Genomic DNA, 72,089 nt, shown 5'->3' on the forward strand with positions numbered 1-72,089 from the left:
CGGGAATTCACAATGGAACCAAATGCACACACACCACAACCCCCAAACCACCCTCCCTCACAACCCCAAGCACAACACAGAATAAACCCCCAACTATCTCTCCCCACTGACCAAATGAATCCGAGGAAAACGTCAAAATGAGACCCATTTATATCTACAGTGTATGACGCACCGCCAGGAGTAAGTGGGGTTTGGATATGCGTCCAGAACTTTGATATGCCAGATGTGAGTATATTTTATCTTTGTCCGTCAAATGATCCTCACATTATAACGTGGATTTTCAAAGGTTAAACACTTCAATCCTGACTGACTGCAGGTGTTGAGGTCAAATGAATGGAAACCCCAAACACTGTTTTCCTATGTTACTGTCAGTGGCTAATATGGTTTTATCCCCTCAAAGCATCCGACAGAGCCCGTAGTCACTCAAAGTGTGAGGTGGAAACACCTCCCTGTGTGTTCTTCAATGGAAGCGTTATCTAGGCTTTATCGTGTGTGTGTGTGTGTGTGTGTGTGTGTGTGTGTGTGTGTGTGTGTGTGTGTGTGTGTGTGTGTGTGTGTGTGTGTGTGTGTGTGTGTGTGTGTGTGTGTGTGTGTGTGTGTGTGTGTGTGTGTGTGTGTGTGTGTGTGAGAGAGAGAGATAGAGCTTCCAGGCCACTGGATTAGTCCTGTAACAACATGTTCTTGCATGCCCTCTAGTCCAGGATCTGTGTTGCCCTGGCAGAGGTTTCCATGTTGGTTTCAGGGCGTAGTATCCGCATATACAGTACCAGTCAAAAGTTTGGACACACCTACTCATTCCAGGGTTTTTTCCTTATTTTTTACATTGTTTAATAATAGTGAAGACATCAAAACTATGAAACAACACATATGGAATTATGTGGGTAACCATAAAAGTGTTAAACAAATCAAAATATATTTAATATTTGAGATTCTATAAAGTAGCCACCCTTTGCCTTGATGACAGCTTTGCACACTCTTGGTATTCTCTCAAACAGCTTCATGAGGTAGTCACCTGGAATTCATTTCAATTAACAGGTGTGCCTTGTTAAAAGTTAATTTGTGGAATTTCCTTCCTTTCCTTCTTAATGTGTTTGACCCAATCTGTTGTGTTGTGACAAGATAGGACTATCTTCTGTATACCACCCCTATCTGGAAAGAGACCAAGTCCATATTATGGCAAGAACAGCTCAAATATGAGGTGTGGTGGGCTCTCATGAAGACCCAGAGTTAGCTCTGCTGCAGAGGATAAGTTCATTAGAGTTACCAGCCTCAGAAATTGCAGCCCAAATAAATGCTTCACAGAGTTCAAATAACAGACACATCTCAACATCAACTGTTCAGAGGAGACTGCGTGAAACAGGCCTTTGTGGTTGAATTGCTGCAAAGAAACCCCTAATAAAAGGACACCAATAAGGAAGAGACTTGCTTGGGCCAAGAAATATGTGCAATGGACATTAGACCGGTGGAGATCTGTCCTTTGTTCTGATCAGTCCAAATTTGAGATTTTTGGTTTCAACCGCAGTGTCTTTGTGAGACGCAGAGTAGGTGAACAGATGATCTCTGCATGTGTGGTTCCCACCATGAAGCATAGAGGAGGTGTGATGGTGCTTTGCTTGTGACACTGTCTGTGATTTTTTTTAGGATTCAAGACACACTTAACCAGCATGGCTACCACAGAATTCGCAAGCGACACGCCATCCCATCTGGTTAGTGGGACTATCATTTGTTTTTCAACAGGACAATGACCCAACACACCTCCAAGGCTATTTGACCAAGAAGAAGAGTGATGGAGTGCTGCATCAGGTGACCACACTGGGCTGCTCACAGCGGAGGATAACTGCAACATCTGTGGCAAGGAAAACAAACAGTCATAAATGGCCGTCACCCACACACAAATTGATTTTACACACACATACCTCTACGCAGCGGGTCTGCCACTTATCCCACATCCGTATGACGCCATCGTAGGAGGAGCCACTGGCAATCATGTGATTCCCGTCCGTCTGGATGCAGTAGAGGGCACTGTCGTGAGGCTCCTCCCACTCCATGACACACTTCCTGTTGGACAGGAGGATGTTTGTGAAAAAGTAGACATCTGTTTAATTTGAAATACTATGAATTGCAGGAGGTGAAATAGTCAAAAACGACAGCGCTACAGCATTCATTAGGTTCAACTTACTTTGATGACCTAGGCGAGGACCACTACTTCACAGTGCGGAATGTGACTGGATTTTGGAGAGTGTACTTTCAAGAATTTTAAGAAGGCAAATGTGTGTGTGCATGTTTTGAGTAAGTTAGATTGTGTATGTTGGTGTGTGTTTTGAGTAGGGTGTATGTTGTGAGGTTTGTGTGCGAGTTGTCTGGGGATGCTGAAACTTCATCTGTTGTTTACGGAAAGGCGCTGGGGTGTTGGGAGTGCTGGCTGGGTTTGCGGTGGGGAAGGAGGTGGTGGTAGGGGAAATATTTTAGGAGTTCTGCCAATGGAGATCGATCATCCATTAGAGCCTCATCAATAAGTGATGCACAGGGACCGGGTGCAGACAGCAGGGCAACAGAGGCGTCTGGAGTCAGTCTCACACACACACACAGGCGTGCACACACACACAGGCACACACCGCTTCTTCGTCCTAATTTTAGCAATCCAATGAGCACGAGGTCAATTCACTGTCATTGGGTCCTAAAGTGTTGAGAGACACCAGATATATCCACATATAGCCCTGATTCGACCAGACTCAAAGGAGTGTCCCTGTCACCAGACCACTTTACCTGTCTTGGCAACTGAGGTTAAAGTCAAGCAGTAACTTACTATTGTGTGTCTCTGAGAGAGTTTGGGCTGTGTCGGTTTCTTGGAGTGTGTTTTTCTGGGACAATGTGAGTCAAGAGTGCATGAGGTAGACAAGGCCCATTGGGCTGACTTCTCTTTCTCTCTCGTTTCCCCCCTCTCTGCCAAACCTATAGCCGACATGGTGAGAATGCAGCAGAGTTTGTCACAGCCACGACACAAAAACAGACATCTCTAAAACTAAATAAAACAATGCCACATCACATGAGAAAACTATTTTCCTTTACCCAATAAAAAAAAAAACGTATTATAAATATAAAGAAATAACCCCAAAAATTTGATGAAACAACGTGATACACAAAACTTACATATTCAACAAGACCATGAGATGATAGATCAATCTGATAAAATACACAACAACACTACACAACATTAACCCATAAAACAAGAGACAGGTGCTTCACAACACCAAGACAACAGTGTATATCAGACAGAGAATGAACTGTGTGTGTGTTGCTGTCCTCTGGTCGGATACCCTCCAGGCATCTGCAAAACTCAAAGTCCTGCTTTCAGCGGGAACCCAACGTCCAGACACCCCGCGCCTCCTCACTGTCCCAGGGAGCCTCCTGGGGGTGCTGTGTGTGGTGTGAATTATTGATGTCTAAAGAGGGACCCCCATCCCAGCCCAACCCTCCACTCAACTCCCCAGAGCTAGCTGACAATCAGCTTTTATTTGTGTTACTTGACTGGACCCCTCCCCACAAAAACACCTCACACACACACACACACACACACCACCCAAATCAAATGGCCTCGTCTACTTTGATAGCAGGACCGGGTTTGTTGTGAAAACGCTCCGCATCAATACGGGCACCGCCCAGTGTGGACTGGATAGTAACATACTGCGCTCTTTCTCTTTGGAAGATGGAGGGGAGGCAGAATGACTAGACTGTGTTGCTAGTGCTCTTATGTGTGCTGTGCTGACTCATAGCACGTGTATTGAAGTGTATGATGTAGCCGTGACGTTAATTCTAATTTTGGCACGGCACAGAATGCTTCTTTGCGAATCGTAATGCTTGAACAGTTTTATAATGTATATTGATGCATGTGCTATATTGGTGGAGGTACATTTTGCCATACAATATGAGCCACAGTACATTGACAATTTATACATATGTGAATACGAAGGGGGAAAAAGTATTGATTGACAGCTTGCTTGATGGACGGACGGCGTACCTGGGGCTGAGGCGGAGGTCCCAAGAGCGGATATAGGCGTCGTAGCCACAGGTGAGCTGCTGGAAGGGCGACTCATATACTATATCCACCACACCTGCTTCCCTCTGGGACTCTGAACCTAGACAACACAGCAACTCACACCTGAGAGACAGTGAGAGGGAGGAGGGAGAAATAGAGAGAAAGTAGGAAAAAGAAGAAAGATGAAGAGAGAGACAGTTCAGTTCCTGCACCTAAGATCACAGATATGTTACATGTACACTCTTCCCTCTGCATCAATAAATGCCCGCTGGCTACTTCACGTCGAATACAGGAGGTCCATAGTGCTTCAAATGAGGATGTACAGTGTTCACTTACACCCATAAGCAACCACGAATATTCAATGGAGTCCCTACTAGGTATAACTCATCTTATCTCAAAGTGAGAGGAAGACAACACACTTTTGTCACCGGTCTAGGTCTTTCTTGGAGTTGATCCTTGATTCACCCCTAAGCTCGCTGTGTATATCTTCATATTCCCACAGACAGCCCTCTCTCTCCATCTCTATATTCCCAATCCCACCGGCTCCAGACCACCCAGAGGAGATCAAAGTCAACACCTCTCTATCTGGGAGAGGGCTCTGAGGCCGATTACAGGGATCCTCCCACGCTACGACACTGTGCGGGATGGAGGTGTGTGTGTGTGAGAGAGAGAGAGAGAGAGTGAGAGAGAGAGAGAGAGAGAGAGAGAGAGAGAGAGAGAGAGAGAGAGAGAGAGAGAGAGAGAGAGAGAAAGAGAGAAAATGGCGTGGTGTGTAAAAATATATATTTGTGTGTATGGGTACACAAAGGACGTGTATGGGTGGGTGTGTGCATGAGCAGTACCATGCTCTTGTGATCACAGTCCTCTGTTGGCTGCCCCCTCAGCGGCTCTGATTATTGGAGAATAACTTGCCCTCCACAGTGCGGATTATTGCAGAATAACTGTCTCTTTGTTGCTGTTTAATTCCTCCATGACCGTGACTGTGTGCGAATCGCAGACCTTTGATACCTGCTCCCTAGCAACCATTTAAAGGTGCCCGCTGGCCCTGGTGACCGCACTCCCTCCCCCTCCTCGCTCGTGCCCCCACTGCCCCAAACACCAGGGGCAGACTGGTAATCCGCCAGCCTCACCCCAGGGGGCCATCTTATTGGACGAGGGCTTTCCACACGGGGCGTCTTATTGGATGAGAGCTTTCTCAGCCCTGGGGTCTAAGCCTGGCCAATGGGGAGTCTGTGATGAGGCTCTCTCTCTGGGCTATGTGTCTGTGTGGGGTACCGACCTCTCATTTTCTTTTTACTGCTAAAACCCAGGGCTTAATGCATGCCAGACAAAGAACACCTATACCACTCAAGCCACACGTGAATAATTGACTCATAACTCAAATGTGTCTTATAGAGAGCCCCCTATATCCCTCAACCCACAAGGATATAGGCCATTCAATTCATAGCCTGAATACAACGTCTCACAGACACAATTGAGCTGATTGCACTGAAGGTCTTCGTGGCCCTCTGAAAGGTCCGACACCAAGGTGAGATGATAAAAACCCGGATCCATGAAAGCGCTCTTCACATCTGCGTCAACATATTAAAGCCCGTAATAGCACTGTGTGACGGATGGCGAGCAGCAAAACGGGACTCTCAAATTGTTAGGTCACCACTTTTATGAGCCTCTAGGAAAAGATTACAGGATGGAGCATAACCATATAATCTGTCAGAAGGACTGTATCTGCATGTGGGGCTGCCACTTGCCTTTGAGCTGCGGCTTTATTGTGTGATCTGACCATCTCATGTCTGGGTCCACACCGTCACATACCTGAGTCTGGCCCAAAGCATGCCTGAGTGGAAAGTCACATGGTTGAGTCGATAAAACAATACTGACGAGTCATTACCGTCACATAACAGAGTCAATCCATGAAGTGAGTGAGTGCCTTTTGTGTCCCTTTGATATACAGTACCAGTCAAAGGTTTGGACACGCCTTCTCATTCAAGGGTTTTTCTTTATTGTTTGTATTTTATACATTGTATAATAATAGTGAAGACATTAAAACTATGAGAAAAAAAAACACATATGGAATCATGTACAGTAGTAACCAAAAAAGTATTTATATTTTTGATTCTTCAAAATAGCCACCCTTTGCCTTGGGACTCCCAAGTGGCGCAGCGGTGTAAGGCACTGCATCTCAGTGCAAGACGTGTCACTACAGTCCCTGGTTTGAATCCAGGCTGTATCACATCTGGCCGTGATTCGGAGTCCCATAGAGCGGCGCACAATCGGCGCAGCGTCGTCAGGGTTTGGCCGGAGTAACCCGTCATTGTAAATAATATTTTTTTCTTAACTGACTTGCATAGTTTAATAAAGGTTTTAAAAAATGAAATGACAGCTTTGCACACTCTTAGCATTCTCTCAACCAGCTTCATGAGAAAATCTTTTCCAACCGTCTTGAAGGAGTTCCCACATACGCTGAGCATTTGTTGGCTGCTTTTCCTTCACTCTGCGGTCCAACTCATCCCAAACCATCTCAATTGGGTTGAGGTCGGATGATTGTGGATGCCAGGTCATCTGATGCAGCACTCAATCACTCTCCTTGGTTAAATATCACTTACACAGCCGAGAGGTGTGTTTTGGGTCCTTGTCCTGTTGAAAAACAAATGATAGTCCCACTAAGAGCAAAACAGATGGGATGGCGTATTGCTGCAGAATGCTGTGGTAGCCATGCTGGTTAAGTGTGCCTTGAATTCTACATAAATCACCAACAGCGTCAACAGCAAAGCACCTCCACAGCATCACACCTCCGCCTCCATGCTTCATGGTGGAAACCACACATGCGGACATCATCCATTCACCTACTCTGCGCCTCACAAAAACACAAATCTCAAATTTGGACTCATCAGACGAAAATACAGATTTCCACCAGTCTAATGTCCATTGCTCATGTTTATTGACCCAGGCAAGTCTCTTCTTCCTATTGGTGTCCTTTAGTACTGGTTTCTTTGCAGCAATTTGAACACAGAGGCCTTTGTAGCAGGCCACTGTGTTCTTGGGGAACTTCAATGCTGCAGTAATTTTTTGGTACCCTTCCCCAGATCTGTGCCTCGACACAATCCTGTCTCGGAGCTCTACGGACAATTTCTTTGACCTCATGGCTTGGTTGTTGCTCTGACATGCACTGTCAACTATGGGACCTTATATAGACAGGTGTGTGTCTTTCCAAATCATGTCCAATCAATTGAATTTACCACAGGTGGACTGCAATCAAGTTGTAAAAACATCTCAAGGATGATCAATGAAAACAGGATGCACCTGAGCTCAATTTCAAGTCTAATAGCAAAGGGTCTGAATACTTATGTAAATAAGGTATTTCTGTTTTTAATTTGAATAAATTTGCACCCCAAAAAATGTTAATGGCTTTGTCATTATGGGGTATTGTGTGTAGATTGATGAGGGACACTTTTTGAATCAATTTTAAAACAAGGGTGTAACACAACAAAATGTAGAAAAGGGGAAGGGATCTGATTATTTGTAATTACACTCCGGCCCCCCAACCATCCGCTCATCTAGTTGATGATCCCTGCCCTAGACCCACTACAATTTGCATACTGCCCTCAATAGATCCACTGACGATGCAATAGTCATTGCACTGCACACTGCTCTATCACACCTGGACAAGAGTAACACCAATGTGAGAATGCTGTTCAATGACTACACTCAGCCTTCAACCCCATAGTTCCCTCCAGGCTCATCACTAAGCTCAGGGCCCTTGGTCTGAACCCCTCCATGCTTAACTGGGTCCTAGACTTCCTGACGGGCTGACCCCAGGTGTTGAAGGTAGGCACAGGGATCCTCAACAGGGGGGACCCACAGGGGTGCATGCTCAGCTCAGCCCCTCATGTACTCCCTTTTCACCCATGACTGTGTGGCTCCGTAAGTCTCCAACTCAATCATCAAGTTTGCTGACGACACAACAGTGGTAGGCCTGATTACCAACAACGACGAGACAGCCTACAGGGAGGAGGGCAGAAGCCTGGCGGAGGGGAGCAAGGAAAATAAATTCTCCCTCAATGACAACAAAACAAAGGAGCTGATCGTGGACTACAGGAGACCGTAGAGAGAGCACGCCCCCATCCACATCAATGGGGCCTAAGTGGAGAAGGTTTGTAAGTCGCTCTGGATAAGAGCGTCTTCTAAATGACTTAAATGTAATGTAATGTTAAAAGCTTCAAGTTCCTCTGCGTGCACATCACTAAGGATTTGAAATGGTCCCTCCACAACGACACTGTGGTGAAGAAGGCGCAACAGCATCTCTTCAACCGAGAGCATTCTGTCAGGCTGCATCACCACCTGCTAGAGCAACTACACCGCTTGCAACCGCAAGGCTCTCCAGAGGGTGGTGCGGTCAGCCCAATACATCACCGGGGGCACAATGCCTGCCCTCCAAGACATCTACAGCACCCGGTGCCACAGGAAGGCCAAGAAGATCATCAAGGACATCAGCCACCCGAGCCACAGCCAGTTCACCCTTCTACCATCTAGCAGGCGAAGACAGTACAGGGGCATCAAAGCAGGGACAGAAAATTGAAGATGGCTTCTATCTCCAGGTCATCAGACTGTTAACCAGTCATCACTGACCGGCCTCCCTCCGCTCGGTACCCTTTACTGCACCTTAGATACTGTCACTAGCCAGCTACTAATATAATAATAATATATGCCATTTAGCAGACGCTTTTATCCAAAGCGACTTACAGTCATGTGTGCATACATTCTACGTATGGGTGGTCCCGGGAATCAAACCCACTACCCTGGCATTACAAGCGCCATGCTCTACCAACTGAGCTACAGAAGGACCACCTGGACCACCTGGTAATCTACCCTGCACCTTAGATACTGCCACTAGCCAGCTACCACCTGGTAATCTACCCTGCACCTTAGAGACTGATGCCCTAGGTACAGTGCCTTCAGAAATTATTCACACCCCTTGACATATGCCACATTGTTTTGTGTTACAGCCTGAATTTAAAATGGATTAAATTGAACAGAAATTGTCACTGGACTAGACACAATACCTCATAATGTCAAAGTAGAATTATGTTTTATTTTTTTTTACAAATTCATAAACAAATTCATAAAAGTTCAAACCTGAAATGTTTTGTGTCAATAAGTATTGTTATGGTAAACCTAAATAAAAATTTGAGAGTAGGGAGTAAAAATTCGGTTAACAAGCCACATAAGTTGCATGTACTCGTGTTCAATAATAGTTAAATAATAGTGTTTAACATTATTTTTGAATGATGTAAAGACGGAGATAAAACTGTCCAGTGTGAGCGTTTTTTACAACTTGTTCCAGTCGTTGGCTGCAGCGAACTGAAAAGAGGAGTGACCCAGAGATGTGTGTGCTTTGGGGACCTTTAACAGAATATGACTGGCAGAATGGGTGTTGTATGTGGAGGATGAGGGTTGCAGTAGGCATCTCAGATAGAGGTCATGTGCTGGGTATACAGAGATGGCCAGTTTACAGAGAAGTATAGAGTGCAGTGATGTGTCCTATAAGGAGCATTGGTGGCAAATCTGATAGCCGAATCGTAAAGTACATCGAGCCACTCGAGAGCACCCTTACCTGCCGATCTATAAATTAAGTCTCCGTAATCAAGCATGTGTAGGATGGTCATCTGAATCAGGGTTAGTTTGGCAGTTGGGGTGATAGAGGACCGATTACGATAGAGGAAACCAAGTCTTTATTTAACCTTAGCCTGCAGCTTGGATATGTGCTGAGAGAAGGACAGTGTACCGTCTAGCCATACTCCCAAGTACTTGTATGAGGTGACTACCTCAAGCTCTAAACCCTCAGAGGTAATCACACCAGTGGGGTGAGGGGGGAACCACATGACCTTTGTTTTGGAGATGTTCAGAGCAAGTTTAGAGAAAGCTTGTTGGGCACTAAGAAAACTTTGTTTTAAAGTGTTTAACACAACATCTGTTGAGGGGCAAAAGACTGTATCGTCTGCATATAAATGGATGAGAGAGCCTCCTACTGCCTGAACTATGTTGTTGATGTAAATTGATAAGAGAATGGGGCCTAGGATCGAGCCTTGGGGTACTCCCTTGGTGACAGGCAGTGACTGAGACAGTACATTTGCTGACGATACACATTGCACTCTTTGAGAGAGGTAGTTACCAAACCAGGCCAAAGACCCCTCAGAGACACCAATACTCCTTAGCTGACCCACAAGAATTGAATGGCCTACCTCAACAAGTTATTAATTACACTTTGGATGATGTATCAATACACCAAGTCACTACAAAGACACAGGCATCCTTCCTAACTCAGTTGCCAGAGAAGTAGGAAACCACTCAGGGATTTCACCATGAGGCCAACGGTGACTTTAAATCAGTTACAGAGTTTAATGGTTGTGATAGGAGAAAACTGAGGAGTTACCCCACAATATTAACCTAACTGACAGAGTGCAAAGAAGGGAGCCTGTATAGAATAAAAATATTCCAAAACATGCATCATGTTTGCAACAAGGCAATAAAGTAATATTGCAAAAATGGGCAAAGCAATTCACTTTTTGTCCTGAATACAACATATTACGTTTGGGGCAAATCTAATACAACACAGTTACTGAGTACCACTCTACACATTTTCAAGCATTGTGGTGGCTACATCATATTATGGGTTGGCTTGTAGACATTAAGGATTGGGGAGTTTTTTAGGATTAAAAATAAAATGTAATGGAGCTAAGCACAGCAAAATCCTAGAGAAAAACCTGGTTCAGTCTGCTTTCCACTAGACACTGGATGATGAATTCACCTTCACGCATCGCACCGACAGAAACAAACATCTCTCTGGTAAGAAAAAAGGCACCTAGAATTCCTTACAATAAAATTCTGTCCGCATTATCTACCAAGAGAATTCTCTTCGATTATAATCACAGCCATGTATATCCCCCACAACCAGACACCTCGACGGCCCTGAAAGAACTCTATGTAAACTGGAAACCACATATCCTGGGGCTGCATTTATTGTAGCTGGGGATTTTAACAAGGCTCATCTGAAAACAAGGGTCCCTAAATTTTATCAGCGACCCGGGCTGGCAAAATTCTCAATCATTGCTACTCTAACCTCCGCGACGCATACAAAGCCCTCCCTCGCCCTCCTTTCGGGAAATCTGACCACAACTCCATTTTGTTGCTCCCAGCCTATAGACAGAAACTAAAACAGGAAACACCTGTGCTCAGGTCTGTTCAACGCTGGTCCGACCAATCTGATTCCACACTTCAAGATTGCTTCGATCATGTGTACTGGGATATGTTTCGAATAGCATCGGACAACAACATTGATGTATACGCTGATTCAGCGAGTGAGTTTTAACAAGTGCATCGGTGATGTTGTACCCACGGTGACAATTAAAACCTTCCCCAACCAGAAACCGTGGATTAATGGCAGCATTTGCGCAATACTGAAAGCGCGAACCACTGCTTTTAATCATGGCAAGGAGATCGGAAACATGACCGAATACAAACTTCTGTCATCATGAAGTGCTTTGTGAGACTAGTCAAGGATCATATCACCTTCACCCTACCTGACACCCTAGACCCACTCCAATTTGCTTACTGCCCCAATAGGTCCACAGATGACGCAATCGCAATCACACTGCACTTACCCATCTGGACAGAAGGAATACCTATGTAAGAATGTTGTTCATGGATTACAGCTCAGCATTTAACACCATAGTACCCTCTAAACTCGTCATTAAGCTTGAGACCCTGGGTCTCGACCCCGCCCTGTGCAACTGGGTCCTGGACTTTCTGACGGGCCACCCCCAGGTGGTGAGGGTAGGAAACAACATCTCCACCCTGCTGATCATCAACACTGGGGCCCCACAAGGGTGCGTTGTCAGCCCTCTTCTGTACTTCTTGTTCACCTATGACTGCGTGGCCATGCACGCCTCCAACTCAATCATCAAGTTTGCACGTGACACTACAGTGGTAGGCTTGATTTACCAACAACGACGAGACGGCCTACAGGGATGAGGTGAGGGCCCTCGGAGTGTGGTGTCAGGAAAACAACCTCACACTCAACAAAACAAAATAAAGGAGATGATCGTGGACTTCAGGAAACAGCAGAGGGAGCACCCCCCTATCCACATCGACAGGACAGTAGTGGAGAAGGTGGAAAGTTTGAAGTTCCTCAGCGTACACATCACGGACAAACTGAAATGGTCCACCCCCACAGACAGCGTGGTGAAGAAGGCGCAACAGCGCCTCTTCAACCTCAGGAGGCTGAAGAAATTTGGCTTGTCCCCAAAAGCACTCACAACTTTTACAGATGCACAATCGAGAGCATCCTGTCGGGCTGTATCACCGCCTGGTACGGCAGCTGCTCCACCCACAATCATAAGGCTCTCCAGAGGGTAGTGGGGTCTGCACAACGTATCACTGGGGGCAAACTACCTTCCCTCCAGGACACCTACAACACCCGATGTCACAGGAAGGCAAAAAAGATCATCAAGGACAACAACCACCCGAGCCACTGCCTGTTCACCCCGCTATCATCCAGAAGGCGAGGTCAGTACAGGTGCATCAAACTAGGACCGAGAGACTGAAAAACAGCTTCTATCTCAAGGCCATCACTGTTAAACAGCCATCACTAACATTGAGTGGCTGCTGCCAATATACCGACTCAAATCTCTAGCCACTTTAATAATTAAAAATGGGATGTAATAAATGTATCACAAGTCACTTTAAAAACAATGCCACTTTATATAATGTTTACATACCCTACATTACTCATCTCATGTGTATATACTGTACTCTGTACCATCTACTGCATTTTGCCTATGCTGTTCGGCCATCGCTCATCCATATATTTATATGTACATATTCATATTCATTCCTTTACACTTGTGTGTATAAGGTAGTTGTTGTGAAGTTGTTAGATTACTTGTTAAATATTACTGCACGGTCAGAACTAGAAGCAAAAGCATTTCGCTACACGCAGGGTAGCCTAGTGGTTAGAGCGTTGGACTAGTAACCGAAAGGTTGCAAGTTCAAATCCCTGCGCTGACAAATCTGTCGTTCTGCCCCTGAACAGGCATTTAACCCACTGTTCCTAGGCCGTCATTGAAAATAAGAATTTTTTCTTAACTGACTTGCCAAGTTAAATAAAGGTAAAATAAAAAAATATAAAAAAATAAAATTAAGATCTGCTAACCATGTGTATGTGACCAATAAAATTTGATTTGACCTTTCAGCAGGACAATAACCTAAAACACAAGGTCAAATTGAAACTGGAGTTGCTTACCAAGAAGACAGTGAATGTTCCTGAGTTATAGTTTTGACTTAAATCTATGGCAAGATCTGAAAATGGTTGTTTAGCAATGATCAACAACATATTTTGACAGAGCTTGAAGAATGTTGAAAAGAATAATGGGCAAATGTTGCACAATCCTGGAGTGGAAAGCTCTGAGACTTACCCAGAAAGACTCACAGCTGCCAAAGGTGCTTCTACAAGTATTGACTCAGGGGTGTGAATACTTATGTAAATTAGACATTTCTGTATTTAAATGTCAAAACATTTGCTAAAATTGTGTCATTATGGGGTATTGTATGTAGATGGGTGACATTTGAATTTAGGCTATAACACAACTAAATTTGAAATAAGTCAAGGGGTATGAATACTTTCTGAAGGCATTGAGCACTGGTAACATTAATGTTTAAGGTTAGCATTCCTGCAACATTATTCTGCTGAAACATAGTTTGATTTAACTACACTGAACAAAAATATAAACGCAATATGCAATCATTTCTACGATATTACTGAGTTACAGTTCATATAAGGAAATCAGTCAATGGAAATAAATGTATTAGGCCCTAATCTATGGATTTCACATGACTGGGAATACAGATATGCATTTGTTGGTCACAGATACCTTTAAAAAAGGAGGCGAGGCTCAGAAAACCATCTGGTGTGACCACCATTTGCGCCATGCAGCGTGACGTATCTCCCTCACATAGAGTTGATCAGGCTGTTGATCAAGCTGTCTTCAATGGCTGTGCGAAGTTGCTGGATATTGGCGGGAACTGGAACACGCTGTTTGACACATCGATCCAGAGCATCCCAAACATGCTCAATGGGTGAAATGTCTGGTGAGTATGTAGGCCATGGAAGAACTGGGACATTATCAGCTTCCAGGAATTGTGTACAGATCATGCTGAAACATGATGTGATGGCAACGGATGAATGGCACGACAATGGGACTCAGGATCTCGTCACGGTATCTCTGTGCATTCAAATTGCCATTGATAAAATGCAATTGTGTTCATTGTCTGTAGCTTATACCTGCCCATACCATAACCCCAACGCCACCATGGGGCACAACGCCATACACGCTGTCTGCCATCTGCCCGGTACAGTTGAAACCGGGATTCATCCGTGAAGAGCACACTTCTCCAGCATGCCAGTGGCCATCGGAGGTGAGCATTTGCCCACTGAAGTCGATTATATATTCATTTAAGGAGATGCGTCGTGCTGCATGATGCAAATGGTGATCACACCAGATACTGACTGGTTTTCGGATCCACGCCCAACCTTTTTTTTAAGGTATCTGTGACCAACAGATGCATAGCTGTATTCCCAGTCATGTGAAATTCCTAGAATAGTTCCTAATGACTTTATTTCAATTTCCTTATTTCCTTATATGAACTATTACGCAGTAAAATCTTTTAAATTGTTGGATTGTTAAATAGTTTGTGCATAATGGCTTGTGCTCACTTTGATATTTACGGACAATTTGAGCTACGGACCAAGAATGTAGCATTACCAGCCACAACGAAAGGTAAGGCAAAGATGTAATATGAATTGAAAAGTAGAACTCTCTTTTGCCACTCCTCAGACTCTCCTTAATTTTTCTTAGTGGGAATAGGGCCTGTATGGTCTCACTGCAGGAGTCAGGTTGGCTTTAGGGCCACACACACTCACACACATACACATACACATACACACACCCAGTGTGTGAAAGGAACCATTAATGAATTGACAGACTTTTAAAAGGGAGAAGCTAAGGGCATTCTCTCTTGGTGTCGGGGGACTATTGAAAAGCAGTATGGGTGGGGGGCTCTTGTAAGGTTAAGTCTGGAGTCTAAACTGGGCCTGGGGACGTCCGCGCTGGGAAACAGCCACTCCTCTGAAAGGACGTCAGACAGGTAGAGAAAGAGTCCTGCTGGGGTTTTCAAGCCCTAAAACAAACAGAGGGGACTCAGGGAGCCACGCAACCCGCTGCACGTCCACCTAATTTAGCCCCGGAGCTGGGAGAACCGTGGGGCACAGAACTGGGCAGGAATGTACGGGTGGAACAATAGCCACCTTTAAATGTCACACGCGTTCTCTCCAAAAACAATGCCCGTGCAATTTGTATGACAGACCGACCTCCCAACGCAGACATTTAACCCCCTCTTTTCAGAGCGGAATGCCAGGAATCAGCCAGGCGATTGTGGGGCTCCTTTGACGGGAATCTCGGAGGGATGGTTGGGATCCTTTGATGCTTTTTCCCTGTTTATCCATGAGAGAAGGCACCATGAAAAGTTGGGGTGCGCTCGGAAGCGCCACTTGTGTGGGATCCATCTGTATGGCTGATCATAAGCTTTGTGCCATTGAGATGAAAAAGACACAGAATTAATTGCAATGGGTGATAAAAGAAACGTGTTAAATTAAATTAAAATCAAAGCCACAATGTGTGACCGGTCAAGGTTCCTTTGCCCCAGGTTCCTTTGTTCCTTTGCCCCACTTCTAGTGGCAACACTAGATGTAACAAGAAAGAGGAACTGATTCAAGAAAGAGGACCTGATTTTAATGAGACTGTTCTAGAATAAAGGCTTGTATCTGTCATAAAAAGGTCCTGATTTCTTGAAAAACAAAGGGTACAAATCTTGATTTGTGAAACTAGAACAAATCAGACCTACCATTGTAATAGACAGAACAAATTGCTCCCTCTCTTCCTGCCCCGGTCTCACTCTCTCCTCTGTCCCCTTTCCTCTCACCTTTTTTCTCCCTTCTATCTCTCACCCTTTCCCTGCATCTATATTTCTTCACCTCTTTCCCTCTCTTAAAAAACTGTGGCAGCCCATGACTTGAGCATCAGCATATTTGATCTCAGTCACATCCTGTGCCACTATTTTCCACCATCGGAAGACAAGTCATTCCTGGAATCAGCAGTATATTTTGGTTCCTTTCTTGTTCAGATCCTGATGTACCAGCTGCTTTACTGGCTATGTTTGGTGCTGCAGGTGTAACATTGTCTTAGTTATGATGTTTTCTCTCTGATGTGTCTACTGTCAAAGGGAGTGTGGTCACGCTAATGCACAGGTTTGGGGTGGGCTGATGCTGGTAGTCTTAGTTTGGGGTGGAGGAGGGGGGTGGATAGTTATGGTTGTGTGTCTGGAGAGGTTGAAGGTGTTTTGTATGTGTGGGAGGGGATTATCACAGTCTGGGTGGGGGGTTGCTGTGTGTGTGTGTGTGTGTGTGTGTGTGTGTGTGTGTGTGTGTGTGTGTGTGTGTGTGTGTGTGTGTGTGTGTGTGTGTGTGTGTGTGTGTGTGTGTGTGTGTGTGTGTGTGTGTGAAAGCATCTGAGATATGGGCAATAAAAGACAGTTGCAGATACACAAAGTGCCACCATAACCCTCACCCTGCCCTCTCCCAGACTGCTTTGTGTACCTCAGCTGATTACCAGACAGGAAGTAACAATGGGGGGCACAGATCAGCCAGGCCACTGGTGCCAGTCATCACACTACAGTAAAAACATAATATTTTTCAGGACTGGGATCTTTACTCCTCCGCTGAGAGAAAAACACAAACCACAAAACAAAATACCTGAATACTATACTACATGTATGTACTACACAAGGGCATGTTGTTCATGTTGTCTAGCAAGAACGAGCTCAGGTACACCTTGTAACCGTGTCAATATACAGTACCAATCAAGTTTGGACACACCTACTCATTCCAGAGTCTTTCTATAGTTTTACTATTTTCTACATTGTAGAATAATAGTGAATACATCAAATTCACAAAATAACACATACCGAATCATGTAGTAACCAAAAAAGTGTTAAACAAATCCAAATATATTTGAGATTCTTCAAAGTAGCCACCCTTTACCGTGATGACAGCTTTGCACACTCTTGGCACACTCTCTTTGCACACTCTCTCAACCAGCTTCATGAGTTAGTCACCTGGAATGCATTTAATTTTTTACATTTTATTTAACCTTTATTTAACTTGGCAAGTCAGTTAAGAACAAATTATTATTTACAATGGCGGCCTACAACGGCCTCTTGCACTGAGATGCAGTGCCTTAGACCGCTGCGCCACTCGGGAGCCCACAATTAACAGGTGTGCCTTGTTAAAAAATTAATTTGTGGAATTTCTTTCCTTCTTAATGCATTTGAGCCAATCAGTTGTGTTGTACAAGGTAGGGTTGGTATACAGAAGATAGCCCTGTTTGGTAAAAGACCAAGTCCATATTATGGCAAGACCAACTCAAATAAGCAAAAAGAAACGACAGTCCATCATTACTTTGAAAGTTTCTTCAAGTGCAGTTGCAAAAACCATCACGCACTATGATGAAACTGGCTCTTCAGGAAGACCCAGAGTTACCTCTGCTGCAGAAGATATTGGAGTTAACTGCACCTCAGATTGCAGCCCAAATAAATGCTTCGCTGAGTTCAACAGACACATCTCAACTTCAATCGTTCAGAGGTGACTACGTGAATCAGGCCTTCATGGTGGAATTGCAGCAAAGAAACGACTACTAAAGGACGCCTATAAGAAGAGACTTGCTTGGGCCAAGAAACACGCGCAATGGACATTAGACTGGTGGAAATCTGTCCTTTGGTCTGATGAGTCCAAATTGGAGATTTTTGGTTCTAACTGCCGTGTCTTTGTGAGACGCCGAGTAGGTGAACGGATGATCTCCGTGCGTGTAGTTCCCACCGTGAAGCATGGAGGAGGAGGTCTGATGGTTTATTGTTTCAGTGGGGAAGAAAAAAATAGGAAAAACTAAAATACATGTGCTCCTTTGATTGGATTGACAGGTCGGAATTAGTGGCCTAGGTATGCATGGTGATGCATGGGAGGGACAGGGGTGAAAGGAGAGGAGAGGGGGTGGAGGGGTGTAGTAGGGTCTGTGTAGAGGGTGGGGTGGATCCAAGGGGAGAGGGCCGGTAGGGGGGCTTCTGTTGGGCTCTGCCCAGGTCTCAGGCTTAGGGCCTCCTGCAGATTTGACTGACAGGGGGAGGTCCAACACCCTGGGGCACAACTACCATTTGATTATCTTTTTTCTTTCTTTTGTACAACTAATTAATTTACTATTTTTCCATTTTACTTCACAGTTTCAGAATCAACTGCTTTGGCATACAATGTCAAACTAAACGCGGCAGATCTCAAATGAAAAACAACGAGACAGAATAGCCAGAGAGAAGGAGAGATTGGACAGAGAAGTTGACAGATAACTGTGCTGATGCAATGTTAGGTGGTTTGGTTGGCGTTTCTTCCTCTTGACGGCTGGGTGGGTTGGCAACAAGCCCCCAGTGTCCGGTCTGGGGCGTGAAGTCACTAGCTCTGCTGGTCAGCAACTACATACCTAGTGGTGCCAAAAGCCCTTGTCTGCCCTAGAAAGCCTATGTAAATTACGATTGCCAGAACGGCCCCCCCTAAAACATGTAGATGACCGTTTTGGGCTCAAAATATTGTTTTTTATAATCGCTACTTTGAATTATTTTAAAGTTCACTATAAATCGTGATATTGAATTAAATAGTGATCCATTTCCGACTACTACATTTGTCGTCACACAGGACCACGTGCTGACACAGACCAATCATGGGCCGGCAGGCTCCAAGGAGGTTCGCGCCCTCATGCACAGATCTTTGCACGTGCACTTAAGGGGGTGTGGTGTGCTATCCAGATGACAGCGCAGAGTCAACGAGCCTGTCAAGTGGAGATGGAGGGGCTTGACCAATGTCTACGGGGCTGACAGAGGATGACAGAGCAGAGTACAGATGGACATGGAGATGGAGGATTGTCCTCACACTATGTTCGAAATATCAATTTGGTATGCAATTATAATTGAATAAGTAAATTACGTATCAATTCCAATTCCAAAACTACATCATATGTCCAAGGTTATTTTTTATGATGACAAAATGATGCAGTTGCACAAATGATAAAGATAGTCTATAATCATATAAAAATAGAGAAAAAATTATATAGTCCACTTTTTTCTCATGGGGTAATCCAATCTAGCCTAACCGACTTGAGATCGGTTGTTGTGTTTTCAGGTGGAACAATCATGGTCATTTGATATCCAGATAAGGTACTCGCGCGCACTTCACTTTAGTTAATTTGAGTCTGATTTTACAAAGAGAGTGACCAGGCCGGCATGTTCTGTATTTAACTGTACTAATCGTCACTCGAAAGAGTCTAATCTTCATTGACTCTCTCCGGCAGGATGAAAATGACTACATCGACCATGATCCTTTGCTAGTTAAGGCCACTTTCATCATGAACCTTAGCATTTTTTTGGTGCCGCTTAGCTCCATTCAGCAATATGGCGCGTTTCAAATTCAAATACTTCCGGCTTCATATGCCATCGGGAGTTTTCTTTAGGATGACGCCAGCGCTATATCACTATCTGCTGGTTTTAATGTCTAATGGTTTGGCGTTGAGACAGGGGCGTAGCATGGGGGGGGTACTGAGGCACAGGGGCAGCTGTTAGGCCCGTTAAGTGGAGAGGTCCGTTAGCGAAGCCCATGTTAATTAGTGTTGGGTAAACTAATTTGGTCCAATCAGGGTGGCGGGCCCTCAGCGAGTATGACCTCTGACCCCTGGTGACACAGGATACAATAGGGTTAAGGTCACACTCGCTTGCTGGCCCTTATTACTCTCCATTACTCAGATTACTCACCACTCACTGGGCTCTGCTCTGCTGGGGCAGGAAGGGGGGGACAAACAGCACAGACTTACAATGAACCGGTTCTGTCCCTCCGAGCACTGCCCTGATGTAGGGTCAGACCACTCACTGATATTATAGCTGCTAAGGTCAAAGCCTCTCTCACCTGATGTGAGACAGGAGCCCCCTCCTTAAAACCCCTCAATCCCCAATCACCTCCCTGAGCTGCTACTACCACTCCATCCTGAAATCATCACATAGCCCGCCCCCATCTCTGTGGCCCCCAACCCTTCTCCCTTTCCTTCCCAGTCCACTCCTCATCATTAGGACATGCTGGGTCTCTGCTGCCGTTTGGGTAGACTCATCAGCTGGCTGCATTATCTAAGGACCTGTGTGGAGGGGTCACACAAACTAACTCAGCTCCTGCTGGGAACTCAGCCAAACTAATATACACACACACAATCACACGGTCAAGCATACACTCACATAATTACAAAAAAAATACACAGAGGCATGCACATGTGCACATTGCCACAAGCATGCATGCACTCGCACAGGCACACGCGTGTTCTCCTGCTGGGAGACGATCCCAACAGTACCAACAATGTTAGCTCCAAATCAACAAGCTGACTGCACAGGGCGCTCCACCCCTTCCTAAGACCACCGCAAAAGCTCCACTTGTGGTAACCCATCCCCATTCTTAGCCACAACATCACTTTCATTTTCCCTAGGAATCTATTCAAACAAATTAAACGTTATGAGAATTATTTCTCAGTTAATAGGGGATTCTCTGACCCCCCCTCCCCGGAAATAAAAAAAAGTTACCTATTTGAACACACTTGGAGTCAAAATACAGGAAATCGAAATGAATTCTGAAAGTCAAACACATCAAAATGTAAACTTTGTGTCAAACACCATAAAGTCAATGTATGGACTTAGGGAGCAGCATTTCATCTATTCGCCCTCTGGTCTCTGGCTCAGTGACTCAGTGTTCTATGACATGTCCATTCTACATCGCGGTGGGTTAGTGGTGTTCTTTGGTGTCAGGCTGCACATTCTAAGCCACCAGCGTGGCTTTAACATTTGGCTTGCATCACAAGTCACTACAAAAGTATACCGTTTCCATGTGTATGACTTTCAGCTTACTACCTAAACTTTCTGAGAGATGGGAAACAGATGGACACAATGTATCCTTCGCAGTATTGTAGCGTATGGGCAAAATAAAAAAGTGAAGCTTCATGCAAAATAAATAAAGTTAAACGTATAGTTTAAAATGGTATGTGGCTATCTGACAGCAAAATAAAAGTTTACATTTGACCTGACTCCAATCCTTATTGCCAAAGATGTGAAGGACTGGCACCACTTCTGTGAAATTCAAAGAATCCCACACAAACCTATCACATGAAAAGGAATACTCCAAACAAAACTAGTAAGTCACCATTTATTTAAACTAAGCCCCAGCCAATTACAGAAGAATAGGCTAAATAGTAGAGACGAACACAGACCCATGCAGGTGCTGGGAATGTAGAGGCATGGCGATGGACCCCAGGGGCAATTTAGCTATGCCCCCTGCCCCCCTCCTCCTCCCTCCTCTAGCCAAAAGAGGTTGTTAATTTGTTGCGCTTGACCCCCGGCATTGTGCCCACTGTGTATCTAGTTTGTAAAAAAGTGCTTTTATCTGCTCTCTAAATATGTCTGAGCTCAAAGGGTTATGATGCTTTTATATCAGCCGGGAGGGGGACAATGGCAGGGGCTCGCCCTGACCCACCCCACACCCCCCTCTGCTCTCTCTCTCACACACACACACACACACACACACACACACACACACACACACACACACACACACACACACACACACACACACACACACACACACACACACTGTCCCCAAGCCCCCCCCCATACCCCCGTCTTGGCCCTTTTGGCTTCTGTTTGTTGTGTCCCCTCTGTCTGAGGTCACCAGGACAGCACCAGGACATTCCACACCCTGCCCCTCTGCTCTGCTCTGCTCTGCTCAGCCAGCTGGAACGGAACAGAACAGCCCGCCACCATGTATTGAAAACACAAAACACCATCCAGTCTCGCTATAGTAACGGCTATCCTCTAACTAACAACAGCTCAACATTCAATTTCAGATTATGCCGATTATGAGCAAAGTGGATTTCTATAATGGATTACAACAATAGACTATGCCATTTAGCAGATTACTTTATCCAAAGTGACTTACAGTCATCGTACATATATTTTACACATGGGTGGTCCCGGGAATAGAACCCACTATCAAATAGAACAACACCTCACAGCAAAACTCCCCTATCTGACCTAAATAACTCGTACGCATATGTATCTGTACTGATGTATGTATGTTTTGAAAGATGTCTGAAAGATGCTACTGAATGTCAATTAAATATATGAACATGGAAATGTAATATATGAACGTATTTGGATGGAGGCCTAAAGTAATGGGTCTCTCTTGTTTTTCTCAGTGTTGTGTCAGTAGAACCTGTTTTAGGTTATGTTGTTCTTATTAAAAATGTGTGTAGTTCAGTCCTTGAGCTATTCTTGTCTATTGACACTCTGTTTTATGTCATGCTGCATGTTTTGTGTGGACCCCAGGAAGAGTAGCTGCTGCTTTGGGAACAGCTAATGGGGATCCTTATAAAATATGAAATGCTATCCGGGCGCTGCAAGTGCCAAGCTCTACCAACTAGGCTTTTTCCACATGTTGTTAGGTTACAGCCTTGTTCTAAAATGTATTAAATTGTTGTTGTTTTCCTCATCAATCTACACACAATAACCCAAAATGACAAAGCAAAAAAAAGTTTTTAGAAACGTTTGCACATTTATTTAAAAAATGAAAAATGGAAATATACATTTACATAAGTATTCAGACCCTCTACTCAGTACTTTGTTAAAGCACCTTTGGCAGCGATTACAGCCTTGAGTCTTCTTTGGTATGACGCTACAAGCTTGGCACACCAATATTTGGGGAGTTTATCTCATTTATCTCATTCTTCTCTGCAGATTCTCTCAAGCTCTGTCAGGTTGGATGGGGAGCGTCGCTGCACAGCTATTTTCAGGTCTCTCCAGAGATGTTCGATCGGGGTCTGGCTGGGACACTCAAGGACATTCAGAGACTTGTCTCGAAGCCACTCCTGCGTTGTCTTGGCTGTGTGCTTAGGGTCGTTGTCCTGTTGGAAGGTGAACTTCCACCCCAGTCTGAGGTCTTGTGTGCTCTGGAGCAGCCACTGTGGACCTTCAATGCTGCAGAAATGTTTTGGTACCCTTCCCCAGATCTGTGCCTCGACACAATCCTGTCTTGGAGCTCTACGGACAATTCCTTTGACCTCAAGGCTTGGTTTATGCTCTGACAAACCATTTCTGTGCACGGGGCATTGTCATGCTGAAACAGGAAGCACAGAACCATCTAGAATGCCACTGTATGCTGTAGCGTTAAGATTTCCCTTCACTGGAACTAAGGACCCTAGCCCGAACCATGAAAAACAGCCCCAGACCATTATTCCTCCTCCACCAAAATTTACAGTTGGCACTATGCATTAGGACAGGTAGCATTCTTCTGGCATCCGCCAAACCCAGATTCGTCCATTAGACTGCCAGATGGTGAAGCGTGATTCATCACTCAAGAGAATGTGATTCCACTGGTCCAGAGTCCAATTTCATGAAGCTCCCGAAGAACAGTTCTTGTGCTGACTTTGCTTCCCGACGCAGTTTGGAACTCGGTAGTGAGTGTTGCAACCGAGGACAGACCATTTTTACACGCTTCAGCCCTCGGCGGTCCTGTTCTGTGAGCTTGTTTGGCCTACCACTTCGTGGCTGAACTATTGTTGCTCCTAGACATTTCAACTTCACAATAACAGCACTTGACCTGGGAAGCTCTATCGGGGCAGAAATTTGACAAACTGACTAGTTGGAAAGGTGGCATCCTATGACGGTGCCACAATGAAAGCCACTGAGCTCTTCAGTAAGGCCATTCTAGTGCCAATGTATGTCTATGGAGATTGCATGGCTGTGTACTCGATTTTATACACCTGACAGCAACGGGTATGGCTGAAATAGCCAAATACACTAATTTGAAAGGTTGTCCACATACTTTGTATATACGGTGTACCATCCCATGTTCACTGGGCAGTTGTATCATTGACCCAATGTATGCTATGATGTAGACCACAAGTAGTGTTGTTTCCATTCTGTACATTGAACAGCAGGCCTTGTCTCTCAGGTATAGCAAGTGAATGCCAGGAACACCTGTATGAGGTGTTGTGTAATGAGAGGCCTGTGAGATGTGTGTTTGTGAGGTACGTATGAGTTGTGCGCATGGGTGTGTGTTTGAAGTAGCTTAGGTGTGTGTACATTTGAGGTACCATATGTCTGTGGGTGTCAGGTGTGTATGTGAGATGTGAGTATGTGAGTTATGTACGTAAATGTGTGTGTGTGTGTGTGTGTGTGTGTGTGTGTGTGTGTGTGTGTGTGTGTGTGCGTGCGTGCGTGCGTGTGTGTGTGTGTAATGAGTGGTTCAGAGGAGCTGTGATTATTCTCGCCTCCTGCAGTGCGGGTCCTCCGGCTCTGTGGGCCCTAGAGAAAGCGCCCTGTATTTAGCGTGTGGGAACGCACATTCTGCCCCTTATCGCTGCATTGTTGCAGTCTCTCTCTTTTCTTCTCTTTTTTTAACTAATTGAATTCTTGACTCCTGAGCCACAGGCCCAGCCTGAGAGAGACAGAAGAGAAAGACATGAATTTCAGGCTTTTTCTTGCGGTTGAGTGGGGCAGAGCAGTGGGGGTGAAATTGGAGTGGGGGGGCTGGAGGGGGCGTCTCCCTGTACTTTGATACTAGAGGTCAGAGGTCAGCCTCCCTCCGTGGTGAGAAAGTGGCGAATCGGGGCGGTTTATCCAACAATCATTTTCTTTGGAAACTTTCAAAGGCATTGCCCCTGCAACATCTTTGTAGTTGTGCTTGAGGAATTCTAGACAAAACAAACCCCAAAAAAGCGCCCCTTTCTCACCTCTCCTCAGGGTAGCTTCTCCCTCCAGTGGCTTCCAGCCCCCTCTCCTTTACGAGTGGTCAGTGTAACCCCCCCTCCCTCCCCAACCCCCTAGTCTTCCCGACATACATTGTGTGCCTGCATTTTGGCGCTGAGAAATGGATTGATCTCATTGGTTCTTTGACACTGAGCGTAAAACCCTAATTGGTCCTTTGAAGTAGTCTGTTATTGGCTATCCCTTGCTGCTCACCCTGTAACACATGCGCACAGGTGATTCTCTGGGCGTGTGAGTGACAGCTTTTGTGGTGCCTCTCTCATGGACACACAGTTATTTGATTAACTGATTAACACCAGAGTTCCAATCAATCAATTTATCAAATTGTATTTGTATGGCTGAAGTTTTTCAAATAAGCCTATATTTGTGACAAAGTGTCCGACTTAAACCCACAATGAAAGGTGACAATGGCAAGAATTCCCTAGGAGGGATAAACCTAGCTTTCATTCCATTGGTCCTAGACCATTTCCTTACTCTTCCTACAGAGCAACACAGCAGCAGTAAACAGCACCACAACTCAACGCAACAACCTATGGTAGGAAATCCAATCAGCTGTGACGCCATGCTCTCTCCCGTTGAATAGTGACCTGCCTCGGCAGCTCCAGCGCCCAAGACTCAACCTGTTCGTTCTTGTTGGCCCAAGCCTGTCTGCAGGAAACACCTCAGTCAACTATTAACCACCTGCCCCGCTTCCTTATAATTCAAAAGCACATCACCAAGAGTGGAAAGTGAGGGTGAGAAGGGGAAAGAGAGAGGAAAAGAGAGAGACAGAGAGCAAGAAGACCAGTAACTGAACCCATTTTCACCCTCATCCTCTGTCACTAATACAGCAGGTCCTCATATCTAATGTGAAGTACGGGGTTGGGGAGTAGGTCTGTCCCTGATCATGTCAGAGTCAAGTCCAAGACCCGATTCGACCCCTTTTACTCAATTGCTGATCGATGACAGAAAACCTTTTGGACATGGACCCAACAGAGCCCAGGCCTATTCCAGTAACCACGTGCCATATGAGGTGGGCCTCTGGACACATACAGTATCCCACAGCGTGGTGTGGAAAGATACACTTGATTGAGAAAAGCAATCTGAGAGAAAAGGCCAGGGCCAGATTTACTGCTGGGATCAATCTCGTCCAGCGCAGGCAGGGACAACACGGAGCCGCATCAGCCTTGGCATTTCACTGCGGCCACAATACACCTCTCTGTAATCCTCTAACAGACCTTGAGGTGATTTTCACTGTAAAACGAGAGAGAGGGAGATGGAAAACAAGGGACACCGAGAGAGGAAGATTACACGGAGAAAGGGGGAGCGGGGAGGACGAGGAGAGGGAGAGGGAAACATTTCAAAGCCCCCAGCCTGAACACTAGGGTTAATATAAAAAGAGCAGTGGCAGTGTGGCGGAGCGGAGGGATGACCATTGGGTAATAGCAGTATAGAAGTGGTACTATTGACAACAGAATATGGATATGACCATTGTTGGTTAGCATACACTCAATGGCATGACAGCATAACAGATACTGTGGGAAAGCAGCTCTAGAGGAGTAGTGAAGCTACAGTACAGTAGCATCGCTACAGCAAGGCATAGCCACGTTAGCAATAGTATGGCAACCCCCTGTCACCTGCTGCCCCCCCTCTCTCTACTCTTTAGATTTCTTCATTTTAGAAATGTATTTAACCTTTATTTAACTAGGCAAGTCAGTTAAGAACAGCCTGGAATCAAACCAGGGTCTAGCACTGAGATGCAGTGCCTTAGACAGCTGCGTCACTCGGGAGCAGCATTGACAACACAAGGGGCTCCCTCCCTCCCTCTCTCTCTCCCTACAACACCAAATCAAAAACATGGCACCACCACCCCGTCGCTTTCAACTGTCCTTTAAAACAACATTAAACCAACTTTAAATTCCATGGTTAAACCATGTCATGCAACGTAGTTGGAAGAGTGGAAAGCTGTACAAAAAAAAGAGTTGTTTATCAGATTTATTTTGAGCCATGTCCTTAGTGACAAGACCTGTGTCATGCAATCACTTAAAATGTATTGGCGGTACCATCACATCACTGACTCTGGCTATAACATCTCTCTCCTTGTATCCCCCTAGCTCTAGGAGTGATCAGTTTGAAGGGGTAGGTGAGTTTATAGGTTTATCAGTGAGTTGACACCTTGATTCCTAGGGGCCTTTTAATTAACCAGGTCATTGGCCAGTGTGTGGAAGGAGCAGATCCATTATCAGGGGGCAGCAGGCTGAGGCACGGCTGCTATTTCAGCCAGCAAATTGGAGAATTAATGAAGTGGATAATCGCCCCGTACTCTCAGAGCTGACGTCCTGGCTGAGCAGACAAGGCCACCGGGGCTCAGCGTGAGTGTGTGTCAGTGTGAGAGTAATATATACTGAAGGAGTGTGTATGACAGAGAGAGCGAGTGAGTTCATATTGTCCGTGACCCTGTCTGTGTGTCTCTAAAATAAAAGTGTGTTTGTGAAGTTGAGTTTCTGTACTAAATGAATGTATGGCTGAGGGGACAGGGGTCAATGAGCAGACACAGCCAGTCTCACTACAGTATCACAGTCTTCCAGGTCTACCCCATTTCTATTCCTGTCGATGAATGGACATGGAATGCATGAATCTGAACAATCCACCCAGAAGATGATGGGTATCTCTGATCGCCTGAATTGAACGGAGTTGACCCAGGGCCTGTTATCCGAGGGGAGCTGCTCTCTGTGATCGTGACTCATGGTGTTTCCACTCTGCTGCGGCTTTAAGGCCAGTTTGACGGATCAGCTGCCTGCCGGTCTGGGGCAAGTGGTGAAGCAGGGATACTGTTACAACCTTGTGCGTCTGTGTGTCATTAAGGGTGTCTGTTTCTGTGTGTGTGTGTGTGTGTGTGTGTGTGTGTGTGTGTGTGTGTGTGTGTGTGTGTGTGTGTGTGTGTGTGTGTGTGTGTGTGTGTGTGTGTGTGTGTGTGTGTGTGTGTGTGTGTGTGTGTGTGTGTGTGTGCGTGTGTGTGCATGTGCGCGCGTGCGTATGTGTGTGCGCGAGCAACATTAAGTGTGTGGGTGTGTACATGGCTGAGCAATCAAAGGGCCTATGAAGGCAACCCCGCTTTGCCTTGATATCCTGTTTTTTCACCTCTCTCGATCCCTCTTTCACTGTTCCCCAGACCACCTGAGGGAAAGAAATATCGTCCTATGCAGTAAAAGAGGACAATGAACCCACTGCTAGGGTTCATCTAGCCCCAACCTCGACCATCACCTAAACCCAAATTGGTGGCTGACAATTGTTTACATAATAATGGCATTACCGAAGCCAGTGTTGTACTGGACCATGGGGCTTGTCCTGAGGGGGCAGGACTCTCATATATGATGTTAATGTAGCTGTCCGACTATGTTGGAACATTCTAGGCATGTACGTACCTCTATGTGGGACTAATAGCCACAGACACCTTGTCATTCATGGGGATAGTGCCTCCGGGGCAGTTGGAAGACAAAGTCCAAATCTAAAAGAAAACGTGAGGAAAATACTAACATTAAAACCATTGTAAATGCGATAAAACCATAGGTGTCTGTGGTTGACAGTTAATATGCTAATATGCCACAGGGTGGAACACACAGAGTTTCTGATGTCAATTTATTCGCCCAGCTTGCATTTGACACACACTCTTGGGTTGCCACCCAATGGGACACTGCAGTAGAGCTCTGTCAGCCAGTATAATTTTAAAGAAACTGACACATTATGTGCTAGCACACTAGTGTGTGTCTTACCCGGGCTGTTCTGTCTCTGGAGCCGCAGACCATCAGTCCTCCTATGCAGCCAGGGCAGTTCACCTCCTGCTTGTGACCTGAGTACTCTACAGAGAATCCATTCCTCCTGTGGTGCACCAGGATCTTACCATCTCTGTAAGAGACAGATAATAGTTCATCATAACAGACGTGAGTGTGCTTCTATGGCCGTGGGTCTGCAGTAGTGATGATGCTTCTATTTTCGTTAGTCTAAATATGTTCACAGCAGGAATGGCATATGAGTCCTGAAGCAAAATGCTGGACTGAACTTCAACCACTGATAATATTCCTTCCAGGAATTTGGGTCAAGGCGATTATTGCTCGTTTACCTTCCTCCACTAACGAGGTGCGCACTCCGATGTCTGCAGACAGATACAGCACATCCCCATCGAGGCTGTATCCATGGCAACGAGCTGTGGGGGGGGGGGGGACACACACAATCGAAACATTTGTTTTTCTACACCTCACTTCAGACTTCACGGATTGAGGTGACACGATGACTAAAAGGAGATAATGATCCTCCCTTTAGTTGAAACCTTGTCAATTGCACAACCAGAAGGGAACACTTTTTAAAGTCATCTAAGGATGGACAGTAAGCCAACCATTGACTCTCTGGATAGGGCATAGCAGTACTCCTAATGAGCTTCTCAGCCCCAACATCGAAAACTATAAGCTATTCAGCCGCCATTTTTCAAAGACATTAACACCTAAATATCTAATACCATTTACTTGTACACAGCTTTATGAAAACAAACTAACAATAGCGCTACAGGAACTCATTGTCAATTATTTCTCCCTAACCCTTCACGTTGCCGTGTGTCGTGTGTTCATTGGGGCTAGAGATGAGATGGATTAGGATAACTTCTGACATCTACACGATGTCACCGTGAGGCCAAAACTCACAAACACACTCACTTAATCCTCCATTTGAGTGTGACTTCCTTTCTGCAGATCCCATGGCTCCAGTTCTGAGATACCTTCACTCTGTCCTTCAGCGGGGATGTGGAGATACCTGTAACACGGACAGTGATGCGATAACACAATTATAACCCCCGAAGAATAACAAATAAACATAACCACCGAACAGACGACGCTCACTAACAATTCCCTAAAAAGGCTTAGAATTACAACATTGCATGACATGAATATCACATGGCATAGTGGGACACCTCAAACAGAACCATATTGTTTATATGCATGTTGCAATTAGGATCTAGAGGGGATAAGAGCAGTTAGAAAGATAAAAGACTGGTCAGACCTCAACTCAACAACGTCATCCAGGTCTGGGTTCCCAAAAGCATCGTAGCGATAAGATCATCTTAATTCCATTTACACTAAATGGACGAAAGATTATCTTAGTGCTACAACGTTTTTGGGAAAACCCAGTCCAGAATAGTAGCATATGTATTCACATGTGTTCAGGAGGCTGTGCCAGAGGGGGTGGATACGGGCTGGAGGAAACAGCCTGCTCCTCTCACAGAGCTGAGGGATGTGGTATCCTGTAGCTCTCAGCAGGAATGCCAAGTTCATTTACACTGGCGTTAGGCTGCATCTCAAAGGAGACCCATGGTTCGATTAGAGTGGCTGTCACTGTGGCACATGGAGCTGTGCTGGGGGGAAGAGGCAGTGATGCCAGGATGGCTCAGGTCCAATTCACAATGTTAGGTTCTCTAGGCCAGTCAGTCAGACTCCACAGCAGCAAGTGGGAAGAAAAAGGCTATTTCTTACAATGAATGTTTCATGAAATACAGTGTCGCCATGTCAACGTAACTACAGTCATTGACCGAGTATTTTATTCTCAGCATTATGTAGCAGCATGACTGTGCGCAATAAGGAATGTGTTATTATGCAGCTATAACTGATTTATAAACGCTGTAAGTTATATCTATAGCATGTAACCAACCACCAGGCTATCTGCATACATGTTTACATACTGAAGCATTGTAGCCCATGCACTACATGCTACAGTGTTGCATAATTTTGCATCATGGAGGACAAGTGGTGTGACAGACTGTATGTAGCAAGCCGGGAAAATATGTAAACAGCGCTTGGGAATTCATGATGCTTACTTATCATGAAACGACCACTGTAGCCTACTGTACGAATAACAAATGTATTTCTTACACATCCGCTTCTTGTCATGACATTCCAGTGTTTATGAACTCTTTCTCTATCTTCCTCCTTACTGCGTCCCGATTAGCAAAATGGTAAACAGTTTTGCAAACTTGAGAAAGGCGACTCAAAGACTTGTATTCCAAATATGACATGATGTGGTAGATAGAGCACATCATCTGGTAACCGGAATAATAACATTTTAAGTTCTTATTGAAGAAGGTTTCTCTTTTCCGTTTATGTGTTTCCCTGTATATTTCTCTAGGAGGTGTATTGCCTCTTCTGTGGTAGTAAAAAAAAAATCTAATAATAGCGGTGTTTTCCGCGTTTTCAGAGCGCGTTCAATAGAGAAGACACAAGAAGCCATTCCAAAACAGTAACAGCAGAGCACGCGTTGACGTCGTGCAACGTAATGACGTCATACACCTATAACCTGTTGCTCTGTCAGGGTACATGTATAACGTAGCAGGCGTGAAAGAAACGCATGAAACTAGATCGCTTACCTACTGGTTTTGACGAGAAGGGGGGAAAATACTGTCGGGGAAGTTCTGTTCTGCATGTTCAACCAATCCAGTAAATGTTTATAAGGATGGAGTGTTGCCTTGTTAACGTCCAAAGGAAGTCCTGTCAAAGGCTCTTTCCATTTATCCTGAAAACCGGAACATCCGGCTGTTGGGGACATAGCAAAGGCTAGGGTATATGAAATTAAATGTCTCACTCTCCAATTATTATATTGCTTGTATTTGCAACAGTGACATGTATTGCTTTCCTATACTGTGGCATTTTGAGGTGTTGAAAACCTACACACACATTCCACAGTGCTCTATAGCTAACTGCTGTAATGTTTTGTTTTATTCTGCAGCTCTATTTACTAACTCTGAGTTTAAGCTCGTCATTGCTTGGCCAGGTGGCCTCTTTGGCTGTTTCTCCTTGTCTTCACTGTTTTCTATGGGCTATTCTGGCATGGGCATGAGTTCCCCGGCAGCAGACATGCTCCGTGGCTTGTGGAATGCCCCTCAGTCCTTCTGAGGGGCTGAGGCATATTGACTGACCCAGTCTCTCTGATGTTTTTGTTGTGGGGTTTTTTTTGTATGGCGAGCTTCTTGTCATTGCTGGCGGACCCCCATCTTGTCAGTATTTAAATCTGTCATTGTCTGACATGTTTTTCTATTACAGCCACAATGGGCCCGTTTGATCAAGGGTTATGGTATGTGATAGGCTGTTTGATCAGAGGTCATGATGTGTGATTGGCAGAAATGCAGCTTCTAGGTGGCGCTTTCTATTTTAGACCAAAGTGGCAGCGTAACCTTATCTCATTCCGCGTTGTGACTGTGTTGCTCATAGAGAGGTGACGGAACTGAAACCAAGTTCCCTGCAACAACTGGATGGCGACCAGGTCAGACACAGGTGACCAGGTCAAACCAATATAGGACCATAGGAACCACATCCCACATCAACATTATGATTTAGAAAACATTGTGATTTAAAAAACAACATCATTGACTCTCTGTATGTATCTGACGAATACTGTTTCTAAGCAAAAAGCACCTGCGGTTCTTGGGATGATGCCAACTGTGAAATACTAGAATACTGTGGAAAAAGAGTACTGTGGAAAAGGCTTTATAATGCAAGGACAATGGTTTCAAAAATGTTTCAAAGTGTTTTATTTTCTCTGGACAAGTTTGTATGCATTGTAAATCATGTGAGAACCACATATGTTAAATCTCTCTGCATGCAAAATATTGCTCCTTTTCACCTGCAGTTCTAATCTATGTCCAGAATTGAAGGTTATTCACCAAAAGCAATAAAGTACCAAAAGTTGAACAGTGGTGAAATTACTACTAATATCGACCATTCAACTGTCGCAAAGCTCAAAAGTTTCGTGTCACGAGCATCCATTTGTGCACATTCACATCACGAGGGTGCTCTAGCCTTCAGTTACAACAGGCAGCCCCAAAAGTCCTTGATCAGCTGTGCATAACGGCACATCACTGAAATATGCAGATCGTTTCTTAGAGACATGTCCTCGGTTGAAAGCTGCACACACTGAAAGGCCATGTCCCAAACACTGGGACACCTAAAAAAAATCATTTATGGTCGGGTCTCCAGCTGAACTGACATGGCTAAAAGGAAATGAAGAGGTTGGGAGGAGAGAGCTGGGGAGCAGAGGGGTGCACAGGGGGGTATTCCCTTTTGATCTTTTTAAAGCAGAGAGGGGGGACTCTCCCTGAGCAGGCAAACACATTTAACTGGTAATTGTTCAGATCATTCTGACAATCAGTCTTGGAAATGCATGGACAAACAAAAGTTTACAGCTCCAATTGGAAAAGTCAACAGGTCTCCCGTAAGGCCCGTATAAACAAATGAAACGTATGAGTTGGAGCTCCTCTTTGATCAGTGTTTGCGTTTCAATTATTCAGCTTGGTTTGGCTGCTGGCTCTTCCCTAACACTGAAGGAAGAATAAGGACATGGATTTAAGGGGGATCTCTGTCACATGGAAGGAAAATCAATACAACTAGTATTCTAGGCTCCAAGAATGAAACGAAGAAAATGGGAGTTAACTGTGCACTATTTCTGGACAGTGTCAAACACACAGAAACCTCAAACCCACTTGGTTATTGATGGCTGCTTATTGTGGTTTTCCTGTTGTTTTTTTGTAATATTCTCTACATTGAGAAAAGTAGATGGTAAACATACCTGAGACCTCAGTATGAGTCTCCTGATCAGGAAGATAATAAAGGAAAGTTTGTGGTATTTGATCTCACACAAAAGTTGTACTTTTTTAAAATTAAGATATATTTAGATGTTTTTTATCAGGGCAGTTTGCATCAGTTTGTAGCAGTTCTGTATAGGGAGGCAGGGTCGTGCTCCTTGCTCACCCCTGCTATTCTCCTGTCTCAGCGGGGGGGGGTGGGGGCTAAATTGCTCCCTAAGCAAATGAAGAAGGTAGTTCTTGTTTATCTGGGGTTAAGGACGATGGTTGGGGCTCAATAAAAAACGAAAGAAAGCAATTTTACCCCCTGTTTCTGCAGCAGAATTGCTCTGCATTTGCAAGGCTTCACAGGCTACACAGAAGGTGCGACATTTCCCACAACGTACTCCTTCCCCAGTGTCTTCTGGGACTTTAGAGTCATAGGACCAACACAGAGCTGTAACAGAGTGGGCAGACTAGGGAGTCACTACAGAGAGCCCAGGGGGACAGAAACCCTGTTAATCCATCATGGAAGGACTCAATCAGATTAATGTCAAGTTTTGTGAATAGACCTTTTAATTCAGTCTTCAAGTATGGAAGAGCATTTCAACTCCTAAGCACTGACTTAACAATTAAGATGTGAGGTTAGATACGGTAAGATATAGTAAGGCGTAAGAAAGGAAGGGTGGGGGGGGGGGGTAGAATCATGACCATACAATAAAAAAGGCATTTGGGATAATGATCCTCCCCAAGACAACAGAATTCAGTCAACATTGAAAAATAGTTGTATGTTTTTTATTTTTTACCTTTAGGCAAGTCAGTTAAGAACAAATTCTTATTTTCAATGACAGCCTAGGAACAGTGGGTTAACTGCCTGTTCAGGGGAAGAACGACAGATTTGTACCTTGTCAGCTCGGGGAGTTGAACTTGCAACCTTTCAGTTACTAGTCCAATGCTCTAACCGTTAGTCTACCCTGACGCCCCAGAATGATATACAGTAAATCTTAGACATAAATGCTGTGGACTTTCAAATAAGGGACATTACCAATTCGAATCTGCAATGAACAGACTCCTTGAAGTATAAGTTGCCAGTGAAGCCTGCCATGCTGCTCTTCACTGAGTTCCATAATTAGACTTTGCTCTGGCATACAGAGCTCAACCAGAAGGCCTTACTATGCCTTAAGTAGAACACACACCAGAACGATGGACGGCCGAGTGCAACCGAGTGCCTCTAACCAGAATATCGGACGTCATTTTCTGTTCATTTTTCGAAGATTCTACACCCTCGGTAGGTGGTCTCTGTAACACACAGTGGCCATATCAAGATACTGAATAGCTGCCTGCTGCGCTTGGTTGCCCGTCATTCTGATATGTGTGGGTTTTTTACAGAGATGCATCACCAGGTCTTGTTCTGCCATGCAGAGCTGCATCAAAAGACCCTTCTGTAGCAAGATAGTTCTGCTTAGTCTGATATGGGGGAGCAAGAGAAGCAGAAGGGTTCAGAAGACATCTTGGAAAGAAATGAATCCCTGGAGACACTGTGGCCAAGGAGTTGTCAGAACCCAACCTCCCTCACTCAGCACAGCTCTCCACCCATGAGGACACCGTCCACAAACAAACACACACACACCGGGGCTGTCCAATCAGATTATAAACACACACAACGGGGCTGTCCAATCAGATTAAGCCCTGAGGTGTTAAAGGAGTGAGATGAAAGAAAAACAGCCGTCTGCACACAAAGAGACACAGACAGTAACTGAACCTGGAGAAACCAAAGCCTTAAACAAACACATTGCTATCATCTCTGAGACAGTTACTGAACCTGGAGAAACCAAAGCCTTAAACAAACAGATTGATATCATCTCAGGAGGACCAAGCAGAAGAAGACCAACACACTTCTATATGCTAAAGGGCTCCAACATCAGTGACCTGCTGTAGTCTTACACTGCTTGCTATAGACTGCTGCTTGGCCTTCTAGGGGGATAATAGTAGCATTTCAAACAGAGCAAAGCAGGAGGGAATCTCTTCCCAACTCTTTATCAAACTTTACAGATAGATATTTTTCTACTGCATGGTTGGAGGACGAAAACATTTCCCGCTGTAAAGTTGACATTTCTAAGATCAACTCAGAGAAACAGCAAATAGAAAGACATCTCTCTTAACAACAGAGTTCAAGGGTTTTAGATGTCTGCGTAAAGGGCTTGAAGGCTGGGAAGGGATGACCTTCTGTGTTACGTATCATCAGAATGCTTTTGTGATCCAAGTGACCTGTGCGTGTGCGCGTGGAGTGACTTGAGCCATCTCCAGTGTGTGCTTAATGACACTTCCACTTTCCAAGTGCGGTTCAATGAGTGTACAACAACCACTTAACCAACAAGAGTTTAATATCCGTATTCTAATGTACATTTATTACACATTTTAAATAAATATCCCGTCATTAAAATTATTTGCACACATCCTCAAATAAAAATAGATTTATATATGTATAAAAACAGACAAACCAAAGGGCAACAAAATCAAAGGGAGTTTCCTACATGTCGATGCATTTTTACACCTCTAATTTAGTTAGAACTATAGCAAGAAACCTGTGATTATCAATGTAGCTGCCACATATTCCATTGTGTGTCCTTAAAGCTCTGTTTGCTTTAACTGTGTTTGTCTGTATAGAATTCCAGACGTAGCAGGGGCACACCACAGTGTTCAAAGCAGAGGTGCCGTGGCTGTGTGTAAGACTGAACGCGACATTACCCAATACTGAGCTCCTGAACGCAGCATTTATGCTTTGTGTGTGTGTGTGTGTGTGTGTGTGTGTGTGTGTGTGTGTGTGTGTGTGTGTGTGTGTGTGTGTGTGTGCGTGTGTGCGTGCGTGTGTGTGTGTGCGTGCGTGTGTGTGTGTGTGTGTACTGTATGTGTCGCTGAACACAGCGTATTCTGGCAGTGCGGTCGATCAGGGCCCTTCAAGTCTCTTGGAGCAGCAAGTGTGAGTCCAAACAACTCTGAACCGTCAAACAAAAGTAAAAACACAACCTAAAATACAGAGATGATAAAAAGTCCACTCGCTACGGAGAGAGGTCAGCACCCCAAATGTCCGATGAGTTATGTGCATCTAGAAACAACTTAACACAGGTCAGTACTAAAAGTCTCAAGTACAAAAATAGACTTCTTATTTGTTTCTGTTTTCTTTACTTTCTGAAAAAAATTGTAAAAACTACATGTTAGGTATAGTAATGTTCAGTACAAAAACAAATGTCTCTAGAGGTTTTGGACAGAGGAGTTCATTTCAGCTTCAGTCAGTGTTTTTTTCCTCCGCCTCTTTTCCTCCCTCTCTGACCCCCCTCAGCGTCCGGCTGAGAAGCGTGTGCGTTTAGTCCTGGGGCTGAAGGGGTAGTGGACGAAGTCAAAGGGCTTGTGCTGGGCCGGATGGGTGGGATGGGATCCCAGAGGCAATCGTTTCATAAAATGGACCTCGCGTTGGTGTTGCCGCGTTCGCGAGCCTTTCCGGGGACGTCCACGTCTGGTGAAACCCATGTACCAGCCCTCGTAGCGTGCGTTCCTCAGCGCCGTGTAGTTATTCTCCAGGACAATCTCTGAGAAGATGCAGTCGTGGCCTTGCCCATTTCTCTGTGAAAGACAAACACGCACACACACACATACATACCAGGTCAGTCTGAGGTTCTGAAGGAGCTTTCGATTAAGATTTACAGATGGAAAATATCAGATGTATGAAGGCTAGCCCGAACAGTATGTCCCTGCACACACACACACAAATACACATGCGTGCAGCCCTCCCCACACACATGAAGCATATGCTACAACCATTACAGGCCCAGATCAGAGAGGGGGGATGACAGTAAGCGATGAGTCTCCCCCCTCAGTAAACACAGAGACGCAGGCAGTGCACCAAGGACCACTCACGGGTCAGCAGCCTAAGACACCATCATAGGAGAAATACCTCAGGAGTTCAAATTCTTTATCAGCTTCATGTGTGGATAAACTAGACTAGTCTCCCTTCGGTACAATCAAATACATGGTTGACTAGCATCCATTCTATCTATCTCTACGTTTTGAGAAATGGTCCGACAGGGTGGATTTTTTATTTTCCTGCTGGCTTCTACAGTGAGAGTGAAGGGAGTTTGTGCTCTTGTATTGTGAGCAGTAGCTAGGCCCTGCGTCCTCCCACAACCCCTCCAGCCCAAAATCCACTGGACTGTGACACGTCACACACCGGCAACAGTAACTTAGCTCAACGAGCTCAACCTAGATGGACAAAATGGGCTGTTAAAAATAAATCTAGCATCCATGCAGCCAGCTAGCAAGTGCAACATACACAAATATACGCATAGTCATTTAAACACACACACACACACACACACACACACACACACACACACACACACACACACACACACACACACACACACACACACACACACACACACACACACACACACACACACACACACACACAGGCTGTTGCTGGGCCGGTATGGCAGAGAGAGGCAGCTCAGGGCAGATGGTGCACCTGGCAGGGTTCTGTGGGGGGGGCGGGGATGGCAGCCCTGTTTATTAGCCAGCACAGCGAGAGAGGAGCAGAGACACCCTCGGACCCACAACACGTTACACAGAGGAGGAGACTTCCAACAACATACAACGACCCCTCTCACATGCAGAATCTACCAGAGGTGGACGGTTCTGGAGCCTAGCTCTAGAGAACCAACAAACAGAACCACGGCCACACTGAACTATGGTAAGAACTGTTGCAGACTGGCCATACAAAATCCACTGGTCTTAGAACCCCCAAACAGAACTACAATATAATCAAACAGCGGAACCACCGACGAAGAACCTCGAAAGCCCGAGCCAATGGAAAATGATCATAACCCTCAGTGGAGTGCTCAGAGGAACTGTTCTCTCTACCTTTCCGACCAGCTTCCCCCTCTTGTTCATGCAGATGTAGAGTCCTGTCTCTGCTCCTTTGATCCGCACGCGACTTCCAAACGTGTCCGTCTCTACGACGAGTTTGGCTGAGGAAACAAAGGGGTTTTATTATCAACCAGGCGTTGCCACTATTAGTAATGGCACGTTGCTCGAAGACATCGTTTGGTTGATTCAGTTTATACTTTTAATACGAGCAAACTCTATATATCATCAGACACACACACACACACACACAAAACCTGTGGGGACCATTCCTGAGGATTTACGCAAGCTTAAATTCTTGCAGAATGACAAAAACATGTGTACCTCAATTCTTTGAAAACTGAAGAGGCCATCCTGGTAGGACTATCAACTATTTTTTTTTTTTTAAATGTTTATTTACATTTCTACTCACTTCACACATAAGCACCACATTCATAGATCACGCTTGGAATCAGAAGAAAGAAAACACATAAACAGAAGTATGTTCAATGGTTTATCTATGTGTCTATGTGTACTGTAAGTCTCACAACTGCTTCTATGGTTGTAAAATAAGGAGGTGTGGGTTTATCAAACTCAAATGTGTTTATCTATGTTGTTGTGGCCTTCCACGGAGGCACGCCATGTCGACAAAGCCATTAAAAATCAACTTTTCATAGGCTTACAAACCGTTATTATTCCCACCCCCCTACCTACATGACGATGACACACACATTCATAGACCAACATGGGGAGAAATAAATAACCCATGGTGCATCTGGTAGTTTTACTGCTCAGCCTCTATTCTTGTTAAAACAGATCAGAATTCAACAAATAGGACTACGGACATTTCAAAATGTTAGCCACTTGTACGTCCCTTATTAGAGATTCTAACCCCTCTTTGATTCATGCACACTGTGGTCATTGAGTTACAGTTATAATCAGATGGTTGGACTTAACAATAAAAGCCACAGCTGCAGACCCACACATTCAAGCTGCTACCAGGGTAAAGGTGGCACTGGCACAGGTGACCGGAGCACCTCCACACCCCCTGGTGCAAACCACAAACACACACACTCAATAAACCACATTAGACAGGATACACACAGAGCCAAAGGTCCAGTTTGCTGCCAAATTATATTTAATTCTAAAACCATTTAATGGCAATAAAAAAAATAAAACGTTTTATTTTAAAATAGAAATTCCAAGTCTGAACAAAATATCCATCTTTGTGAATATGCAAAGATGATTAGATAAATGTAGCCTGGCTGTCCAGGGGAAACTGTGCGTAAAATGCAAGCGGGCTAGTTGGAAATTCAGCGCGGTCTATTTTTCTTAGTAAGCTGGTCAGAGTAAAGAGAGAGAGAGAGAGCTATGCAGGAAATGTTCAGAACGTTAAGGTAAAATTATTTATAATGGCTCTTCCAGACATGCGTTTCTCTGGAGAATCACCTACAGCACAATATTCAATCAAATTTAAATTTGAGGTCCGCGGCCTCTTCTCAGCAATACCTGATAGATATCGTGGCGTGTTATTTACCGTAAAAAAATAGAGAAAAACAACTTATGTTTAATGTAGTCGCTGTATTAGTTTACTAACCTCCCACTGTGCATAGATGTCAGTTCAGTGACTAGTTCGTATTTAGGCCTACATTTGGTTGAGTTGTCAACGTGAAATCAACTAAAATGTCACCATGTCATTGGATTTATGTTAAAAGTTGGGTGAAAAGTATATTAAATGCCCTTACATTGATTCGTTGTTTACGTTGATTCAACGTCATCACATAGATTTTTGGGGTTGAAATGATGATCCAACCAGTTGTTACCCAGTGGGTTCTTGCACATGATTGTAATACAAAGAAAATGGGCCTTTAGACCCTATATGCCTATATGCATAGCCCAACACTGTTATATCCATAGGGCCTACGTTAATTAGTTAGTTAGTTTAGAGTTTTAAACTTAATGCATTTTGGTTAGTTAAAACTGAGAAAAAGTGTGAGGAACTTGAAACAAGTACATAACGTTTGTATATTGGGCTTACCGTATACGTCTCCATCGTCTGCCATGGCGTTGATCTTCTTGTTGGGCAGAACCTGCACGTGCTTCCCGCTGGTTCGGCTGTAAAGCTGGTAGGTCCGAATTAACCTGCGGCTCACACGGTCCGTCACCTTGCTCTGTTCGCTTACATGCTGCGTGAAATTAGGCGAGGACTGATTGGTTACCTGTCAGAAATTAAATGTCATCACAATCAGTATTTTGAAAAAAATGGCCTCAAAGTAGGCTGATTACAGTTGCCTATGTTTTAAGCAATAATATCCTAATTTTGCTCTAAAACCAAAATAAGCCAATTTGGAAATATGTTTCCATTTTTCTTTAGGCCTAATAACGCACGACTTGATCAAATGCAATAGACCATAATGATTTAATCCTAAAGCCAAGGCCAACAGTTCCTTAAAATGATGTATGCATAATTTGTAATGTAGGAAAACCTTGAACTGAAAAAGTGGGCGCAAGGTGCAACAGCGTGTGCGTAAAAGTGAGTGCAGGCAGATAGCGTGGTGTTAGATAGATACTAAACATGTCTAAAATATCAAATAGGCTATACATAATAAATGTTTAATATTTAACTCAAAATAAAATGGAGCAAGTGGGCATATTCATGACTACCTTAAAAACGTGTCCCTATTTGACACTTAGCCATACGCCCTCGTGTCTGTTTCAAGAAACGACAGCTAAGGAACAATGATGGAAACTTCTGGAGCTAATATTTGAACCCCAAGAGATTTTTCAGACTTGCCTTTCCCCACGCGATGCCCCTTCTGTGCCCACGCATCCTGCGCGAGGGAAGTATGTTCGCAAGATACCTGCCAAGCTGTGACGCGGGCGGCATGCAGCGCGCCCGCTGCCCCTTGCGCCTTGGGGCCCAGCTGATATGTTATATCACAAATGATATGACGATCCATCACCTCTCTCTCCCTCACTGCTCGCTATTATTACCCCGTGCTTTCAGTCCCAGAAACCATATGTTTTAACCATTTACATTTGATGTTCTACGAATTTTCAAGATGCTAAAATAACGACATGTCTTCCAATGAGATTTGCAGTTTTATCCAATAATGAATAAATCCACTGAGACTGAACCGTTTGTAAATTATTGGTAAATGAATCGAAAACGCGTGAGATATTTAAAATCATAATCAATCATTAAAACAAATGTTACATTTCAAATCACATGCATATGGACATACCTGAGCATAGTAGCAGAATGCAAAGAAGTGTAGGAACCTGACAAAGAGAAACATAAATGAGTTATTATACATTAGGGCACGTAAATCACACATTAATCAACAGAAGGAGAATTGAGAGTTGCAGGAAATACTCACAGATAGCTCAACTGGGATGGGAGGCGTCGCATGTTGATTGTGTTGATTGTTCCTTCGATAAATGCAGCTGACAGGGCTTGCAGTGTTTCAAAATCGAGGTTATTTGGTAAAGATAGGCTTTGTGAAACACTGGTTTCGGTTGCAATCCTCGCTCTTCAAAGACTTCATTAAAATCCCAAACGACCAAGGCTGGAGGACGTGGTTATATTTTTGTCGTTGTAAAAAATGGGCTACATTTCACGTCAAATAAATGTCCATAGCCTGTTTTGAAAAGACGGACGCTCACGAATTATCGTCAACCTTGACAGTGAAATGCTAAACTGAAAATGATCATTGATAACAATGATGAATGATTATTGATAAGTGTCTGTCTGTCGTTCAGGCGGCCCTCTAGTTTACCAACGTTTAAGTGCACTTAGAAAAGGTGCATTCAAGTTTTGTCAAAAGCGCTGGTGAGTTTTCTAATAATAAGAATACAAATGCAAAAGCAAACAAGGTCGTCCTATGGCAATGAAGATGACAGTTCATTCGCTGTAACATTTATCTCTTTGTAATTCCTTCAGAGAATCCTCAGTAGCTCTCTTCCAGTTTAGCCGGTTGTTGAGAGTTTATATATCGGGCTTCTCGGTGGTGGATAACGTGCGCGTCCCTTGCGTTCTGAACGGGTGATGTTGCCTCATTGATCGGTAGTGCAGGACTGGCGACTCTCCAGTCTCCCCTCCTCTCCTCCCATCGCAGGCTCCAATGTCAACCCCTTGTTCGCACTCACACCCCTGGTTAAAATGGAAGGACGATCTGCGAGGAACAAGCCCCCTTTTTCTGCAGAACAAAAGCCACCCCCTCCCCCTGCATTTAAAACATATATTCACCTGAGGAAAAGTCAACACTTGCGAGGAGAAGCAGGAGGAGTCTTACATACCCAGTGCGCAATGACGCTTCTGCGCCGAATTACCAAAGGAATTAATGAAATAACAAGAGTTAACGGAACGTTCCTGGTAATTTAACATATATTCAAATCTATTCCAAATGAAAGAGAAAAATTCAAACACAAATGTGCAATCTCTTTTAGTGCCATGACCGCACATCATCAATGCAAATGATTTTGCTATAGTTTATAGTTTACATTATGGCTACAGATTTGGCCGGTTTTTCGTTTTAAGGATGAAACAGATGTGTCACTGGGATGAGTGCAGACTTGTAAAATGCGTATCTTGTGTATTGCCTGAGAAAAGTGAGAGACTGACATAATAACAGGATTACAGGCGATTAGCGTTTTTAAAACACCCCCTCTCTGCATTTGATAAAGGGAGCTGCATTCATCTCCAGTAGCCTACTTCAAGATAGAATCCATAATTGAAACAATAACTAAGCGCACCCCTGTTTCACCAAAAAAGCTAAGGGACGGGGCTGGAGAAATCGAACTACTCTCACATTCATAGTCAGAGCTATGGATGCAAAGACTGTATAATTGACACATTTATCATTTTAACCATGTTTTGAGGCTATACCGTGTTTGTTTACATTTACGCTGTTTACAAAAATTGGAGTAAAACAAGTTTATATTTTGGGTTCTGATGGGGTACGATAGCTGAACAAAGCTCATGGGCCATTTATAAATTATATTCTTTAAGAAGCAATGGGTATATATCATTAATAGAAACACAAATGTCCCGTCCCCCCACATGCTAAACCCCCTGGTATTGTAATGGTGAGTGGTAAGCATGCCCTGGGGGTATGATATTTGTTCTTCTGTAACTTTCACACTCATCATTATTCACGACTCATTCAGGACTATCCGTAAATATTGTAGCATCCACATGAACGAGGAAGTGTTTATAACATATTCAACACTTATTTACAATAAAAAGTGACTCCAAAATGTCACAATACATTATTTACCATTCATTTATATCGGGCACAAAATAATCTGAAACACAACCAAAACAAAAAGCAAATGCATCCAACACGTTTGTGGAGTCACAAGCTTGATGTGATCATTGCTTGCTAGGGAAACTGGACCAAATACTAAACTTTTGACTACCTTAATACACCCCTAACATGGTGGGACTATGTACAAAAAGTGCCTTCATTTCTGAATGGTTCACCCGATATGGAGGAGAATACCCTTAAATTAAAGCAGTCGGCACTTTAACCTCATAGTCACTGTATTATTTCGGATCCCAAGTGCTAGAGTACAGAGCTTAAACAAAAACAAATGTGTCACTGTATATAGCCTACAGTATAAGTCCAAAAATCGATGTGGCGACTAAGGATTCTAGCTTTAAACGGCCTCTCTCACCCAACGTTTCTCATGGGCTCTTGGACATTGAGGCTTTAAATGAAGAGAACTAGGGTAGATAAACAAACATAAGGGCACATGTATATCTTTGCAAAATGGGACCTCACATTAAACTGAAACAATAGCCTATTGATTAGCCTATCCAACGGATCATTCACTGTCCCGAATGCAACAGACTTCTTAAACGAAAACTCACTTAATTATGAGAGAGACCAGACAGAACAATTTATTAATGAGTTGTGTGAGAGGACATTCTCACCTCGAATGGGTGAAGGGGCCATTAGAGGGGACATGTCTTCAAATGAATCAGTAAATTATTTTATTTTGGTTAAGAGACTTATCAGAGCCACCTTAAATGCAGACTCCACCCCACCCTTTATTATATGGAACCCAGAACATGCCCATCACCAAGAAGACCATCTGGTTTATTGATTGCCTGCAATTAATTAGGCTGTGGTCCAGCAAGCACATACTTTCTGGTGGTCGGATCCAGAGTTTAGTTTCAGCGACGTGATGGTCAGACAGACGCGCAAAGGCATGCCACTCATTTGAATATTTGATTGACATCATTTGAAGTTTATATTTTAAATTAATGTGTAGGACCTACCCTAACTTTACTTGTGGGCCCCCTGGAGCTCGCCCCCCTCCCCAGATATCATATGAACATGATATGACGCACACAAAAAAAATAGAATTACGGGAAATTAGCTTTAAAACTGCAAATGCAAACTGGCTATACCCCCGGCTATAGTCCCATTTTTGTCATTTATATTATGAAAAAAAAACTTTAGAGCCCATCGTAAAATCATTAATTGAAACATGCCTTTATGCATTCGATATTTAATTGTCTAATATTGTTATTTAGCCTATGCGTTGTCTGTTCTGATGAGTTATTTGTCAAACCAATAAACAGACTGAATAGGCCAGAAATGATTTGGACTACATAGATACTACAAATGCATCAATCCATCTCTCAATCATGCGTCTCATCTCATGCAAGTGAGTGCCTACTAACCTTTTTAAGCACACTATAATGGATGAACGCAGTACTCTGTCACTGACAAATCACACCATCAATTGTCCTTGTCACCCTGACCGCAGTTACTCATCTGAACCACTAGAGGGGACCATGTCTGTCTAATACTCTATTACATTGGTACAAGAAAGAATGATTATGTTAGTAAACGCCAGACATTTACACTATATTGAACTAAACCCATCTTTAGTTCCTAAAATATCCCTAAAAAAATGGTCAGCAAGATTATACAGAGATGTAATGACTATTAAAATGAAAGGGTGAATGTATTTGATAATCTCTCATTGATGGCAATTTCACGATGCTTAACTTTAGTCATCTGTGAGTAGTAGGCCTAGCTCTTGAACTGTCGAGCTTCTCATTGCTAGCTGGTTTGTATTTATGTTTCCTTCCCACTCCCCCATTAGCATTGTCTACTTGTTCTTTCTATCTGTGTGTGTGTGATGAGCGGCAGGTAGCTGCCACTCTGCAGCCCGGCACAAGGCCTGCCTGCCCTCCCCTTAACCCCAGGAGCCCCACATCTATCAGCAGCTCTGTGGGGGTCCCCCACCACCCTCCTTCCCCCACCACTCCTCTCTCTCTAACTCTTCCCATCTCTCTCCCCGTTCATTCTCTCTCCCACTACACTTCTTTATTCCTCCATTGCTATCCCTATTCACTCTCCTCCCACTACCTCTCTCTCCCTCACCTTCGCCCCCACTCTCCCCACAGTCTATTTTTTTCCCTCCCTCTCTCTCCTCCCTGCCTGTCGCTGCTCCCTCAAGCCCTCTCCTCCCTCCTTCTCCCACTACCTCTACTTTCCTTTCCATATCTTCCCTCACTTAAAGTTGACGTGTTACGGGGGGCCTATAAGATCAGAAATATGTCAAACACACCTTCCCTCAGTTTCTCTTACAGAGACAAACACCACGTTCACCCAAGAGAAACTAGACACTTGCTAATTGTCATGTCAGCTCTCTTCTCGTAAGAGATTGAGACAAAACATAAACTCCATTCAAACGTAAATATTGATTAGGCTATTTATAAAATGACAGATGAAAAAGATATTCCGGGCTGGTAGACTTGGGTAACAGATCATATATCCATGTTTTATCATTGTGGACAATTAGGGGTACTAAATGTTCCTCCAAAGTCACAATATGACGTTGCAGCCTTTTTGTCAGTCATACCTGCCTTCTGGCATTCTGCAGTGTCCCAAACCTTAGTGTCATAGTTCAAAACCGAATAAACTATAGTAATAGAGGATCAGTTCTAGGATGACAGGGTCACAGGACAGGTCTACAACACACAAAGCTGAATCAGAAATGTGAAAAAGAGTTCAACATTAACATTAAAAGTAACTGTTTCACGACATCTACTCGGACGTTGCCTAAATGCCTGCGGTCACCCAGCCCCAGTGACTTTCTCAGGCATCTATGCTCCTGAGGTGTGCTTTTCAACTGTTCATCCATCTGGAGAGAGAGGAGAGCGAGAGGGTCTCTCCCTGGCATGTACTTATTGAGAGCCCCCGACAGCTGATCCATTCCCAGTTTCAAAGCCAGGGGTGCTATCATAGCCCCGTTGTGTTCACCCAGATATGTGTTTTCACTGAACACATGTTAGTAATACCTATTCCATATGAGCTCCCAACAACACCACGGTTTTAGCATCTAGCCTGCCCTTTGTTTCAAGACTCCCTCGTCATGCCAATAGAAATGGGGTACGAACCAGGCAAACAGACCATAATAATACAAGCGGTGCTCCGTCTCAGCTCGCCAAACTGTGCCCTAGATTAGTCTATTCCTACTATTTTTATATTATATGCTCTATTCCACTCAATTTCAATGCCGTTTCATTGTTTACTCAGTTTTTGTGGGGTCTGTGGTCTCTGAATTTGCGGTGTTAAGGTGTGCTGTAGCTGAACAGTAGGAGGTACCAGACAGAAGGTGACCTCTGACCCCTGATTACACGCCACTCTATCACACACACTTCTAATTACACGCACAGACCCACACACACTCTCAAGTCAGGTGGCCTAGGTTACAGCCTTGGGGCAGCAACTGAAAGGTCGCTGGTTCGAATACCCGAACCGACAAGGTGAAAAATCTGTCGATGTGCCTTTAAGCAAGGTACGTAAACCCTAATTTTCTCCAGGTGTGCCGTACTACTATGGCGAACTCTGTAACACAACACATTTCACTGCACCCATCCAGTGTATATGATCATAAAAACACATTTTACACTTCCCTCTGACACACACTCCCCAGGCCCCCCCTGTATATTGGCTCCTACCCTCACCGTAACCTCACTTCTTCTGACCCAGCCATGCAAGGTCACACTCAGCGAGGCAAAAGGACACGCTCTCTACAGTTCTGCCCCTCTGTCATACATGTAGTATTTGGTTCATGCATGTATCACACCTATCGCTCGTGTGGCCTTGAGTTCTATCATGTTTCATATGAATAATGTTTCACATGTTTTACACACCTTCAGCACTCAGGTCAAGCATGTTTCACAGGTGGTGGCTAAGAAGCCTAGCGTGTTTCACAACATGAGTATTCAGGGCCACTCCATGTGTCAGACACACAAGCTTCGCATTGTTTGTTCACCCGGTCAGCTCGGCATTTGGTGGTGGAACGTGGGAGTGATGAGTCTGGATGCCCTCTAAGCATTGCCATGTTCTCAGCGCGTCCACACAGGTCCCTGTGCATCTTTAGGCTGTTTTTCACATCTTTCCTTTGCTAACAACATCCATGCTGCTTCGAGCGCGACACAGACACATGGTTCTGAGGCAGTAAAATACTGGGCAACTTGCCGCTGCTGAGAATTCGAGGGGCTGAGTGAGTGAAAGTCTGAGAGCCGCTGCAAGGACCAGACTCTTTACAAGCACACAGACACAGACACAGAGAGACACAGAGAGACTGACAGACAGATACACAGACACAGACACGGAGAGACACAAACACAGAGAAACAGAGAGACACAAACACAGAGAGACTGACAGACAGACACAAACACAGAGAGACTGACAGACAGACACACAGACACAGACACGGAGAGGCACAAACAGAGACACAGAGAGACACAAACATAGAGAAACAGAGAGACTGACAGACAGACACACACACACACACACACACACACACACACACACACACACACACACACACACACACACACACACACACACACACACACACACACACACACACACACACACACACACACACACACACACACACACACACACACACACACACACACACAAGATATAGAGCATAAAGTGATGATGCTTCAGAAGTCCCAAGCAAACGTGAGAATCTTACACAAGGCTACTATCTCAAACCACTGTGAATGATATATTCCACAAGACACAAAGAATGCAGTATGGCGATATCCTCTGATAATAATGCAATTTAATATTCATATTTTCAAATGGAACAAGAATTGACGGTAACCCTGTCTGCCCAGTCGATGGACAATGTGTGACAAGTTCAATTAAGCCAGATGAGCAAAGTGTCCAGTAGAGAGAGCAACACGCCCTTAGCTCACTTTTCTGTTAATAGGCAGTGTCAGTTATCCTCCGAAGGAGATTATTTAGATAAAGAGACTCATTCACTACTCAATGTGTTATCTGAGTGATAACTTCTCAGATACCTCACTGAAGGTGATAGATATACACTCTCTCCCTCTCATGTATTTATAAAGCCCTTTTTACATCAGCCGATGTCACAAAGCACATTACAAGAAACCCAGCCTGAAACCCCAAACAGCAAGCAATGCAGATGTAGAAGCACGGTGGCTAGGAAAAACTCCATAGAAAGGCAGGAACCTAGGAAGAAACCTAGAGAGGAACCAGGCTCTGAGGGGTGGCCAGTCCTCTTCTGGCTGTGCCGGGTGGAGATTATAACAGTACCTGGCCATTAAGGCCAGATTGTTCTTCAAGATGCTCAAACGTTCATAGATGACCAGCAGGGTCAAATAATAATCACAGTGGTTGTAGCGGGTGCACCAGGTCCATACCTCAGGAGTAAATGTCAGTTGGCTTTTCATAGAAGAGTATTCAGAGGTCGAGATAGCAGATGTGGTAGAGAGAGAGAGAGAGAGAGAGAGAGAGAGAGAGAGAGAGAGAGAGAGAGAGAGAGAGAGAGAGAGAGAGAGACGAAAACAGCAGGTCCGGGACAGGGTAGCATGTGCGGTGAACAGGTCAGGGTTCCATAGCTGCAGGCAGAACAGTTGAAACTGGAGCAGCAGCACGACCAGGTGGACTGGGGACAGCCAGGAGTCTTCAGGCCAGGTAGTCCTGCGGCATGGTCCTGGGGCTCAGGTCCTCCGGGAGGGGAGGGAGAAAGAAAATAATTAGAGGGAGCAAACTTAAAATCTCTCCCTCATAACGTGATCTCATAAAAATCCCCAAAGTAACAGTGTTAACTGTTTAACAAAGCCAATAAACATGAAGGGATGAAAGAGAGGAGGAAGGGAGTAGAGGGGATGCCACGTCCTTTAGGGACTCTGACAGTTGTCTGTTGTCTCAGCCTACTCCTAGCCAATCCCCTACTCCACCCAATATCATATAATATCCTCTCCTTCCCATCCCTCCTGGACCTCTTATCGCTTCTCCTTTCCTCTCTTATATGTTGTTTGGTAATGCCTGGCACTTCTCAAATGTATCTAATTGAGATGGAATTGACCCCAACCCCGAACTCTGGAATTGAGCCACCCTAGATTCCCTCCCCCAGAGATGAATTAACAGTCCCACCACGACAATGACATTATAGGTTTCCCTAACTGGTCTGAGGTCAGTGCAGTGACAGTGTTCACGTTCCTGGAGAGGCCGGGGCAGCACCATATGGCCGGAGGGGAGCTGAGTGGAGGAGCATGTGTGACGTCTCTGACAGACGCGGCACACGCTGCATTCCTCTACGGCAGGGGACACGTACCCAAAATGTCACAGAGGGACAATGTGGACAGTCATCGATGTACAACTAATAGAATGTATAGATCACAGGAGGTTGGTGCCCCCTTAATTGGGGAGGATGGGCTTGTGGTAACGGCTGGAGCGGAATAGTATCGAACACATGGTTTGATGCCATTCCATTTGCGCAGTTCCACCGCTTATTATGATCCGTCCTCCCCTCAGCAACCTCCACTGATAAAGATAGTTATTTTCACTCTCTCTGCTACAGAGAGACCGCAATTTATATCAGCCCAGGACAGCACACAATGGAATGGCACACGCAAGAGTTAATATGGGCGGCCATCATGGAAATAAAGACTGAAATTGCTTGTGTCTAGTCATAAAGTAGGCTCTAATTGGTCAACGACCAATGCTTCCTGTGCTTTACCAATATTCTCTCCCTATGCTTAACAGTATCACTATTTCCAGACTACTGCATGACACCTATCACTACATTTTCTAGGAGCACTCAGAGAATACTGTACCTCATGACCTGTCTGTGCACTCACGGAAACAGCCAGAGAAGGAGTGAAAGAAGGAGTGTGAGGGCGGGAGAGCAATAAGTAAAGTGAGGAAGGGAGGGGGGTTAAGTAGAGTGAGTGAGTGACAGAGCAGGGAAGGAGGTAGAAAGGGAGGGAAAGGGATCTGCGAGCAAGCGAGGGAATAAATGGAAAAAGCAGAGGGGAGCAGGGTCTTGCAGGAATTTGGAGGGAGAGGGTTAGTTGAAAAGAGAGACACAGCGTGTTGAGAGCTGTTGTGTTTGAGTGGTCCCCTTCAAAGGGAAAGGCCTGATGTCTTTACCATGCGCTGCAGGACTGCAGGTTAGGGCCAGTGGGGCTGGGGTTTAGGCAGTCTGAAACCCCACACAGCCTGCAGCCTACACAGACACACTCTACATGAACCTGCACAGAGCAGGCATAAGGATGAAAACATTTTTCATGGAGATTGCTGCGGTGCTACGCTGAACTGAGACTCTAGACCTTATGGAGGTCTGCATGGCAGACATGCATGCACTCTCACAAACACATACATGCACGCACGCGCACTCAGACACACACCCACGAACTGCTGTCCCTTGGAGGTCTATTGTCAGGCCCTTCTACACCCACTACCTGTAAAAGCCAGTAATGTAGTGTTTTCCATGGCAACGCAACGTTACAGACAAGCTGGGGAACGAATCATGGATTCCACCCGGCAGGCTACACGCCTGTACGCCCACAGGGGCTGACCTATGACTTAAGAGGGCTGTAGTGACCCTGTGGGCAGGGGGCCAAAGGGGAGGAGGGTTCAAGGTCCCAAAAGTGGTTGGGTTGTGGGTCGGGTATACAACTGTAACCTCTGCATTAGATCAGACTTGATTTACCCAGTAGGCTACTAGAGAAATAACAGATATGCACACTGCACACGTAGCTGATATTCTATTGGATCTGGGGTTAAACTCCAAAATGTAGTTTCTGATTTGCACAATGCTTTCAGAAAGTATTCATACCCCTTGACTTATTCCACATTTTGTTGTGTTGCAGCCTGAATGGATTCAATTAATATTTTTTTCTCACCCATCTACCCACAATACCCCAAGTGAAAACGTGTTGTTAGAATTTTTTGCACATTTATTGAAAATTAAATACAGAAATATTGCATTTACATAAGTATTCACACCACTGAGTCAATTATAGCTTTGAATCGTCTTGGTTATGTCTGTATCAGCTTTGCACATCTGGATTTGGGGATTTTCGCCCATTCTTCCCTGCAGATTTTCTCAAGCTCTGACAAGTTAGATGGGGAGCAGCGGTGAACAGCAATCTTCAAGTCTTTCCAAAGATTTTCAATGGGATTCAAGTCTGGGCTTTGGCTGGGCCACCCAAGGACTTTCACATTCCTGTTCTGAAGCCTTTCCAACGTTGCTTTGGCTGTAGGTTTGGAGTCGTTGTCCTGTTGGAATATAAACCTTCACCCCAGTCTAAAGTTGTTTTCACTCTGAAGATGTTTCTCATCAAGGATTTGCCTGTTTTTGTCTCCATTCATTGTTCCCCTCTATCCTTACCAGTCTCCCAGTCCCAGCCGCTGAAAAGCATCCCCATAGCATGACGCTGCCACCAACATGCTTCATGGTAGAGATGGTGTTAGACGGGTGATGAGCTGTGCCTGGTTTATAGCACTTTGCATTCAGGCCAAAGAGTTACATTTTTGTCACATCAGACCACAGAATCTTTTGCCTTATGATCTCAGAGTCTTTCTGCAAACTCTAGGCGTGCTGTCATGTGTCTTTTACTCAGGAGTGGCTTCTGTCTGACCACTCTCCCAAAAAGCCCAGATTGCTGAAGCGCTGTAGAGACTGTTGTCCTTTTGGCAGGTTCTCCCATCTCTGTAGTTCTGTCAGAGTGGTCATTGGGTTCTTGGTCAGTTTGGTTGGACTGCCTGCTTTAGGCATTCTGGTCATTCACACTGATATGTCTAGTTCCACATTTGTTCCATTTCCCAAATGATGTAGACTACAGTGCTCTTTGAAACTTTCAACACTCTAGAAATGGTTTTATACCCTTCCCCAGATATATGCCTCACCCCAATTCTCTCTCGGAGATCTAGGGACAGTTCCTCAGACTTCATGCTATTGTTTCTGCTCTGACGTGCACTGTCAACTGTGGGACCTTGCAGTATATAGACGGGTGTGTTTTTTCTAAGTCAATTAAGTTGTAGTGACATCTCATTGATGATCAAAGGAAATTGGATTAACTTGAGCTCAATTTGGAGTGTTTTAGCAAATGGGTGTGAACAGTTATGTAAATTAGATGTCTGTATTTAATTTTCACTTTGTCATTATGGGGTATTGTATGTATATTTATATATTTAGTCCATTTTGAATTCAGGCTGTAACACAACAAAATGTGGAATAGGTCAAGGGGTATGGATACTTTCTGAAGGCACTGTATATTGTGAATAGAATTTCAGGTCATTTGAAATCCAGAACTGGGCCCAACCCTATAACACCCTGGCTGTTGCTAACACACAAAGCTATGGAACTCTTACCAGATCATTTACTCTGGGCTAATTGTCATTTCATCAGTGTCATCCTGAACCAAGCTCTTTGATCTTTCAATTGATGCTGCCATTTTTAGCAGACACCAATTCTGACCACCCATTACAGTATGTGATGTTCATGATCTCAGAGATATTGTGAATGATTTGCGTTGCATATCCTACCCATCACTGTTGTGTATACCTAATTAGGTAAACAGTCTGTATTTAGAGCTGTGGTGGAACCTTGAGGAATGTTCTATGGCTGGGGTGGGGATGGAGGGTGAAAGAGAGACGACAGAGCGCACATTCCGCCAGCAGCGTTCTCCGTTTTCTCCCTCAGGCGTCAATCAGGTGTGTTATCTCTGTGCTCCCGCGGGGCCTGTCGGTGTGGCTGTCACCCCTCTGCGCTGACAGAGGGACCCTCATATCTGGGGCCCTGATAACCTCCGGACCCACAGAGCAAGACCCTCACTGTCCAGCGAGACACACCGACCAATCTCCCCTCATCTCCCCCAACACACAAGCAATCAGGCCCCTTCCCATACACACCCCCCCCCAACTCCAATACAGCCTCGGACTAAGTCCACACACTATTGAAATTCAGCCACAAACTCCAACCCCAAAAAATCTATAGTAACCAAATACAGTATCTGTCATTGTTTCTGAATGGTTAGTTCCCCATGGAGTAAAACATACTTTTGGTGGTTCAAAGCAAAAAGGTTTGGGAACCAATGGCCCACCCTACTTACTCTGCCACCAGTTCCCGTCCCTCTTCCCCCGACCTCATTTCCCTCCAAAAAACACTATGTCCTGTTATCAGAGAACTGAAATAGCCACCAGGGTCAATGAGAAGCTTTGTCTGACACTTGCCCTGCTGCAACCTCACATGAAATCCAGCACTTCATGCCAATAAGGTCATAATGGACATATTGTAAACTGTCAAACTGCTGTATTTTCAGGACATTTTGTGTACGGTCACATATTTCTCTCTCGCTATGGGCTAGAAATGTTCCTACGAATCCATGCAGTATGAAGACTTACTTTCAATGTTCAATCCGTTATAGTCTACTCAAAATCAGTAAAGTTATCAGGAAAATGTATATTTTTGTATCCCTCTCTAAGTCATCAGAAACATGTCTGTGAGTTGTGACTCTAGGAGTCTCTGTGATGGAGTAGGGGTGGGGCTCTGGGAGTAGGGTGGGGGATGTTGACGGGACCAGTTGATACATTTCATGTGGGGTGTGCTTGACTCTCTGACAGGAGCTGTCGCTGGAATAGCAGGGGGGTCCTTATCAATCAACCCCCCCCATCTGCCAATCAAACAGCTTCACCGTGACAACCACAGCCCTGCTATCTGTCCAGCTGTCTCTCCCTCTCTCTCCCAGCCTGAGATGGGCTTGTTAAGAGGGGAACGAGCCATAGAGCCACAACCATAATGGTTTGCCCTAAGACAGCCATTTTAGAAGGGACAAGATAGGGTCGGAGTGGAGTTATGGGGAGAACAGAGGAGCTACTTGGTTAGGGTTAGGGCAAGAGTTAAGGATGTAAACATCCACATTGCTCCCCAGTACACTCTCTGTGGCTTTCTGAGTGCTTCAGAGGGGAGAAGGCGACCTGTGGCCTTTATTTAACAGTAGCAGAATGAATATGTAAAGCAGAGCTCATAAATAGAGGGCTGAAAAGCCCCCCTGTCGGGAGCAGAGCCCTGCTCTGAGGCTGCATCTGACCAGGCCACGGCAGGGACCACACTCACACACTGTCCTGTCCACACACACAAAGACAGCCTGCGACTCTGTCACTGTCCACACACACACAAGCACAGGCATCACTCAATCAGGGAGAGATTGAGGGGCCCTAAGGGAAATCGTTTGAAAGAGACAGCACAGTGTGAGAGAGTGTCATGATTTCCCCAACATAACTGAGTGATTAAGGTCTTTCGGTGGTAGGGGTCAGGTATTTGGGGTCAGGTATTCCATCTGTTTGTGTGTGTAGAAGAATGATTATGATGTTTGTGTGTCGCACGTGTTGCTTGCGTGCGTATGCGTCAAGGTAAATCTCTGTTTGTCTCAGGGTTGAGGAGCAAAGCCAGCCCCTGTGGGCAGCCTTTCTTCTGGGGTTAGCTCTGCTGTCTGTCTTCTCCTGTCCACCCATCCCTCCTGCCAAGGCTCAGTAACCATTATGGTTATGTGACAGTCACTGTCACTCCTGTAATCATCATAGTTTGGGTTGTTTTCAAGCGACAGAAAACAACAGATTGTCCTACAGGGTGATTTGGACAAATTGCAATGGGATATCTTCGCCTCTCCGCGACTGAAAAACATTGGTTAGGACACAAGAGTTGAACGACAATACTACTTGAGGTGGAGGGAAGAGAAACTCAAATCTTTGTCTTTCTGTTCTTCTGTCTTATAGAGTGTCTGTCACGAAATTAAAGGAACTAGAAGGGGTGCGCAATGGATGAATAATCTAGCATAGTTTGATGCCGGACATTTGTTGATTGAAAGAGAGAAAATAACCCCTTCTGAAAGTTACAGACAGACATTAAAAGAAGAAGACCAAGTTTGAAAACATTTCATAACAAGACTGTGGTCGCCATTTGCACCAGTTTGAAGCCGCGCCTGCTGCATACAGTGTATTCTGTGTTGTATACCATGATGGGGAAAGAAAGGTGATTTATTCGGGCCTATCAGCAACAGGAACAGAGAATACCATACACACTTACAAAGAGCATGGTTACTCTGACGGTCAGCTGTGGCTCATGACCTGACCATACAAGCGAAAGTGTTGAACACACCTCATCAACCGCAGGTCAATCCTGCATGGTCCGAACCCTGACCACCACACCACACTCCCATAGCTCAACCCATGACTGTCGAAACCCCGATAACACAGGACACCCTCGGAGGTTAACCCAGGTCGACATACCTGATCGAAACCCCGACCGCACTTAACGCTCACAGGAAACTCCTCGCAGTCAAAACTCTGACTGTGTTTTATCATGATAGTTGAAACCCTACAGTGCACGGTTAAACATCTGACCGCACTTTATAGGTTCTAGGTTCACCCTACACAGTTCATGCTGGATGGTCAAACCCGTCCGCTCCAGTCACAGGTTAACCCAGTTCGACAGCAGCCTCTTTTGTGTCTCTTTCTTTAGAGCCGTAAAAGAGCCTTCCAGAGGGCAGCTCCCACTGCGGGATCACACTGTCACAATGCAAACTGGGAAACGGCGTGTATTGTTATTCGTAGGGGCAGACACTCAGGTCCTTTTGACCGGGGGACTCCGCCATTACAGGTAGTTGTGAACTGTCACCACTCGTTGAGATTAGGCTCGGTACACAAAGAGAAAACGGAGGCACAATGACTTCAAATAGGTTTCAAGGTTAACTCCCTTTTCGAGTGGAAGAATAGGCAAGTCACAGACATGGGCACCTTGCGTATTGCGACTGGCTGTGTATTGGCGCATTGTTTTCTCTCCTCATAAATGAACAAAGTAAGATGTCCCCCTGCATTTGTGACTGAATGGGCTGGTTTTGTCATGGCCCCACAGAGTAATAATGTTGTGATCACACGAAGTGAAGCAGCAAAGCAAGGCCGGGGTAACGATACATGATATGCATGCTGAAAACCTTTGTCTTATACATCAATGGTATTCTCTCAATGGCCACCCCCCAAAAAAAAAATGTAGTCATCGGCTATGATAAGCCAACTGACATTTAAACCTGAGGTGCTGACCTGTTGCACCCTCGACAACCACTGTCAATATTATTATTTGACCTTGTTGGTCATCTATGAACATTTGAACATCTTGGCCATGTACTGTTATAATCTCCACCCAGCACAGCCAGAAGAGGACTGGCCACCCCTCGTTTCCTGGTTCCTCTCTAGGTTTCTTCCTAGGTTCTGGCCTTTCTAGGGAGTTTTTCCTAGCTACCGTGCGTCAACACCTGCATTGCTTGCTGTTTGGGGTTTTAGGCTGGGTTTCTGTACAGCACTTTGTGACATCAGCTGTCAACTAAGAAGTGCTTTATAAATACATTTGATTGATTGATTGACTGATTGGTTTATTCAAGGAGAGCAATTGACAAGGAGAGTGGGCTGACCAAAGTATTACATTTGATCTTGGTTGTTTCTCTGTAAAAAGTTCCAGAAGCTGTCATATTTGACGTTAGACTGGAAAGCATTACATGAGTGTGTCTGTGGCGCCCTCTAGTGTCTGGCTGTGCCTGGTGCCTCTGTGGCAGGAAGGCAGACTGACTTACTGAAGGAGCACTTGGGCGAGAGTAAAGACAGCAGACAGCACTGAATATTAATAGCGAGGTCAATAAACCATCAAATAAACCCACAAAAGCATCCGTAGATTAACCAACATTTAAGAAAAGAAAGCAGGGATTGAGATTGCTACATTTACCCAATCACTAGGCTTGTGTGGACTTCATAGCTACAGCACAACTCCAGGAAAATAAACTCAACTGATAGGTGAAGTTGTGTGAAGTCCAAGCTCATAGCATAAGAAATATTTACTAATAAGTGCTATTCATTTCATTCTCTACAATACTCTCTATAATAGCATTATTTCAGGCAGTAGTAACTGACACAAAGCAGGACCTCCAACTTACGCTACAGACTCACTTTACAACCAGCAGTCATGAGATGGGGCAGACAACAGACACTTACAGCTCACTGACATCAAAGCCAACAGGTGGAAACGCCCTGACTAATACACATCCGAAAATGAAAGGGGCCAATCAACATCTTAGGGCTTTAATGATCTCTAGGAATAAACATGTCAGAATGTCAGAACACCAGAGAAACCCACTCTGCTCCCTAAAAGCCTGAAACCAGCCCTGGATGCTTATTGGGGCCCACATTAGCATCAGCAGTGTTGTCTGTGGCCCTCGGGCAGGGCTGGATGATTAGCAAGTAAAACATTCTCACTGTGGCCCCAGAGAACACACCTCTGACTCTGACCCCCGCCCTAGTATGTGTGTGTATGTGCATGTCTGTGTGAGTGAGTGTGTGATGTATGAGAGAGTGTATGCATGTATGTGTGTCACAAGGTCGTGGTAAACAGGAGACTCAGGTTGTAACACAGACTAAGTAGCAAATAAGTGCCACATTCAGCAGCTATCCGCTACCATGTTTACAAAAGGAACAGTAACAGAGCTGACACAATGAGAAGAGAGAAAGAGGGAGAAACAGAAATAACAAAGGGGGGGAGAGAGAGAGAGAGAGAGAGAGAGCGAGAGAGAGAGAGTGAGAGAGAGGGACATATTTCCCTATGATTACACAGATCCAGAAGGAATTTAAAAACAAACCACATTTTGATAAACTCCCATATCAACTGGGTGAAAAACCACAGTGTGCCATCACAGCAGCAAGATGTGTGACCTGTTGGCACAAGAAAAGGGCAACCAGTGAAGGACAAACACCATTGTAAATACAACACATAGCTATGTTTATTTATTTTGCCTTTTGTACTTGAACTATTTGCACATAATGTGACATTTGAAATGTCTTTATTATTTTGGAACTTTTGTGAGTGTAATGCTTACTGTTAATTTTTATTGTTTATTTCACTTTTGTTTATTATCTACTACACTTGCTTTGGCAATGTTAACATGTTTCCCATGCCAATAAAGTCCTTAAATTGACATTTAATTGAGAGTGCGAGAGAGAGAGAGAGAGAGAGAGAGAGAGAGAGAGAGAGAGAGAGAGAGAGAGAGAGAGAGAGAGCAGACAGAGAGAAACAGAGAGATGTAATGTATGTTTTATGGCTCCCTGGGTTCCTTATTTTGTATTTATATTTATTATGCCAAGGCAGCAGCTACTCTTCCTAGGGTCCAGCAAAATTAAGGAGGTTAATACAATTTTAAAAACATTACGATACATTCACAGATTTCACAACACACTTATATGCCCTCAGGCCCCTACTTCACCACTACCACATATCTACAGTACAAAATCCATGTGTATGCGTCTGTATAGTGCCTATGTTATCGTGTGTGGGTATGCATGTGTCTGTATAGTGCCTATGTTATCGTGTGTGGGTATGCATGTGTCTGTATAGTGCCTATGTTATCGTGTGTGGGTATGCATGTGTCTGTATAGTGCCTATGTTATCGTGTGTGGGTATGCATGTGTCTGTATAGTGCCTATGTTATCGTGTGTGGGTATGCATGTGTCTGTATAGTGCCTATGTTATCGTGTGTGGGTATGCATGTGTCTGTATAGTGCCTATGTTATCGTGTGTGGGTATGCATGTGTCTGTGGCCATGTTTGTGTTGCTTCACAATTTCACACTGTTCCATAAGGTGTTTTTTTATCTGTTTTTTAAATCACATTTTACTGCTCGCATCAGTTCCTTGATGTGGAATAGATTTCCATGTAGTCATGGCTCTATGTAGTACTGTGCACCTCCCATAGTCTGTTCTGGACTTGGGGATTGTGAAGAGACCTCTGGTGACATGTCTTGTGGGGTACGCATGGGTGTCCGAGCTGTGTGCCAGTAGTTCAAACAGACAGCTCAGTGCATTCAACATGTCAATGCCTCTCATAAATAATAGTAGTAATGAAGTCAATCTCTCGTCCACGTTGAGCCAGGAGAGATTGACAGGCATATTATTAATATTAGCTCTCTGTGTACATCCAAGGGCCAGCCGTGCTGCCCTGTTCTAAGCCAATTTTTTTTGTGGCACCTGACCACACGAATTAACAGTAGTCAAGGTGCAACCAAACTAGTGTAGGACCTGCCTTGTTGATAATGTTGGACATACTACTCCCCATTTTAGCTACTAATATGTTTTGACCATGACAGTTTATAATCCAGGGTTACTCCAAGCAGTTTAGTCATCTCAACTTGCTCAATTTCCACATTATTTAGTACAAGATTTAGTTGAGGTTCAGGGTTTAGTGAATGATTTTGTGCCAAATACATGGTTTTAGTTTTTGAAATATTTAGGGCTAACTTATTCCTTGCCACCCACTCTGAAACTAACTGCAACTATTTGTTAAGTGTTGCAGTCATTTCAGTCGCTGTAGTAGCTGATGTGTATAGTGTTGAGTCATCCGCATATATACACACTCTGGCTTTACTCAAAGTCAGTGGCATGTCGTTAGTAAAACATTTAAAAAGCAAGAGGCCTAAACAGCTACCCTGGGGAATTCCTAATTCTGTTTGGATTATGTCTGAGAGGCTTTCATTAAAGAAAACCCGTGTTCTGTTATAGCAGAGGGTGTAAAGCCATGACACATACGTTTTTCCAGCAGCAGACAAAAGCTGCACTGAAGTCTAACAAGTCAGCCCCCACAATCATTTTATCACCAATTTCTCTCAGCCAATCCTGTCATTTGTGTAAGTGCTGTGCTTGTTGAGTGTCCTTCCCTATAAGCGTGCTGAAAGTCCGTTGTCAAATTGTTTACTGTGAAATAGCACTGTATCTGGTCCAACAACATTTCTTCCGGAAGTTTAGTAGTCCTTCTGTAGCTCAGTTGGTAGAGCATGGCGCTTGTAACGCCAGGGTAGTGGGTTCGATTCCCGGGACCACCCATACGTAGAATGTATGCACACATGACTGTAAGTCGCTTTGGATAAAAGCGTCTGCTAAATGGCATATATTATTATTATATTATAAGTTTACCACGGGTTGATAACAGGCTGATTGGTCGGCTATTTCAGCCAGTAAAGGGGGCTTTACTATTCTTGGGCAGGGGAATGACTTTAGCTTCGCTCCAGGCCTGAGGGCACACACTTTCTAGTAGGCTTAAATTGAAGAAGTGGCAAATGCCTTTCCTACAGAGAGTGAGGCTGTCCAAAGGGGGTGTTGTGGACAGAGCTAATGGGGGACTGATTGGACCCAGAACAGACAACATTAGATGTAAGGTGTTGGAGTTAATGGGACAAACTGTTACATTGGGGGATGGGGTGTAAATGGGCTAGATAGATAATGATGAGAGAGTGAGAATAGTGAATAGCATTACCTATAATTACCCTGTAAGCTACACCTACCGGTACAGTAAGGAGCTTGTTTAGCAAACAAAAATGTGTCCAAATTATCTGTAAAATTGTCCTAGAAGTCTACAGCTGCGGGAAATCGGTTTTGGGGGTGGGGGTGCCACGATTTGTTTTGCCAACGGGGGGAAGCAGACCGTGCTGAAGACATCTATATCCGTCCGCTAATAGAGTAAAGGCCCAGTACACTACTTTAGTGACAAAAATGTAAACTAAATGTATTTCAGTGATTACCAGCATACCACAAACTGAAATATTACATTTACATAAGTATTCAGACTCTTAACTCAGTTCTTTATTGAAGCACCTTTGGCAGTGATTTCAGCCTCAGGTCTTCTTGGGTATGACGCTACAAGCTTGGCGCACCTGTATTTGGGGAGTTTCTCCCACTCTGCAGATCCTCCCAAGCTCTGTCAAGTTGGATTGGGTGAGTCGCTGCACAGCTATTTTCAGGTCTCTTCAGAGATGTTTGATCGGGTTCAAGTCCTGTCTTGTCTGTGTGCTAAGGGTTGTTGTCCTGTTGGAAGGTTAACCTTCGCTTCTGGAGCAGGTTTTCATCAAGGATCACTCTGTACTTTGCTTCGTTCATCTTTCCCTCGATCCTAACTAGTCTCCCAGTCTCTTCTGCTGAAAAACTTTCCCACGGCATGATGCTGCCACCACCACGCTTCACGTTAGGGATAGTGCTAGGTTTCCTCCAGCCGTGACGCTTGGCATTCAGGCCAAATAGTTCAATCTTGGTTTCATCAGACCAGAGAATCTTGTTTCTCATAGTCTGAGAGTCCTTTAGGTGCCTTTTGGCAAACTCGAAGCAGGCTGTCATGTGTCTTTTACTGAGGAGTGGCTTCCATCTGGCCACTCTATCATAAAAGGCCTGATTGGTGTCCTTCTGGAAGGTTCTCCCATCTCCACACAGGAACTCTGGAGCTCTGTCAGAGTGACCATTGAGTTCTTGGTCACCTCCCTGACCAAGGCCCTTCTCCCCCTGATTGCTCAGTTTGGCAAGGCAGCCAGCTCTAGGAAGAGTCTTGGTGGTTCCAAAATTCTTCCATTTAAGAATGATAGAGGCCACTGTGTTCTTGGGGACCTTCAGTTGCGGGACGCAGACCCCGCTCCACCACTGGCTCACTCCACTTTGGTAGGCACCTCTGGTACGGGGACCCTCATCGCCGACCGGCCCCGGACTGGGCACCCTCGCTGTGGGCCCCAAACTGGGCACCCTCGCTGCGGGCCCCGGACTGGGCACCGTCGCTGGGGGCCCCGGACTGGGCACCCTCTTGCGGGCCCCAGACTGGGGACAGTTGCTGGGGGCTCTGGACTGGGGACCGTAGCTGGGGGCCCCGGACTGGGCACCCTCGCTGCGGGCCCCAGACTGGGGACCGTCGCTGGGGGCTCCGGACTGGGGACCGTCGCTGGGGGCTCCGGACTGGAGGCCGAGGCTTTGTGCCATGACTCCTCACCGGAGGCTTCGTGCCATGATCATCACTGGAGGCTTCGTGCCATGGATCATCACTGGAAGCTTCTTGCCATGGATCATCACTGGAGGCTTCGTGCCATGATCATCACTGGAGGCTTCGTGCCATGGATCATCACTGGAAGCTTCTTGCCATGGATCATCACTGGAGGCTTCGTGCCATGGATCATCCCTGGAGGCTTCGTGCCATGGATCATCACTGGAGGCTTCTTGCCATGGATCATCACTGGAGGCTTCGTGCCATGAATCATTACTGGAGGCTTTTTTGCCATGGATCATCACTGGAGGCTTCGTTCCATGGATCATCACTGGAGGCTTCGGACTGGAGGGACACACAGGACGCACTGGGCTGTGCAGACGTACAGGACGCACTTGGCTGTGCAGACGTACTGGCGGCCAGATGCGCTGAGCCGGCACCCTCCGGCCTGGCTGGGTGCCCGCTCTAGCCCGGCCGATTCGGGGAGCTGGAAGGTAGCGCATCGGGCTGTGAACCCGCACTGGAGACACCGTGCGCTCCACCGCATAACATGGTGCCTGACCAGTACGACGCTCGCCACGGTAACATGGGGAATTGGCTCAGGTCTATAACCCGACTCTGCAAATCTCCCTGTGTGCCACCCCCAAAATGTTTTGGGGCTGCCTCTCGGGCTTCCTTGCTAGCCATGTTCCCTCGTAACGATGGGCCCCTTTACCAGCTGCCTCCGCCTTCCTGGCTGCTTCCACCAGTTCCCATGGAAGGCGATCCCTTCCGGCCAGGATCTCCTCCCATGTCCGGGATCCTCCTTTTTCCACGTCCTCCTTTTTCCACGCTGCTTGGTCCTTTTGTGGTGGGTAGTTCTGTCACGGCCATCCTTGAAGGAAGACCAAAACGCAGCGTGGTGAGGGTACATTTATTTAAATTTTAAAATGTCGCCAACAAAACAACAAACGCAAGAAACAACCGTGAAGCTTACAGGGCTAAGTGCCACAAACAAAGTTAACTACCCACAATGAAAGGAGGGAAAAAGGGCTACCTAAGTATGGTTCCCAATCAGAGACAACGATAGACAGCTGTCCCTGATTGAATCATAGAAACACAAAATCATAGAAAACAAAACATAGAATGCCCACACCAAATCACACCCTGGCCAACCCAAATGGAGACATAAAAGGCTCTCTAAGGTCAGGGCGTGACACATACATTTGGCAAGAGGTTAGGAAGTGCAGCTCAGTTTCCATATCATCTTGTGGGCAGTGTGCACATAGCCTGCCTTCTCTGGAGAACCGGGTCTGCCTACGGTGACCTTTCTCAAAAGGAAGGCTATGCCCACTGAGTCTGTACATAGCCAAAGCTTTCCTTCATTTTGGGTCAGTCACAGTTGTCAGGTATTCTGCCACGGAGTACTCTCTGTTTAGGGCCAAATAGCATTGTAGTTTGCTCTGTTTTTTTGTTAATTCTTTCCAATGTGTAGAGTAATTATCTTTTTGTTTTCTCATGATTTGGTTGGGTCTAATTGTGTTGCTGTCCTGGGGCTCTGTTTGTGAACAGAGCCCCAGGACCAGCTTGCTTAGGGGACTCCTCTCCAGGTTCTTCTCTCTGTAGGTGATGGCTTTGTTATGGAAGTTTTGGGAATCACTTCCTTTTAAGTGGTTGTAGAATTGAACGTCTTTTTTCTGGATTTTGATCATTAGTGGGTCTCGGCCTAATTCTGCTCTGCATGCATTTTTTTTATGTTTTACGTTGTGTACAGAGGATATTTTTGCAGAATTCTACATGCAGAGTCTCAATTTGGTGTTTGTCCCATTTGGTGAGATTGGTGAGCTGACCCCAGATCTCACAATCCATAAAAGGGCAATGGGTGCTATAACAGATTTTTAGCCAGATCCTAATTTGTATGTCAAATTTTATGTTCCTTTTGATGGCAAAGAAGGCCGTTCTTGCCTCGTCTCTCAGATCGTTCACAGCTTTGTGGAAGTTACCTGTGGCGCTGATGTTTAGGCCGAGGTATGTATAGTTTTTGTGTACTCAAGGGCAACGGTGTGTAGATGGAATTTGTATGTGTGTGTAATGACTTCCGCCGAAGTCGGCTTCTCTCCTTGTTCGGGCGGCATTCGGCGATCGACGTCACTGGCTTTCTAGCCATCGCCGATCCATTTTTCATTTGTCCATTTGTTTTGTCTTGTTTCGTACACACCTGGTTTTCATTCCCCAATCAATCTACATGTATTTAGTCCTCTCATTTCTTTGTGTGTAATTGTTCATTGTTAATGGTGTATGTTCACGCGTGATACTTTTATAGTTTGGTGGTCCTGGTAACTGGACCTTTTTTGGAACACCATTATTTTTTTGAGATTTATTGTAAGGGCCCAGGTCTGACATAATCTATGCAGAAGATCTAGGTGCTGCTGTCTCTCTCTATCCATGTAGTTACCTCATCCTCCTTCCACCTATCTCTCTTTCCCTCCACCTAGCTACCTCTCCTCCTTCCTCTCTTAATTGGAGCCAGCGAGAGCGGCCTAAATCGAATTAGCAGAGCTGTGTGGGGGACTCGTCAATCTTTTTTTTATTATGCCATGACAGGGCTGGCCATGGAGCGCCCCTTCCATTTGTCACCGGCCTCATTCACTGATAACGGGCATTTGTCACTGTGTTGCCTGCACTTTAATGCCATCAGCGGCCATGACAGTAGCGCGTCAAGGGAGTCACGGCGACACACACATCCGTCAGCGGCAGGCCACAGGGACACACTGCAATAAGGCTTCCCACAGAGCTTGTGATGACAGTGCTGCTGCTATTAATTACACTGCTGCAGAGAGAGAGAGAGCTGTGTTTGTGTGTGTACTGTAGTGTGTTTGTATCCAAGACATATGTGCTTGTGTTTGAGTGAGCTTTTGCAGTAGAAGTGAGAAAGTACATATGAACATGTAGTGATGTCGGTAAGAATATAGTACTGTTGTGTACTAGTTTTAAGGTAGACTACAGCCCTCCCACAGCCACAGCATACTACAGAACTATAACGTCGCTTCTCTTTCTGGCCACTGGGTGTCAGAGTTGGGAGTCTGCCCTGCCAGCTGAGACACAGTAGATTCCTCTACTGCTAATTAGACAGAGGTTGTTGCCTCTGAACATCCTGTGGGGAGACAGGAACTCCATCATGTGTTGTATCACAGTGAAATAGTTCACCCTGTCTGGGGGATTCACTTTGTAAATGAAAAGGCACAAGTCCACAGGTTACAGAGCCAAGCATGAGTCAGTCAGTGGGGGCTAACCTCTGTCTCTTTTTGCCTTGCTAGAGAGCTGTCTAGGAGGCAGAGACATGTGCAGTACATCTGCAGAGCTTGCCAGGGAAGTTTAGTATGATGCACAAGAGCACTAGAAACAGTACTCGTGGTAACACATTCCAAACAACCCCAAACCCCAAAAGTACATTTCCAAAATCCATACATCATGTTCTGTGTTTGATTCCAATGACTAAAACAAATGTTAACGTCTCTCCTGGATTTCACTGACCAAAGTATTTTATTTATCATTTACATCAGGGATGGGCAACTTTGATGGGTGTGGGGGCCACAAAAACTCATTGTGAGGGGCCTCAGTGGCTCGTGGGTCTGCATACCCACATCCATACTCACACATGCATTCAGAGCCTTCTGGGGGCTCTAAGCAACATTTTGTTGGGGGCCATTTTTTGGATGCAATTCTACACATTTTGCTATTGGGTGGAGAGAAAAATGAGCAGTTTTACAGCTAATTCCCTGTACTTGTCTAGATTTTGCCATAACTTGTGTCTGAGAGTGACTTACAAAATCAATTGGTCTGTAATTCGACCATGATTACTACAAGTTTAGATAGCTGACTAAACTAATTTACCAATCAAATGTGTTTTTAGCTTACATGGGTTCATTGAGTGGCTGTCAGTGACTGACATAAGCGAAAAACTGTGGATGCACAAATGTTGAACTTGCACCTTGTGTATTCTACTATTCTAACTCTCAACAGTAAGTTGAGACCCTGACTGAGTTCTGTAAAACATTTTTTAGGGGGGGGGGGACTGACCCGCGGGGCCAACAATGGTTGCCCATCCCTGATTTACGTCATAAATTTACTCCCAATCACGGCCGGTTGTGTTACAGCCTTCAATCGAATCAGGGTGTCTGTAGTGACAACAGGTAGCAGTAGGACCCAGCGGACATCTGACACCAGGGAGGGACGGGCTAGATAAGAATGTTCATAGTGCTTTTGCCCTGATTTGTGTTTTTTTGAGAGTAAGCAATTTAGGACAACCAAAACGAACCTACTGTCCTGATGAGCAAAGGCATTGACCATACTGGGTGAGGGTAGACACTATGCTAGATAAGACGCCATGTTGAGTCTGGACCGAGGACATGCTGGGTGGGGGGCCAAAGCCATGTTGAGTCTGGACCGAGGACATGCTGGGTGGGGGGCCAAAGCCATGTTGAGTCTGGACCGAGGACATGCTGGGTGGGGGGCCAAAGCCATGTCAAGTAAAGGCATGTAAGGAAGAAGCAGTGCAATGCTGAGGACATGCACAGTAGAATAGCACCTCGTGGACAACACACATACACCCTGGCTGGAGTAACACAGTATCAGCTGCACTGCAGAGGCACTGGAGCAGGTTGGGGTTTCGGTGCCATGCTCAAGAGCACAACGGCAGGTGGTGGCACCTGAAGTTTATACGCCAGCGACCCTGATGCTGCCACGTTAAGTAGGGGCGCAGCCAGGTTAAGTTAAGTGAGGACAGAGGTCTGTGAAGGCCACTGTGAAGGCCACTGTGAAAGCCACTGTGAAGAGTGTTTTAACAGCACCGCCGTGATCAGCAAAGGAATGCCCGCTACAATACATACACTAGCCGTTAGTACACTGCACACACACACACACATTCAACCTATACTTACAGTCTACATGCAAACACACATTATGTAAACAAACTGACAGGTGATTCCCTCTGGAGAGTGCGAGGGTAAATTGGCTTTGAGAAGAGCTTAATGTGTGGGGTATACATAACACCAGTCATAACACATTTATGAGTGATGCAGTATCATTCATAATCTTCATAACACATTTATTCAACATCATTCATAAGGAGTTTTCAAAATAAAAGTCCCCTTGAATAAAAATGTTTTCATCCCATTGTAAAATGGAAATATTTATATTTACTGTCACATTACCAAACCCCTGACACACTATTCACGCAACAGGCTGGGAGCAGCACAGGGTCAGCCTTAAAGCATTACCCTTGTAGCAGTTTAGGGGTTAAATGTTTTGCTCAAAGTCACAATGGCAGTAGGAAATGGCACCAGCTCTGGGTGTAGGCATCTTTCAAATAGATAAGCTAGCTGTGCTCGATTGAGCTTGCCTGGTGCAATGGAATCAATGGAATAGTCTCAAAAGTGCTAACCCTACCTGCCCATCTGGCATTCCAGGTAGGCTCAAGCAAACGCTCAGGCTCAAGCAAACGCTCAGGCTCAAGCAAACTATTTAAACCCAGGTCTGGGTGGCATCTGAGCAATTGTTTGACATTGTAACGGAGGTAATAAGCAACCTTAGCTGAGATCTGAAGACTTGTATTAGCTCCACAAACTAATGTCTTGCCTTTATCTCAAACAGGCTAACACAATCTTGATTTTCTTTACACAAAGAAACTTTTTGCGCCATAATGTAAAGGGACTTGTATTTAGAAAGACGCTTTATGAATTCTGTCGAATGAATGTGTTCTTAATGTTGTATGAATGACACTGCAACATTCATTAAAGGGTGTAATGACTGGTTTCATAAAGGTGTCATGAATGCTTTAGGTATATAAAGTGTCACCGGAAGTGGACTGTCTCATAACGTCTGGTCACAAGTGATGACTATGCAACGCCTTGTGTCACTGCACCGCTAATGACCCTATGAATGAACATGAGTCAAGGCAGCATTATTTGTGCATAATTATTTGTGCCTGATTGTTGTGGGTGGCGGAGGGATAACACTTTTCGACTGATGAGGAGTTAGGCAAACGATTCATTATTCATCTTTATTTGCTCTTGAGCGGCAGCATACATCATGTTTCTGACCAATGAGGCGCGAGGAGGCTTAATTATTGACAGGATCCCAAACAGAATGAGCCAATCCACTAAGGACCAAAGGGGGGTGTAGGCGGGACTGTACCTACATACATCACAGGCTGCATACATCTCTCTACAGAACACTCACTCATTTGTCTCTTATACAGGGGATGTAAACGTCATCATCACACAGGCAGATAATTGGGAGTTTAGAGCAGGGCCATTGGCTGCATTTACAACCGCTCAACTTTGACCTCCAGAGGGCGCCATTTCCTTACACAGCAGCAAAGTGCACCAGGGGTCGGACACCAACAAATTGGGTAAGCCACCCGCCCCGGTGTCTCCCTGTGTGTGTGTGTGTGTGTGTGTGTGTGTGTGTGTGTGTGTGTGTGTGTGTGTGTGTGTGTGTGTGTGTGTGTGTGTGTGTGTGTGTGTGTGTGTGTGTGTGTGTGTGTGTGTGTGTGTGTGTGTGTTTTCGGCTCAAATGAATGGAAACTTAAAGTAAGATAAAGTATGTAGAAGAACGCAGCTCACCTTGCCTAATGCAGAAACAAGTAATGACCCAGGATCACACATCCAACACTGACATAAGGCATGAACGGTAAGTGAACCTGTAAGCATAGTGAAGTAGAAGAAGTAAGTTGCCATGACCTCACTTAGTCAGTATATTCCATGATGTTTCTATCATAGTTGGCCACTCTTTAATCTCTACCCAGTACAGCCAGATAAAGACTGGCCACCCCTCGGAGCCTGGTACCTCTCTGGGTTTCTTCCTAGGTTCCTGCCTTCCAGGGAGGTTCCCCTAGACGCTGTGCTTCTGCCTCTGCATTGCTTGCTCTTTGGGGTTTTAGGCTGGGTATCTGTAAAGCACTTTGTGACAACTGCTGATGTAAAAATGGCTTTATGAAATAAATGGGATTGATTAATCAAATATTATAAAGTACTCTGTCGTATCGCAAGGAGGAAATTAATGTAGTAAATACACGAATGCAGTGCACCCCCCCCGCCCCACCCCCCACACACACACATAAAAATGAGGGAGAGAGTGATCCAAGCACAGCAGAATCCCATGACTAGAAACTCCCAGATAAGGAAAGGCCCAGATTCTCTATTGTAAAACACTAGAACGAGAGAGAGAGAGAGAAACACGAGATACTGTACAAAGAGACGGAAAGCAACGAAACATTAATAACAGGACCGTTAAGAGAGAACTGTGACAGCGCAAACTAACAACCGTTCTCATGACTCCTCCATAGACTCGCGCCAGTGAGGTCAGCGATGATCTCGACGGCTCCTGTACCCACTCCTGTACCAACTGTAGTGTACTGGATCACTGGGGCTGGGATGCCAGCATTCTCAAATATGTTGTTGGTATAGAACCAGAGCTGCAAGAGAGAGACAGACACATTTGGGCTTGAGTGGCATGGGCACAGGTGGCACAGCATGGGCACAGCATGGGCAGAATGTAACAGTGGACAACCACTCACATTCAATTTCAATTCAATTTGGGGCTGTGGGGGAGGTTGACTCTAGACACGGGGGGTAATCAGCATGAGGAACAGACGGAGATAGTGAGAAACCAACACACACAGGTATACACTCCCATTAAACACACAAATACACTCCTTTATCCTGTTGCACACACAGAACGGTGACAAGACCTGCCACTTGTCACCTCCACTTAACTTACAGCTCACCTCTAGTATCTGTCTGATAACATCATCATCATCACCTCCACCATCTTCATCCTCACTCCATGTGTTTCAAATAGATTGCCAAAGCTAATTAGCTGCTAAAAATACATTGCAGAGATGAGGCTTCTAATGAGTTCAGCTCTGATGAGTAAAATGTGCACTTGTTGGCCCCAGTCCTCTGGTAATGATTTGAATAATGAAAGCATCTCAGTAGCATAATTCAGGAAGGGATTTAGCTAATCAAATCGCTGTTTATTGATGACTCGTAGTTTTGGGCTCTTACCATACGATCACGAGGCTTCTAAAAGATTAGGCAATATTTAGTCTGCCTTTCAACTGAGCCTCTTGGTGTAGTGGGCCCGACTGTGGTGTGTGTATGGGTGAGTATGGGTGAGGAGTATGGGTGAGAGAAGGAAGAAGGTACGAGTGGGAGGAGATCGGGAGAAAGGGAGAAGAGGGTGAGAGAGGGATAAGAGGAAGAAAGGGGGAGTGTAGGAGAGAGAGGATGAGAGAGCGAGGGAAGGACATGCAAATGAGTGTGAGGAGGGTGTAAATGATGGGTGAAAGTGGTTGAGGTAGAGAAAGGGCAAGGATTGCTAATAAAGAGGACAAAGAGTAACAGAAAGGGCTAAAGGTGTGAGGGAAGGAGAGGAGCACTATAGCAAACAGCTGAGTAGTCTGACAGCGTCGCTGCCGGAGAGCTGCATGTCAATGTTGAGGAACACATCAATGAGCAAATGCGCACCATACCGACACAGTCTCCACCGACAACAGAGTGCGCTCCTCCTCCTGCATCTCCTCAATCTGGGGCGGCAGGTAGCCTAGTGGTTAGAGTGTTGGACTAGTAACTGAAAGGTTGCAAGATTGAATCCCTGAGCTGACAAGGTACAAATCTGTCCTTCTGCCCCTGAACAAGGCAGTTAACTCACTGTTCCTAGGCCATCATTGAAAAGAAGAATTTGTTCTTGACTGACTAAAATAATAATCTCCAACTGGATGTTTCACTTGGGCCGGTACCATTTCAATGCTGATGTAGGAAATAAAACAGGAAGTTACAACACTGACCCAAGGAAAATTAATATTCACGGTTGACTAAAGATGTTGGCACATGACTAGAACAACAAGATTGACACAGGAAATGAACACAGCCATGAGGTTATGTAACAGTATAACTTTACGTCCGTCCCCTCGCCCATACCCGGGCGCGAACCAGGGACCCTCTGCACACATCAACAACAGTCACCCTCGAAGCATCGTTACCCATCGCTCCACAAAAGCCGCGGCCCTTGCAGAGCAAGGGGAATTACTACTTCAAGGTCTCAGAGCAAGTGACGTAACCAATTGAAACGCTATTTAGCGCACACCGCTAACTAAGCTAGCCGTTTCACATCCGTTACAGTTACACGACTCACACTATTCAGACACTAAGTATGTGACCTTGTCCCAATGGAGTCAAGCATTCTGACCTGCAATGGTGGCGTAGACATTGTGCTTCTCAAACAGCATGTATTGGGGCTCTCCGGAAACCATGGCAACATCATCAGCTGGATGAAGGTGGTTACCACCACCAGCGAGAGGAACAGGGTTCGGGGCTCCTCCTGTAACCATGACAACACGTGTCACTAACATATCATCCACATGTAGCCCAAAATATGCGATACCTAAACCATTGAAAACAATTTCACC

The 72,089-nt window shown here is 45.0% G+C and overlaps 2 protein-coding genes across 3 annotated transcripts; both read right to left on the reverse strand.

The window, feature by feature from the left end:
* Positions 1–818: 818 nt before the first annotated feature.
* Positions 819–31,293, reverse strand: LOC118376499 (F-box/WD repeat-containing protein 4-like). Its single transcript, XM_035763214.2, has 10 exons — positions 30,873–31,293; positions 29,719–29,815; positions 29,133–29,216; positions 28,786–28,918; positions 28,443–28,520; positions 19,998–20,011; positions 19,779–19,910; positions 4,019–4,159; positions 1,917–2,058; positions 819–1,846 (listed from the first exon to the last, which is right to left on the reverse strand). Exons 1-10 carry the CDS (start codon positions 30,943–30,945, stop codon positions 1,487–1,489), a joined length of 1,254 nt encoding a protein of 417 aa, XP_035619107.2. The 5' UTR covers positions 30,946–31,293; the 3' UTR covers positions 819–1,486.
* A 5,217-nt stretch (positions 31,294–36,510) lies between these two features.
* On the reverse strand, positions 36,511–42,761 carry LOC118376501 (fibroblast growth factor 8-like). 2 transcript variants are annotated; one of them, XM_035763216.2, is made up of 5 exons: positions 41,888–42,761; positions 41,753–41,789; positions 40,546–40,693; positions 38,526–38,632; positions 36,511–37,229 (listed from the first exon to the last, which is right to left on the reverse strand). In XM_035763216.2, the coding sequence occupies exons 1-5, from the start codon at positions 41,917–41,919 to the stop codon at positions 36,945–36,947; spliced, it is 609 nt and encodes a 202-aa protein (XP_035619109.1). In that variant the 5' UTR covers positions 41,920–42,761; the 3' UTR covers positions 36,511–36,944. The 2 variants fall into 2 exon arrangements, with proteins under 2 accessions (XP_035619109.1, XP_035619108.1); XM_035763215.2 differs by having other exon boundaries at positions 40,546–40,726.
* Positions 42,762–72,089: the final 29,328 nt, after the last annotated feature.

The sequence above is a fragment of the Oncorhynchus keta genome, chromosome 2, assembly GCF_023373465.1.
Source record: "Oncorhynchus keta strain PuntledgeMale-10-30-2019 chromosome 2, Oket_V2, whole genome shotgun sequence".
In the NCBI taxonomy this organism is placed as follows: Eukaryota; Metazoa; Chordata; class Actinopteri; order Salmoniformes; family Salmonidae; genus Oncorhynchus; species Oncorhynchus keta.

Excerpts from the sequence above, each read along its gene's own strand:
- LOC118376499 (XM_035763214.2), bottom strand. The coding sequence starts at position 30,945 with ATGACAAGAAGCGGATGTGTAAGAAATACATTTGTTATTCGTACAGTA. Across the intron at positions 28,919-29,132 it reads CACCTCGTTAGTGGAGGAAG|AGATGGTAAGATCCTGGTGC; the intron begins GTAAACGAGCAA and ends TGTCTCTTACAG. Across the intron at positions 2,059-4,018 it reads GACCTCCGCCTCAGCCCCAG|GAAGTGTGTCATGGAGTGGG; the intron begins GTACGCCGTCCG and ends CCTGTCCAACAG.
- LOC118376501 (XM_035763215.2), bottom strand. The coding sequence starts at position 41,919 with ATGCGACGCCTCCCATCCCAGTTGAGCTATCT. Across the intron at positions 41,790-41,887 it reads CCATCCCAGTTGAGCTATCT|GTTCCTACACTTCTTTGCAT; the intron begins GTGAGTATTTCC and ends TCTCTTTGTCAG. Across the intron at positions 38,633-40,545 it reads AGACGATGGAGACGTATACG|CCAAACTCGTCGTAGAGACG; the intron begins GTAAGCCCAATA and ends TTGTTTCCTCAG.